The sequence below is a fragment of the Lactuca sativa genome, chromosome 1 (genome assembly GCF_002870075.4).
Source record: "Lactuca sativa cultivar Salinas chromosome 1, Lsat_Salinas_v11, whole genome shotgun sequence".
Classification (NCBI taxonomy): Eukaryota; Viridiplantae; Streptophyta; class Magnoliopsida; order Asterales; family Asteraceae; genus Lactuca; species Lactuca sativa.
Window position 1 is genome coordinate 7,514,627 of NC_056623.2, and position 72,089 is coordinate 7,586,715.

At 36.1% G+C, this 72,089-nt stretch overlaps 3 protein-coding genes and 2 long non-coding RNA genes across 12 annotated transcripts in view; 3 read left to right on the forward strand and 2 right to left on the reverse strand.

Annotated features, from left to right (window-relative positions):
* Window positions 1–28,783: 28,783 nt before the first annotated feature.
* LOC128126922 (uncharacterized) lies at window positions 28,784–29,363 on the forward strand. The gene is made up of 3 exons (XM_052765107.1): window positions 28,784–28,838; window positions 28,909–29,020; window positions 29,135–29,363. The coding sequence occupies exons 1-3, from the start codon at window positions 28,784–28,786 to the stop codon at window positions 29,361–29,363; spliced, it is 396 nt and encodes a 131-aa protein (XP_052621067.1).
* Window positions 29,364–29,395: 32 nt separating this feature from the next.
* Window positions 29,396–29,791, reverse strand: LOC111906517 (velvet complex subunit B-like). Its single transcript, XM_023902276.1, has one exon. It carries the CDS (start codon window positions 29,789–29,791, stop codon window positions 29,396–29,398), a length of 396 nt encoding a protein of 131 aa, XP_023758044.1.
* Window positions 29,792–30,286: 495 nt separating this feature from the next.
* On the forward strand, window positions 30,287–31,790 carry LOC111906493 (uncharacterized). The gene is made up of 2 exons (XR_002855222.3): window positions 30,287–30,659; window positions 31,366–31,790. It is a non-coding gene; the product is annotated as an uncharacterized LOC111906493 (long non-coding RNA).
* A 2,886-nt stretch (window positions 31,791–34,676) lies between these two features.
* Window positions 34,677–36,745, reverse strand: LOC111906513 (uncharacterized). 5 transcript variants are annotated; one of them, XR_006186559.2, is made up of 3 exons: window positions 36,501–36,745; window positions 36,029–36,437; window positions 34,677–35,870 (listed from the first exon to the last, which is right to left on the reverse strand). It is a non-coding gene; the product is annotated as an uncharacterized LOC111906513 (long non-coding RNA). The 5 variants fall into 5 exon arrangements; XR_006186556.2 differs by having other exon boundaries at window positions 36,029–36,137; window positions 36,336–36,745; XR_006186550.2 differs by having other exon boundaries at window positions 34,677–34,911; window positions 35,174–35,870; window positions 36,029–36,745.
* Window positions 36,746–71,052: 34,307 nt separating this feature from the next.
* The window catches only part of LOC111906495 (uncharacterized), a 9,412-nt gene continuing 8,375 nt past the window's right edge, over window positions 71,053–72,089 (forward strand). For 2 of the 4 annotated variants that reach the window (XM_052768414.1, XM_052768417.1), the window contains exons 1-2: window positions 71,053–71,258; window positions 71,421–71,536. In XM_052768414.1, coding sequence (XP_052624374.1) covers window positions 71,423–71,536 — 114 coding nt within the window. In that variant the 5' untranslated portion in view covers window positions 71,053–71,258; window positions 71,421–71,422. The remainder of the gene's footprint in view (window positions 71,259–71,420; window positions 71,537–72,089) is intronic. The other 2 variants (XM_052768409.1, XM_023902250.3) reach the window with 2 other exon arrangements.

The window sequence follows — 72,089 nt, forward strand, 5'->3', positions numbered from 1 at the left end:
TGTCTATTTCGAAATACAAATGAAAGATTAGGGTTCTAGAGTCTTGGATGAATTGCATGTACAATAGAGAAACCTAGATCCAAGCATTCGGGTTTGTATGAGCACATAGGATGTTCTTTTGTATAAAACCCATCAGTGCTATCAGAGCCTTGATTAGTTTCTGTTGTATGTGATCCAATGCTTGTTTATCTGCTGAAAATCGAGTTTCTGGCCTCTGCCCAACTCGGCGAGTCCGGGAGTCAGGTAGAGGATATTTCGGGATTTATTACTGTTTTGTTGTAGGATAATTGCTAAAATCGTTTTTATACGATAAAATCTGAATTTTGTTGTTCCTATGAGATTATCCTTACCAAATTAAAAGATAATTACCAATTATTTGAATAATAAATTAATTATAAGATAATCCTTGATTATTTAATTTATTTGGTGAATTATCTTGTAAATAATCTTGATTAGGTCAAACTTAGATAATAATTAAATTAATTGTTTGATTTAAAATTATTTGCTATTTAATCCTATGTGTTTTGAAAAGTTTCAAAACTTGCCCTCAAGTTTTGGAATTTAAATTTTGATTAAAAAGTTTAATTTTGATATATTTAAATCCTAAACCCTAATGTTTTGAAGTGTTTCAAAACTTGCCCTCAAGTTTTGGAGTTTAAATTTTAATTAAAAGTTTAATTTAAAAATGTTAAATTCTAAAACCCTAATTTTTGAAAAAGTTTAAATTGCACCCTTATGGTTTTATTAAATTAATTAAGTGTATATTTAAATAGAGTTAATAAATCCATACTGATATGGTTTACATTTAATTAAATTAAAAGTGTAATTAATTAAATTAGACCACCTAGTATTTGAAAAGGTGTAAAATACACCCTTATACTATATATAACATTAAAAGTCTAATATTATATATGTATAACTTAAATGCTAGTCTTACCGTTAGTAGGCCTCATTCACGAAGCCGATCTATAAAGGGGGTATAAGGTTATGGCCTATAAAATGGTCGTTTAATGGGTGTCCACTCTCACCCACTGCTTCCTTGATTGGTGGAGGGTCGTTAGTCCAACGGGTAGGATAGGGCAAACCCTTTCCATTAAAAGTATAATGAATTGTAAAGTAACTAATTATTTTTACATAATTCCCAACTTAGTTACTTTAAGCAAAAGTGAATTGATGCAATTCCATGAAATTACACTTTGTACCCTCGCTAAGACGTTAGTGGAGCGTGTGTGGTTAACCAGAACACTAATTAGGTTCTAAGAAAAGGTGGCAAAGGGTGACTCGATGGTGGTCATAGTTCGATGGAGTGTGTGCTATTAACCAACACATCGAATAGATGACTGTAACATTGGGGGCACCATGTAAGTTTGCATGGTTATTCACACCCTATTTTGTGATCCTCGGCATCCCAGTCACAAATCGAGGGGCATGTCGAGATTTAAACATGCCATTGAAAAGTTCAATGAATCTCAAAGGATCTAGGAGTTTTCAATACATTTAAAACTTAATCTCTATTTTCATTTTTTTCATGGTGGAAAATTAGTGAATCGTCATTCACTTACCTTCAAATATTTTGCGACCAAATTACGACATCCTTCTTCCGGGTTGTAGAATATTGTGTTGGGTCCTAGCCTTAATATCTCATTTGGGTGTTTTATTAAGGACTCATTCAATCAACTAACTTGAATTTTCTCCCGTTTTGTAGATGTCAAAGTATGACAGCTATGGTCTTCCTAAATCCCGTGGAACAAGCTTTCTACATGAAGATGATATTCCACGATTCGATCGAGGAACACGAGATCATGCTTCACTTCCTCCACCTCCTCCTATTGTTCTCCCTGACCCACAAGTTCAAAGGCTTGAAAATTTCAAGCTCACTCAATCCCTTTTGGCAAGTAAACATGAAGAAGGAAAGTCAGTTTGTGCACACGTCTTAGAGATGAAGTCACACATTGATAAGTTAAGAATGCTTGGAGTCATTGTCTTTGAGGAGTTGGCTGTTGACTGGGTTCTTCAGTCGCTTCCTGACTCATATAGTGAGTTCGTAAGAGAGTACTATATGATAGACCACGACGTCACCCTCATCGATCTCACCTATTTGCTTATTGCTGCTAAATCAGCAATGATTTGGCGCACTGGAGAAGCAAAGTTGATTGATGGATCTGCCTTCCAAACCTCTATGGACATAGGTAATAGCAACGAAAGGTATGCCATGGTCGAAAATTTTGATCATAAGAGAAAGGAAAAGTCTGAAGTAGTTTTGTGTGTTGCTCCAAAAGAGTCAATTTGCTTTTATTGCCAAGAGAAGGGGCATTGGAGACAAAGCTACCCTGTCTACCTAAGAGATATAAGAGATGGGAGATTCAAGACGTTTGGCTCTACTTCAGGTAAAATCCACTATCTAACTCCATTAAGTTCCTGTTCATTGATTCTTAATACATAATGTTATAAGACTACATTTGAATGTTTTGCAGGATCAGTGTAACGACATAAATTTTCGAAACAATTTTTCACATTTTAAAAACATACTTTCATTCATAATAGTTATAAAAATATCATTGTATCACATAACAACCCATAACATTACATCCCAAGATCATAACATGTAAAACTCCTCGTGTGTGTACTGATCATGTCGGCGCCTTCCCGCGGTCGTCACTAGTACCTGAAACACATCACACAACATTGTAAGCATAAATGCTTAGTGAGTTTCCCAAAATACCACATACCACACATACGCCTTTCCAGACCATAACTCTATGGGATATACCGATCCGAGTGTCTTAGGGGACTTCCGTCCCGAACTCCGGTAGACCTTCCGGTCCGTACCTTCTTGACCTTCCGGTCCATATCATTTTGACCTTCCGGTCCATACCATACATAACATGCATAACACATACATATCACATAACATATAACACATACATCTCATAGCATACAAGACCTTTCGGTCGCACATTGGTACCCTTCTAGGTACAGTATAGTGAGAAGACTCACCTCGGTATCTCGGATAGTCCCGTACTCGATCACACTGGTCTAGCCCCCGCCTAAACACATAACAATACTCTCACATAATAATGGCTCTCAAAGGCTAGATTAAATCCACTCTATAATTTCCACAGAAAGGTAAAAGACCATTTTAACCCTCCCTGACCCAAAAGTCAAAAGGTTGACCAAAACCCTAAAAGTCAACAGAAGGCAGTATGCGGCGCGTACCTTCTCTGTACGTGGGGCGTACACTAGCGAACCACAATCGAGGCTTCAACCCCTTACGTTGCGCGTACTGGGAGTTACGCCCAACGTAAGTCCCAATTCAGCCATTTCTTAGATTTTGGTCTTAAACGGTTAAGATACTCCTTCAACTTCCAGATCTGACTCTCTTACAACCTCTTATTCCATAAAGTCAGAACCTTTAAGCCTTTGCATGGCTGTAAAGGTCCCTACACCCTCAAACCTCTTTCCTTTTTCCCTCCAAAGGTCTAGATCTCATGCATGGCTCCATCTTTACGTCCAAGTTTGCATTTTTATGAACATAGAACACTTATAGACCAGAAATATGATAGATCTAGGCCAATGGAGACCATTTGCTCATAAAGTCTCCATCTTGGGACCAAAAACCCTAGAAATTGGTCCAAGAAGCACATAACTCAAATAACAAGGCAAGGTTTGAGCTTTTTACCTCAGGAAGAACCTCCAACCTCTGAAAAGCTCAGATCTACTCTTTACCACAAGCTTCTAGCCTCCAAAATGACCTCTTCTTTCCTTCCACCACCTAGAAATGATACTGGAAGCTTAGAAAACCAACACACTTGCTAAAAACGAAAGGGGACTCTCTATTATGGTTTTTCTCTCTGGAATGGAGGCTGAGGTCGCAGCCATAGCATTCCTTTTATAGTGATCAAGCCTCAAATTAGGGTTTACATTTGGACACATTACGCCCGGCGTAACGTGGGTACGCCCAGTGTACCCAGGCGAGTCCGCGTCCAAAAAAAGTGTGCGAGTACGCCCAGCGTACTCACAGGCCTAACACATACTTAAAGGACTTTACTTGACAACTTGGAAAAGGAGAAGGGTTAAATAGCTTTACCTGAATTTCGGGATGTTACAATTCTCCCCCACTAGAACCAGACTTCGCCCTCGAAGTCTCATGCCGAAAATAACTCTGGATGCTGCTCCCACATCTCCGACTCCGGCTCCCAAGTCAGCTCGGACCCCTTCCGATGTTGCCACTGGACCTGAACCAGGGGCACTTCCTTGTTCCTCAGAACCTTGATCTTCCGATCCAAGATTGAAATCGGCCTCTCGATATAATTTAAACTCGCGTCCACTTGGATATCCTCCAATGGTACCACTGCCGACTCATCGGCTATACACTTCCTCATCTGAGACATGTGGAAGGTATCATGAATCTAACTCAACTCCGTAGGTAGCTCCAAACGATATGCTACTCTGCCCACCCTCGCAATCACTCAAAATGGCCTAATATACCGGGGCCCCAGCTTGCCCCTCTTCCTGAAACGAATCACTCATTTCCAAGGGGATACTTCAGAAGAACAAAATCCCTACCCTGAAACTCGAGCTCTGATCGACGCCTATCCGCGTAACTCTTCTAACGACTCTGGGCCATCAGCAATCTCTGTCTAACCTGTTGTATCTGTTTTGTTGCCTGAAGCACTATCTCAGTGTTTCCCATTACTCTATGCCCTACCTCTCCCCAACAAATGGGAGTCTGACACCTCCTCCCATAAAACATCTCAAAGGGAGGCATACCAATGCTCGAATGGTGGCTATTGTTATAGGAAAACTCAGCCAAAGGCAGATACGTGTCCCAACTCCCTCCGAAGTCCAACACACATGCCCAAAGCATGTCTTCGAGCGTCTGAATCGTTCGTTCACTCTATCCGTCCATCTCTGGGTGGTAAGCGGTACTAAAATGCAGCCTCGTGCCCAACTCCTTGTGGAACTTCTTCCAGAACCTGGAAGTAAAACGTACATCCCGATCTGATACAATTGAGATTGGCACCCCATGCCGTGATACCACCTCTCTCACATACAACTCTGTTAGCCTCTCAGCAGAAGAGCTCTCACTGATAGCAAGAAAGTGAGCGCTCTTCATCAGCCGGTCGACGATCACCTAAATTGCGTCGACATCCCTCACGGTTCTCGGCAACTTGGTGATGAAATCCATAGAAATCTGTTCCCACTTCCACTGGGGAACCTCCAGTGGCTGCAACATGCCATGTGTTCGCTGGTGCTCGGCTTCAACCCTGCGACAGCTTAAGCACCTCTCAACAAACCATGCTACATCCCTCTTCATACATGGCCACCAATACTCCTTTTTCAAATCCAGATACATCTTAGTGGCCCTGGGATGGATAGAAAATCTCGATCTATGCACCTCCTCCATCAAAGTGGTGCGTGCTTCGCATGCATACGGCACCCAAATCCGACCCTGAAGGGTCATCTGCCCGCGACTATCGGTAACGAACTCCGGCACCTGCCCAATCACCCGCTCCCTTTTGCGGTTCTCTGGTCTCACAGCCTCCGCCTGGGCCTCCCGAATGGTAACCAACATCGGAGTCATCACTGTCAACCACATACAAATATCACGAATCGGGGCGCTCTCCGCCCTACGGCTCAGGGCATCAGCTACGACATTAGCCTTGCCCGGGTGGTACAGGATCTCCCAATCATAATCCTTTACCACATCCAGCCACCTCCTCTAGTGCATATTCAGATTGGGCTGGTCCATCAAATATGGTTCGTGTATATGGTACACCGAACCCCATACAAATAGTGACGCCGGATCTTGAGGGCGAACACCACAGCCCCCAACTCCAAATCGTGGGTAGGATACCTCGTTTCATGACGCTTCAGCTGCCTCGACGCATATGCTATCACATACCCGCCTCTGTATAAGTACTGCACCCAACCCCGATATCGATGCGTCACAATACACCAAAAATCATCCATCCCTTCCAGGAGGGTTAGCACTGGGGCTTCGCATAATCTCTGGCGAAGTGTCTCAAACGAGGTCTGCTGATACGGACCCCATGAAAAAGCAACACCCTTCCAGGTCAACCTGGTGAGTGGCATGGCGATCTTGGAGAAATCCCTGATAAATCTCTGATAATAGCCGGCCAATCCTATAAAGCTCCTGATCTCGGTGGGCGATCTCGGCACCTCCCACCTCATGACTGCCTCAATCTTGGCCAGATCGACCAAAATCCCATTCTGGTTGACGAGATGCCTCAAGAACTGGACCTCTCATAACCAGAACTCGCACTTGGAGAATTTGGCATAAATCCTTTCCAATCAAAGAACTCCAAGGATCTCCCTTAAATGCTCCTCATGTTGCTCTTTATATCTCGAATACACCAAAATATCATCAATGAACATGATCACCGACCGATCCAGCATCTGCCTGCACACTCTGTTCATGAGATCCATGAATGTTTCTGGTGTATTGGAGAGCCCAAAAGGCATCACCATGAACTCGTAATGCCCATAACGAGTTCTGAACGCCATCTTCTAAATATCTTCATCCTGAACCCTCATCTGATGATAACTCGACCTCAAGTCTATCTTGGAGAACCAAGACGCCCCCTGCAACTGATCGAACAGATCGTCGATCCTCGATAACGGATAATGGTTCTTGACCGTCAACTTGTTCAACTCCCGGTAATCAATGCACATCCGGTGTGAACCATCCTTTTTCTTGACAAAAAGGATTGGCTCTCCCCATGGTGAGCTACACGGTCGAATAAACCCCTTCCTCAGCAGCTCCTGAAGCTACAAGGATAACTCCTGCATGTATGGCGGCGCAAGGCGATCAGGCGCCTTGGCGATAGGTGCTGCTCCCGGAGCCAAATCGATATGGAACTCCACTTGCCACTCGGGAGGCACACCCGACAATTCCTCGGGAAAAACATTCGGGAACTCACACACTATCGGAACCTCATATATCGAACTTGGCCTCCCAGCGGCCACTCGCGTGTCCATCACATAGGCTACGAACCCGCTGCAGCCCTGCTGCAAACTCTGTCTCGCCCTGGCAGCCGAACAAAACGCTGACCCACATCGGGTACCCTCGCCGTACACCGAAAGTACTCCCCCACTAGGGTCTCGTATCGTCACCAACTGACGCTCGCAGTCTATAACAGCTCCAAATCGGCTCAACCAATCCATGCCCACTATAACACATACGTCCCCCATCATAATCGGGACCAGCTCTATCGGGAACTCCACACCGAAGATCTCAAGTATACATCCTCGAATCACATCTGTAGCATACACCGCGCGCTCGTCAGCTATAGAAACTCACAGAGGTCGACTCAACGCCTCTCGTCGGACACTAATGTGTTGATTAAATGCCAAGGAAACAAATGACCGACTCGCACCCGAGTCAAATAACACCAAAGCATGTACATAATTCACAAGAAAGGTACTTGCGCATATCATCATATAAGCACAATATCTCAACTCAACAAAAATAAATAAAGAATACATACCAGCCACAACACCGGGCGCTGAGCGGACCTCCTCCGTTGTCAACTGGAAAGCTCTCCCACGAGCCTTCGGTGCCTCGGCCTTCACTGGCCGAACCTCGGTAACCCTAGCAGCAGGCGTAGATCCCTGTGCTGTCCCCTGATGCAACTGCGGGCACTCGGCCTTCCGATGGTCAGTCTGGTTGCAATGAAAGCAAACCATAAATCCCTTAGGGCAATCCTTGGCGATATGCCCCTCCTTACCACATTTGTAGCAAGCACCCGATCGCAGACCCCATCATGTCCCTTGCCGCACTTCCCATAAGTGCGGCCCTTCTGACCTCAAGTCCTCGTATCAGCGGACTTGGTCCGCTTGGCTGCCGGCTGAGACTGTGCCGGCCGCCGATCCATCCTCTAAGACTCGGCATCCTCCCTGGCCCGAGTCTTCAACTCAATCTCCCTCTTCCGGGAATTTTCCTGGAGCTCAGCAAATGTCCAGTACATCGAGTTCGACACGAACTCCCGAATGTCTCTCCTCAGAACGCCCAAATACCGGCTCATACGTGCTTGCTCAGTAGACACCTACTCAGAGCAGAACATCGCCCTCTCATGAAACTTCCTAGTAATCACAGTAACCGAATCAGTACCCTGCTTGAGGGTCAAGAACTCCTGAACCAACCGTTCCCTCTCCATCGGGGGAACATACTCATCTCTGAACATGGTGGTGAACCTCTCCCAGGTCACCTCTGAAATCTCTACAACTGTGAAGCTTCTCGTCACGAACTTCCACCAGTCCTTCGCTCCCAAGCAAAGCAGGTTCAACGTGAACCGAACCCTCAGATGCTCCGGACATGAACACGTATAGAAGCACCCCTCAATATCAGCAATCCATCTCATCATAGCGATCATATCCTACGTCCCATCAAACTCAGGTGGCTTCGTGTTGCTGAAATCCCGAAACAACAATGAGTTACCTCCCTAAGTCCTGGCAGCAACCACAACTGCGGCAGCTGCAGCAGCAACAGCCTCGGTCACCGCGGCGTATCGCTCATCGAAAGTCTCAATCAGTGTGGTCTTGATAGACCCAAACATCTCCGGAATATCGGCCCTGATCGTCGCCGCTACCTCATCGTGGATCATCTGACGAAGCTCCTCGTCACTCACATAGCTCGCCTCAGGTCTGTGGCGTGTCCCAACCATGATGTCTCTGAAATATAACATAATAATATCAAAGACTCGCTCGAGCATGCTCGCACTCGATAAATCGACCCTACTTGTTCCTTAGTACCCAAAGGATTCTTACTTAGAGTGTGCATTGCTCCGGTGTCTTCGGTAGTACGGACCCTTATACTACCATCTACACCGCATCCGTATTCACCCTAAGTCCTCCTCTTTGGATCCTAGATCACAAGTACTCTATATCTCACTGGCATAGGCTACCCCTTTGGTAGACCTCTTATCAGCCCCTCACTACTACTTACTCCCTCTCAAGCATCACATAGCAGCAAAATCCTTCTTAGGCTAAGGCATCACAAAATCAGGACACTCTAGTCCTAATATGAATACCTAGCCAACTCTAGCATGCATATCACATCATAACATATCTCATAACACATAGTGTAAGGGTATTTTGGGAAACCATCGTTCGGGCACTGGCTGATCGTACACATACTACTCCGTTTTGTCTTCCTCAAAACGTTTTACTCTTTTAGAAAAATTGTTTATTTTTTGAAAACTTTCTCAAATCCTCAGTTTGAGTTCAGATTCATCCAAAGATGCACCTGAATCCCTCAAACCAAGGCTTTGATACCAACTTGTAATGACATAAACTTTCGAAACAATTTTTCACATTTTAAAAACATACTTTCATTCATAATAGTTATAAAAATATCATTGTATCACATAACAACCCATAACATTACATCCCAAGATCATAACATGTAAAACTCCTCGTGTGTGTACTAATCATGCCGGCGCCTTCCCGCGGTCGTCACTAGTACCTAAAACACATCACACAACATTGTAAGCATAAATGCTTAGTGAGTTCCCCAAAATACCACATACACCTTTCCAGGCCATAACTCTATGGGATCTACCGATCCGAGTGTCTCAGGGGACTTCCGTCCCGAACTCCGGTAGACCTTCCGGTCCGTACCCATCCTTACCTTCCGGTCCATATCATCTTGACCTTCCGGTCCATACCATACATAACATGCATAGCACATACATATCACATAACATATAACACATATATCTCATAGCACACAAGACCTTCCGGTCGTACATAGGTACCCTTCCAGGTATAGTATAGTGAGAAGACTCACCTTGGTATCTCAGATAGTCTCGTACTTGATCACACTGGTCTAGCCCCGCCTAAACACATAACAATACTCTCACATAAATAATGGCTCTCAAAGGCTAGATTAAATCCACTCTATAATTTCCACAGAAGGGTAAAAGACCATTTTAACCCTCCCTGACCTAAAAGTCCAAAGGTTGACCAAAACCCTAAAAGTCAATGAAAGTCAACAGAAGGCAGTATATGGCGCGTACATTCTCTGTACGCGGGGCGTACGCTAGCGAACCACAATTGGGGCTTCAACCCCTTACGCTGCGCGTACTGGGAGTTACGCCCAGTGTAAGTCCCAGTTCAGCCATTTCTTAGATTTTGGTCTTAAACGGTTAAGACACTCCTTCAACTTCCAGATCTGACTCTCTTACAACCTCTTATTCCATAAAATCGGAACCTTTAAGCCTTTGCATGGTTGTAAAGGTCCCTACACCCTCAAACCTCTTTCTTTTTTCCCTCCAAAGGTCTAGATCTCATGCATGGCTCCATCTTTACGTCCAAGTTTGCGTTTTTATGAACATACAACACTTATAGACCAGAAATATGATAGATCTAGGCCAATGGAGACCATTTGCTCATAAAGTCTCCATCTTGGGACCAAAAACCCTAGAAATTCGTCCAAGAAGCACATAACTCAAATAACAAGGCAAGGTTTGAACTTTTTACCTTAGGAAGAACCTCCAACCTCTGAAAAGCTCATATCTACTCTTTACCACAAGCTTTTAGCCTCCAAAATGACCTCTTCTTTCCTTCCACCACCTTGAAATGACACTAGAAGCTTAGAACACCAACACACTTGCTAAAAACGAAAGGGACTCTCTATTAGGGTTTTTCTCTCTGGAATGGAGGCTGAGGTCGCAGCCATAGCGTTCCTTTTATAGTGCTCAAGCCCCAAATTAGGGTTTACATCTGGACGCATTACGTCCGGCGTAACCTGGGTACGCCCAGTGTATCCAGGCAAGTCTGCGCCCAAAAAAAGCGCGCGGGTATGCGCAGCGTACTCCTCAGTACGCCCAGCATACTCACAAGCCTAACACATACTTAAAGGACTTAACTTGACAACTTGGAAAAGGAGAAGGGTTAAATAGCTTTACCTGTATTTCGGGATGTAACAATCAGAGAAAAGAGAGGAAGCTTGATGGAAGAGCAAGATGAGTCTGATCATGAAGAAATGGATCATGATCGCATGGGTTCGAAGATCAGATTTTGAGCTTAGAAAGTTATGATAGATTTGTTAGGAATATTTTATTACGTAGTTTTTCAGTTGAATTTGCATTGTAAGGACATGTTTTCCGCTGCTTTTATGAATAAAATAAATATTTGATTTGTCTTATTTATATATATCCTTGCAGTGAAATTGTTGTGAAAAATTGATGTTTGTGTCTTTCTATAAATGGATGTGATAATTAGTTATATTATTTATGGAAGTGTCAAATTTGTCTAAGTAAGGAAAGATTCTCATCGCCCAAGTTTCGGTTGGACATAAGCTAGGAATCATGTGATTTGAATCATGTGATGCATGGAAATCTTGGTACTTAGTAAATTAAGACTAATTCCTTGATCACACAAGTATGTGAGTCAAGTGAAGGACTAATGGACTAGAACACAATGTTGTGCACTAGTCAAGTCCACCACAAATAATAATAAGACTATTCGTCATAATTTACTAAAAGTCTAGTAAATGTGGTTATACTTACAAGATTAAGGTGTTGTTTGTTTTTTCTGAGGAAAAATGTCTGCAGTCTGCGGACCATATCTGTAGACCTCTGCAGTAGAAGAGGTGGACCAAACGTCTGCAGTCTGAAAAAAGAAGACTGTTTGTTTTCTTAACATCTGCGGGCTACTAAAATAAACTGAAATCAAAATAAACTGGTTTTTTTAAACTTCAAAGTGATTTTTTAATATTTTTATGACTTTGTTATAAATAATTAACGAATTCAGATCAACTTTTATGTATTATTGTATAAAAAATAAAAATAAAAATGATACGAATTAGTGTATATATTTGATAAAAACCAACAACTTTTGTTGCAAAGTTATAACTAAACATTATAATTAGTGATCAAAGAAATTTTATACATAAATGAATGGAAATAAACTTCGATTTTTTCAATTAAATCCATTAAAAACGTACCATAAATATTTTCTTGAGAAATTGACGATACTGTATTAAATAATGTTTTACAAAATTTGACAAAAAAATATAAGAATATATTATGATTTTTTTTTCATATTTATATAAACAACTTCAACGACTATTATTGTAATAAATCTTTATTTATAAATTTGTCAAAAATATCATGTTTGTATCGTCGAACGTTTTTTTTTAAGTTTTTTATTTTTTTTTTCAAATTATTTATCATTAATAAAGTTGGAAAAAATATAAATTAAAAAAAAAAAAAAAACTTGAAAACAATAAAGATATATATGTTTTTTTAGGCTAGAAGATGTCTGAAGACGTTAAAAGACTCCAATCCACATCTGCGCCAAAAAGAGGGCACGCAGACATTTTTAGGTCTGCAGTCTTCAAATAAACAAACAGTCTGCAAAGGCTAATGTCTACGCGTGGTCTGTGCGGCGCAGACAGAAGAGGCCAAACTCTGCAGACAAAAAACAAACACTACCTAAGTGTAATTCTGAATCATTGAAAAGTTTCAATGAATGGCAGAACGAATAAGAAGAATCAATTAGGCAGAAAGATAAAACTTTCTCCGTTATAAGAAGAAGAGAGAGTACTTTTGTATCAAGTTTCATGATCATCTTAAGGATTAAGAACCATATCACAATTGATACTCTAAGGACATCTTAGTGCACTAGTATGGCTAAGAAGTGGAATTGGAAATTGTTGAAATGGTTAAATTGAAAGGATGAGTCGTACTTCGTTCCAAAATCAAGTCTTAGAATCGTACTCCAAGATTGTGAGTTGAGTGACACATCTTAAGAAGTTCTAACACACTCATCAAATGTGAAGTAGAAAATTGTTTTTCTTACTCTTGCACATTTGAAATTGGTAAATTGTGATGTCTTGGATAAGACAAAGACAAACTAATACCAATTGTGTGTAGTGTTTGTCTTGATAAGAATCTGCACTAACTCTTGAATATTTGTTCGTCAAGAAATGTTTCTTGATAAGAGAATCTAATATGTCAAGAGGTCAGTGGGAATCTAAAGATCTTGAAAATTTTCAAGAACTAATCAAGAGTAAACCTATTATTAAACACTAGCACACGACTTGAGTATTGTAACCTATCGTTTTGACGTATTCTTGTTTTTGTGCCAATCCAGTTGACTTGATTATGCATATGAGTTCTACGAGTTCTCAATAGGTTGCATAAGGGCAAACACCTTGTTCAATGAAAGTACATTGACTGGCATAGGTGAGCTGCCAAATAAAATGGAAGCAATGGTGGGACCCTTGATGGCCAAGAAAATAAGAATGAACAAGTTTTTTCCATAAGAGTTTGAATTTCTCACAAACATTATCTTACGATTATGGTTATGGCAATTCACATGGATAGGAACATATACACTATAAAAATCTAAGTGTCATAAGGTTTCTCTCCTTCATGAAAATGATTGTGAGGAAACACTTTCACTAAGAGAGATTTTAAGAAGATAGAGATTATGTAAATTGCATTCTCAAATTTGACTATGATTACGGCATCCCTCTTCATAGTTCGAATTGTGAGATTTGGCAATTGGTCTGAACATTTGGGACTTAGTAATATAAGTTATGAATTAGTTTAGACACACATGTGAGCTTTCTGAGTAAATGTGTATAAGTTTGAGAAGCTTAGATAAAGGCTTATCGAAGCACATCGTATTGGAAATATGAACTTTGGAAGGCAATAAGTATTGTCTTCTAGAAGTCCAACTATCTTCTGAATACGTGTCAAAGCTAGTGGGAGCATAAATGTTATGCTGGAATGGATATAATCATCATGTTAGTGGGAGCATGATTATTATTTTAAGTATTGCAAGTTGGCAATATTAATTATAGAAAACCAAAAGTTTCACTTTGCAAAGCTGCGGGGGTTGAAAAGTTGTTTTTGCTATAATTAAGGGAGATAATGTTATACTTCGTTTTCAATCTAAAAGCTTAGATCGAGAAATTTTAATTGAATTTAGTCAAGGATATATTTATTAATTGCATTCTCAAAGTTCGATTATGATTACGGCATCCCTTTTCATAGTTCGAATTTTGAGAACACGACAACTAGAAATATTATGACAATATTATAGTAAGAAACAACAACTCTCAAGGACAATCTAAGGTTCGCCAAGGATTGGTCGCTTGTGGACAGTTGGAAGTATAGTCATGGATGGACCATATTGACATTATTATGAATAGATAAGATTCTATTTAGAATACGTTGTCATATGACAAATATGGAAATGTTTCCATATTAGGAGTTAGATATCGAGAATCAATGTCTAGATTAGAAATTTTTATGCAAGAAGGTTGTTCAAAGGAATGTACTTTGAATGTGAGACTTCATGACTATGGAATTGTCTTGTAACAATATCCAATAGAGCACTTTGTAATTTCATTGGCAAAGTCTGGGTGACTTTGGCGCTGTGATATTACGGAAGGACCGTTGCATAAGATGTTAGAATCTAACATATTCTATAAGTGGCAAGAATTTGGTATTCTCACACTTGTGGTAAGGATTGGGAATTGTGAAATAAGTGTGATTGAAAATGTTATTCGATTATACTATTTCACAAAGTAAGGACCATAGGAAAACATAATGTGCATGCTAAGAGCATGGGACAATTGTTGTTATGATTCAAGTAAGAAGTTGATTACCCGAAATAATAAATAATGAGTAACCAATATAGTGATTAAATAAAATGTTTTATTTATACTCAAAGGTTTGGTACCATATAGGATTAGTATTATTCTTGTGTTTCATTTTGCATGTTTTGACTTCCCAAATAATAAAATTATTCAAACTCTCCACAGTCACCCATTCTTTGGAAGTAGGAATGAAAGAAGATTGTCATGAATTCGTCTGTAGATTGACTAAAGCGTTTAGACATAACACAAGTTTGCTGCAGAGTTCATGAGTGTTGCTATAAGATTAGAGTGTTTGATTAAACCCACGCTCACTTGTATCGCTTCATGGATTTTATCACGAGTGATTGGTGAGACGATAATATCTTATATTTTTTAAACCAATATGTGTAAGTTGTATCTTGCGAGTCGGTTACACATTAATAATATGTAAACGCACCAGTAACTTGGTGTTATAAAACGTATTGTTGTGTGTGATTCGGTGAGTGAGTACAAGTGAGCATTGAGTCGAAGTTTATCCGTTCCTTTTACCCAAAGTGGGATAAAAGCGATATCTGTGGGCCCCTCGATGATTTAGTGATGACACACTAAGCGTTTGGCCAATCCGGGACTAAGTTCACGTGTTCAATTGTAGTCTGTTATCAGTCGTCATAAATTGGAAATCGGGAAACAACACATAGACTGAGAGAATGATTTCAATCCATGTCTCACGTCTATACAATATCTAGAATGGAGGAATATATGTTCCCTTATCTAAAGGATAGGTTGCTGATAAGATCAAAGTTCGACAGCGTCTTTGAGAGCTACGATTGCTAATCGGATTGTACTTACATTATAGTTACCAGTGTTGCAAAACTCGGCCTACTTGGCCGAGTACTCGGCCGATTACTCGGAATCGGCCCTCCACCGAGGCGAGTAATGTGAACTCGGCCAAAAAACTCGGATTCAGTGAAACTCGGTCAAAAATCGGTCAAACTCGGTCAAAAATTGGTCAAACTCGGTCAAAAATCGGTCAAACTCGGTCAAACTCGGGCCTACTCGGTCTTACTCGGGCCTACTCGGTCAAACTCGGCCAACTCGGTCAAAATCAGTCAAACTCGGTCAAAGGGTCAAAATTGTCATAAAAAGAGCAAAAATTAAGAATTTCAAGATAAATATGTATAACACACTTAATGATTTATTATTTAAGGCACACATGTGATTATTACTACATATATATATATATATATATATATATATATATATATATATATATCTTAAATTTTCAGTGATTATTCACATAGTGAGACATTTGTGTGTATTTCAGTTTTTATGTATTCACATGTATCTAATTTTGGTTATATATTTCAATGAAATTATGATTTTAACTTATGATTTTGGCATATATAATTTTCCAAAAAATATTTCTACACGAATTACCGAATCCGAGTACTCCCGAGTACTCGCTACTCCCCAGTCGGCCGAGCAGGTACCGAGTAGCGAGTTCTACAACCTTGATAGTTACTAGACTTATCAAAGTGGGAGACTGTTGGATTAGTGTCTAAGCCCGTAACTATATTTAGTATGTACTTGACCCGGTTGTGCATGGTCCTTCTGGGTTGCCTTCACCAAAGCAACTTGATAGGATGATTTATGGAGAAAGACGATTAATTATGATTTTTTAGTATATTATATGAATAATATATTAAATGAGAAATCATATTGTTTAATAAATATTAGTCAAGAATTAATTAAGAATTAGTTTTGTGACTAAAAGACATTAATTAAACTTAGGGGATTGGAATTGTAATTATAAGATAATTGCAATTGGGCTATGGATTACCTTGGAACATAGGTTGGACGAATTCTATGGGAAGCCCATAAGGAATTCGTCCAAGGGGTGTTCTAAAGGGAGTCCATGTGCTGCTTGGCGCCTAAGCAGTCAAATTAGGGTTTCCTAGCTGATAACCCTAATTGCCTCACCAAATAAAGACCCTATAGCCCCAAAAACATGTGGAACTCTTTTGGAAGAACCCTAGGACGTTTTGGTGATCCTCCTCCTTCTCATAAATCATCATATTGCTCTTGGTGTTTGTAAGCCATTAGAGGAGAGACACTTGTGACTCTAAGCTCCAAAGACAAGAAGATTCAAGCCATTGAAGAAGAGGTGATCATCTAGATCTATATTCTTATGTCTATTTCGAAATACAAATGCTAGATTAGGGTTCTTGAGTCTTAGATGAATTGCATGTACAATAGAGAAATCTAGATCCAAGCATTAGGGTTTGTATGAGCACATAGGATGTTCTTTTGTATAAAACCAATCAATTACCTCTATGGGGTCCGCCGTACCATATACAAGGACCACAAGAGTTTGAGACACATCATGGATTAGCCGAACCTGAACATGAGACAGCGCAGGTGGTTGGATGTAGTCATGGACTACGACTATATGATCCTTTACCAATATGACTGTGAGATCCTTTACCACCTAGGTAAAGTGAACATGGTTTCGGATGCTCTGAGCCGCAAGTCAGTTGGATCTTCTACACCAGTGACATGTATGAGGATATCGGTGTATTCTCAACTTGTGAGCTTGATCAGGGGAAGCTCAGGCTGAGGGTATGCGTCGGGAGAATTTGAAGCTTGAGAAGATTAGGGGTGAGAACACACGGTTTGTGCAGGATAGTCGAGTATTATTGACCCGTTATGGTTAGGTCTGGGTTCCGATGTCTGGTGGGGTTAAACAGATTGTTCTGGATGAGGATCATAAGTCTCGCTTCTCTATTCACCTGGGGGCCACCAAGATGTACCGGTATTTGTAATTAAGTTACTGGTGGCCATGCATGAACAGGGAGATTGCATGGTATGTTGAGTGGTGCTTGACCTGTCGGATGGTTAAGGCCGACTATCAGAGGCCGCATGGTCAATTGCTGCCTCTAGAGATTCCCATGTGGAAATGGGAGCAGATCACGATGGATTTTATCACCAAGTTGCCGAGGACGGCAAAGGGCTATGACACTATTTGGGTCATCATGGATCGATTGACCAAGAGCGCCCACTTTTTAGCTATACGGGAGAGTTCATCGGGCGAGAAGTTGGCCGATTTATATATCCGCGAGATCGTAGATCGCCATTGGGTGTCGGTATCTATCGTCTTAGACTGTGATGTTTGGTTCACCTCCCGTTTTTGGCAGAAGTTCCACGAGGAACTGGTCATGCGGCTGCACTTCAGTACAGCCTAGCATCCGTAGACAGACGGCCAGAGTGTGCGGACCATACAGACTCTCGAGGATATGCTGACAGCCGGTGTTATTGACTTTGGTGGGAGCTAGGACTCCTACCTACCCCTTTGCAAAGTTTTCCTATAACAACTTGCATTCCAGTATTGGTGCCCCGCCATATGAGATGGTGTATGGACAGAGATGTCGCACCCCAGTCTATTGGGGTGAGATCGGTCACAGGGTGATGGGACGGACAGAGGTAGTTGTACAGACTACCAAGAGGATTCAACATATCAGACAGCGGTTATAGACCGCTCAGAGTTGGCAGAAGTGTTACGCCAACAGGCGCCGATCTGAGCTAGAGTTCTAGGTGGGAGACATGGTATTACTGAAAGTCGCACCCTGGAAGGGTGTGATTCACTTCACGAAGAGGGAGAAATTGGTTCCCTGATATATTGGTCCATTCCGAATCGTTGCCAGAGTTTGCAAGGTGGCATATAGACTAGATCTCCTAGAGGAGCTTAGTCTGGTCGACAACACTTTCCATCTGTTACAGTTGCGGAAGTGCATACTGGATTAGGAGGCAGTAGTGTTGCTAGATGATATTCAGGTCGATGAGAGCCTGAATTACGTGGAGAGGCCAATGACCGTTCTTGAGAGGAAGGTAAATGTTCTATGAAACAAGGAAGTACCTTCTATAAAGGTACAGTGGCAGCACAGGAGGGGATCCAAGTGGACATGGGAGCCGGAGGCTGAGATGCGGGAGCATTACCCCGAGTTATTTACCGCAACAGACTTTAAGGACGAAGTCTAGTTCAAGTGGGGGAGAATTGTAACATCCCGACTCCCAAGCATAAAGTTTAAAGTTTTATTCATGCTCTTGTACCTACTCGACGAGTTGGATTCCTCAACTCGTCGTGTAGAAACGATTCATACCACGTGCATTTAAGAGGTCTACTCGACGAGTCGGAAGACCCTAACTCGACGAGTAGGATCTGGAAAATGAAACCCTAATTTCCAGGGTTTTGCATCCTATTTAAAGGTTCATTAACCTCCCTTGGACTCCCTTACCGTTCCTCTTGAGCTCAGAAAACCGTAATCTCACATAATCTTCATTTTTGTGTGTAAAGAAGCTTAGAAGGTGGTTTTGTGAAGAAGGCTTGAAGTCTAAGGAGCTTGGAGAGAAAAGAAGCTTGTGGATCTGACTCTACTTCATCTTGGCATCATTTTGAAGGTAACAAGTCGTTACCTTGAGTTATCTTTAGCAAGATCTCTTCATGTAAAGTTTTAGGGCCATTTTCTAGTTGGTTGTGGGTTATTTCAGGTACTGGGCATGATCTGAAGTTGGAACTTCATATATGGACTCCTCTAAGTCCCTATAGTCATAAAGTTATCAGATTTAGCAAGATTTGGCTCTTCTTCTTGATTTAAACCTTTCCCTTAGCTTGGTTTTGACATTTAGGACCATGCATGTACGTAAAGTTTGCAACTTTACGTGGAAACCATGCCCTAGGAGGTTAGATCTGTAATTTGAAGCTTTGGGTAGCTTAAAATCGTCTAGATAAGAAATTGACTGAAGGGACTCAACAAGTCGGATGAATATTGGTCATGGTGGGTTTTTGCATGGACTCGGTGAGTCAGTGAGGTGACTCGACGAGTCAGTTATGGTTTTCCCAACATTTGGACACGCATGGACTCGACGAGTTGTCTGGAAACTCGGCGAGTCAACTAAGGTTTTCACGATTTCTCGAGTTCTAGAAAGACTCGACGAGTCAGTAAATTGCACTCGACGAGTTGGGTCAACATAGACTGTTGACCTTGACCGTTGACTTTAACTTTGACCAAGGGTTGGCCAGTTTGACTTCTGGGGGTATTTTAGTAATTTGAGAATTTATGGAAGTGGATCATTGGTGGATGTAGGTGTTGGAGTTGGATATGTATTTGGAGGAGTTTGACATTATCATTCTGAGCTACTTGTGAGGTGAGTTGTCCTCACTATACTAACAAGGTCGAAGGCACCAATGACGGCCCTTTTCGAATTTGTATCCGGGTTTATTGCATGATATGCTTATTGATTTACATTCTAGTAGTTAGGATGGTGATATGCTTAGTGACCTGGTTAGGTCGGTATTCTGGTATATATGATAATGTTATGTTAGTGACCAGTTAGATCGATATCCTGGTATATAGGATAATGTTATGCTAGTGACCAGTTAGGTTGATATCCTAGTTAAAGGATGTTGCTATGATTAGTGATCTGTTAGATCGGTTTAACTGTTATATACATGCTAGCATATGATATTTATGTCCACATGATTGTTTGGTTGGGGTTGGGTTGAAGCGGACATGCTTTGTGCTGAAGGCCAACATACCATGGGCAGACCGAATAGACTATAGACCCTAGAGGGCATATTAGTCAGGACAAAGGCCCGGCGAGTGGTCCAAATAGGCTGAAGGCCCTGAGAGGCGATCCAGACATGTCGAAGGCTCGGAGAGCGATCCAGATAGATTGAAGGCCTGCGAGGTGGTCCAGTCAGGCTGATGGCTCATTATGCATGTTGTTTGTTTATATGATATGATTATGATTGTATGGAGTTGGTATTTTGGGGAAACTCACTAAGCTTCGGGCTTACAGTTGTTGATTTTGTTTCAGGTACTTCTAATGATCGCGGGAAGGTGAAGGCGTGATTGTGCACCTCTTTATGTTTTTATGATTTGATTCTAGGATACTCTGACATTAAACCATTTTGAAAACATTTTTGTAATAATTAACGATTTTTGATCGACTTAAAAAGTTTTAAATTGGCTTGAATTTTATGGATGTTACACACAAACCCTAAAAATTAGGGTTTTCCCCTGACGAACAAACGCTTAGTGTACGTGGGTGCCTCCACGTCTAATCCATCAAGCCAGTATGCCTAGCGTGCCGGATAGGGACCAAAATGTAAGAGATTTTACAATGTAGGGCTAAAAGGAACATACCTAAAATTGAAAATGTTACACTACAAGTTCGCCATTACTCTTATTATCTTTGGGTTTGTTACTCTTTTTGTCCAGAAATTATGCTTCAAGATCAATACTCATGTAAAAATCCTTCATATATATATTTAAACATCAGGGATTATGTTCTCTTCATCCACCCATAAGTCACTGTCTTCACTTTCCTCACTCTCATCACTTCTTCCATCACTTTCTTGTTTATTCTCAACCTCACCTTTATCTTTAGTCCCATCATCCACTTCATAATCCATCATATCTCTATTATCCTTAACTTCATTGACCTCATGATCTACATTCTCTTCATTGAATTCATTCATTTCATTGAATTCTTACCTTTCATGAACCTCATTCTCTTGATCTTGTATCACCAATTCCAAGTAAGCATCACTTATGAGTTATCAATTAAGTATTAAATGATAAAAACCTTGGCCACTATGTGAGCATGTGTGTGTGTCATGACGTGTTAGTGTCCGGGGAAGAATGTGCATCCCATAGGGTGTCACGAAGTGACAACATGATGGTCACGATGTGACAGTCGTGCATGCTAAAACCCTAATTTCCATGGTATGTGCCCCTATTTAAGGGAAGTAAGGTCTAAGGTTTGCATACCCTCATCCTCCATCACCTCCCTTCACCCTCAAGAAAACCCTAATCCTCCATTGTTTATTATGAGCTACTTTTGACAATTTTTAGCCTTGAAGAAGAAGAGAATGCATCTTGGTGCATCATCTCAGCTAGCAAGGCTATCCCTCGTCATCTTAAGCTACCTTAGAACTCTTGTAAGTTCCCAAGTTCTTGCTTTTTTAAGCTCAAGCATGTTAGATCTAAAGTTTTAACCACTTTTCTTAATGCTTGAGGAAGTTGGAGTGCTAGACTCTCATAAAGTTGGAAACTTTATGAGTTATTGAGACCATTAGTTTTTAAATGTTGAAATTAAAAGATTTATATTTCATTATTATTAAAAAAAATAATTATATCCTAACTTGATGTGTTTACAAAAGTCATGCCACTTTTTCCCTCTATTATCTTGAAAGTATATATTTGTACCACCATCATGATCACTGAACTGTCACCAGAACTACTGTAGCGCTGCCGAACCCATCGTAACTTCGACAAAACCACCAGACAACCGCCTCTTCACTCTGTCCATGTTTGTATCCGTGACATCCCCATTTTCACGTCCAGAAAAGATCAATTTTTTTATGCTTTATGAAAAATCAGAGTACCTCTTTTAATAAAAATGTTGCGGAATTTGTTCTTAGAAAAACACGATAAATACGTTATCAAAACATTTTCGAAGAAATGTATTTTATTCATTTTAAAACATTTGGGATGTTATCATCAATACAGAAACATAAGCATAAATAGAACTTACATTTATTCACACTACTGATCTACATCTCTTTAATCTCTCAGTGTAGTGTGACTTCATATCAACACCTGTGATATAAATAAACTGAGTGGGTCAGGTTGGGAAACCTGGTGAGTACATAGGGATTTCAATGCCACAATGTTATACCATATATATAGTTTAAAACTCACAAAATATACAATTTCACCATATATATAAACAACTCTTATCCCACCCCATCGATCCTCACAACGAGACTATCCATACTCTCGGACCTAAGATTAACCGTTTTACCTAATCCATACTCCCGGATCAGAAGTGAACGGCTTTACCTAATCCATACTCTCGGACTAGGGATGAGTGACTAATCTATACTCTCGGATTAATGGCGGACGATTATGACTAATCCATACTCTCGGACTAGGGACGAATGACTAATCCATACTCTCGGATTAATGACGAATGATTATGCCTAACCCATACTCTCGGGCTAAGGACGAATGACTATGTCATAATCCATACTCCCGGACTAAGGACAACTGACTATGTCTTAATCCATACCCCCTGATTATTGACAGTTGACTATATCCAATCCATACTCTCAGACTAGGGATAATGACTGTGTCTAATCCATGCTCCGGATCAATGACATATACTAAAGTTCTATTCTCTGAGTATAACTCACTTGTACTCGTAAGAAAATACTACCCAATATTCCTCATAATTAATTTAGGTTTACTCTTTATCCTAAATCATCATATATAACTAGGTATGTTTTTTAACACGTATTTCAGGCAACATCGATTAACTCGCACATAAACATATAATTAATACTTCAACCAATACTTGTATTAAAATCATGAACATGAAAGGGACTATGCACTCACTTGATTAGGTGGTGACTCGACACTCGGACAACACTTCGTTACTCTTAAAATAATTTTCCTCGACAAAACCTAGTATCAATATCACTAGGGTTTAGTCTAACGTTAACCGTGACTAATTAATAGTCTAGCTATTATTACTATTATATAAGCGTTAACACAATACTTTTCACCCACTATATACAGACGAGGCCAAACATGGAACACCGGAGGGCAGGATCATTTTGGCATATAAGCACTTCTGAATCCAGCAACCCAAGCGGCCCTCCAAACCGGATCCCCCGTACTGCGAGTGGTTAAAAAGATATTATAACGACACTTATATAACTCATAATAATAGCCCAAATATTTATTATAAGGTCCTAATAACATTACTATATTGAAACATAAGCTATACAAAAGATAGGTTAGACGTAGCTCACTTACAGCTGGTTTTTCTCAAAACCGGGCTCCGCTGGAGCAACGTTCCCGAGCTGAAAGGCTCTTTTTCTTGGAGCCGTCGGGCACTCCGGGGCTTCCGCCTCGTGCTAGGGGGTTCCCTAGGCTTTTCGGGGGTTTCAGGGGCTAGAGAGAGGTTCTAGAGAGAGGAAGAAGTAGGAAGGTGTGAGAATGAATGGAGGCCTCACCACTTATTTATAGGGGCTGGAGGAAGGTTCTCGTCGTGAATTTTTGATATTCACGTCGTGAGCCAGGCACAGCTTGGTGCTGACACGTGACATCGCACACAGGGTGGAAATCAGTCAATTTTCAAAAATTCATAACTTTCGCATACGAGATCCGTTTTCGACGTTCTTTTTTTCCACACGTAGGTAAAAACAATATCTACAACTTTCATTTAGACTCCGTCGGCTAATTCTCGACCGATCTTAAATTTAACAGTACGAGAAGATTAGACTGTTAAACGACCGCGAAGAATTCGTAACTCCTTCATACGGACTCCATTTTCATCTGTCTTTGTACCCTTGAGTTCCTATTAATGAGATCTTCAATTTTCATTTAGGTCGTGTAGGCCAAAAACCGCTCGAACTATAATTCGAATTTCGGGTCGTACACTACTAAGCCGAAAATTCGAAAAATCATAACTTCCTCATACGAAGTCAGATTTGGGCGTTCTTTTTATGGACGCTCTCGGTTTAATGTATACTACAACTTTGGTTTAGATTACTAAGGTCAAAAAGTCTTCTATCATAAATTCATTATTTTACGTTTCCCGGTGTTGTGCCGGTTTTGCCGCGAAACTTCGACAGGCCATAACTTCTTCATTATAACTCGGATTTCAGTGTTCTTTATATCTACGGAAACCTTGAGACATATTCTACAACTTGGTTAATATTATTTATTCTAAATAATATTTTGCCAAAAAGTCATTTTCGACACTTATTGCCTCTAAATTGTCTAGCCCAAATCTACGGGCGTTACAGTATATGCTCGTTTGACACCTCCCTCTGCCCTTATCATTAGAAACCACCTCCTCTGCCTCTCTTCTTCCCATACCATCACCAGATCTCCGTTTCACCTGCCATAAGACCTCGTTTCCCGAGGTTGTTTCATCGGCAACAATATCTAGTTTCCCGCTCTCGAATATGAGTCCACCGACCTCTGGCAACAGCTCACAGAGAGAGATGCTTTCATTTCCGACCTTCACTCATCTCAGTTTTTGATCTCGTTTCAACAACGATTGTCATCACGACTCTAGAGGTTTTATGATCTACATTCTCCGGCCACTGCTGACGTCATCATATCTGTCGACGAAGCTATTAGGTTTACATTGTTACAAAAAAATAGAGTTAACATCGTTTCAGTGGCCACCACCAACCATCAAGACTGAAACATGAATACGACAAGTAGAACAAAACATGTGTGAATTGGAGTTCGATTAGTCTCTATTACCAGAGGAAATGGTAGTGAGTGGGGATGAAGGCTGAGGTACGATGCAACCAGGATGAAATTAAGGATTTGTATATATGAAAGAAAATGGTGTGTATAAAGAGATAAAATGATAAAATGGAGATAAAGGTGACATTGGAAGGGAGGATTGTTCTCCTGAACAAAAATGAGTTGTACGTCTGGAATGGAAAAGAAGAGGTACCTTTTTACTTTTGAAAATTAGTTTATAATTGCAATAAAACAAAACGGATCGTAGGCTCAACCACATGATCTTATAGGTTGTCTTATTTCTCATATAATTAAATTCATGGATTACTTTTGGATCATAATTTAGGCTTATATTTATTATGTTTAATATATGATACTATAGATGATGTAAAGTTTTATTTTCATATTTTTTGTAGGTTCATTTTTCGATTATAATTCATAGGCGTAGTCTTATGAGCTCATCAAATCAATTTATTTGTTTAATTAAATATAATATCAACTATTAATAGATATAATTTGGTATCTTAGGATATGTTAGTAATAAAAAACTGATCGCCGAAAAGAATTTTTTTTCTAAAACTACTATTTGCAAAAGTAATGATATTTAAATAAACGAATATGACAAATTATATATAATTTATACATCGTACTATTATATTTGATCCTAGTATAAATATATATTACATATATGATTAGATACACATAATTAATACGGATGTTCAAAATATCTTAAAACCTAAAAATCATAACGATTTTTAGGTTAACCAAACCGATATTTTTGAATTTTCCGGTTTGGTTAACCGAACCGGTAAAATCTTTGGTTTTTAGGTTCGGTTACGGTTGATGCTTTATGCTACAGACGGTTAACCAAAAAACATAACTTTTATTTTGTATTTTTTGAAATATTATTTATGTTTACTCATTTAAGCTAATATCAAATTATTTCTTAGAAATTTTTAGTTAGATTTAATAATCGTCATATTATTTATATTTTCCATTTTAAACCAATAATTCCTATTGTTAACATTTGATATAAATATACATGTGTTGATATAGATTAAAATTGTCATTTGCATTTCATCACCATTACATATAAATAACTAAATATTTAACTATCTTTTATCTATTAATTGAAAAAATACGTTTTTGTACTAGTTGATATTGTTTTCCATATTTCATAGATATTTGATAATTCATCCTAATTTCATTATTAATAGAAGCAACAATATAATTAAACAAATTATATGGCTTATTCATCGTCATTCATTCTCTTTAGGAAATTTGTTATGGGATTCATTAATCTTAACATATTTTTATTAATTAGTAATGGTTAATTGGTTAACCGGATAACCGAACCGAAAAAATTGGTTAACTAAATACTGATTAACCAGATTTTTCGGTTTAGGTTTAGGTTCAAGAAATGAACGAACCGATAGTATCGGTAACATTTCGAAATATGTTTTCGGTTTGGTTAACCATTCATGAACATCGCTAATAATCAGGATCTTGTTTATACAAATCATATGTGATTAGATACATATAATCATATGCGATTATATGTATTTAATCACATGAAATTTATGTGATTAAATACATATAATCACACATGATTTATGTGATTATATACATTTAATCATATATGGTTGCAAGTAGTAGGTGATGGTTGTATTTAATGACATGTGATTTATGTATACAATATTTGTTTTTGTATACTACATCAAAAATTACTATTTGTCCATATTAATCATATGTGATTAAATACATATAATCATATGTGATTAAATACTTCAGAAAAATTATTGAATCGAAAACATGAAAATAAAAATTGTCTATATAAAATACATATAATCACATGTGATTATATGTATCTAATAACATATGATTTACGAGGAAAATATTCATTTTTGTTTTCTCGATTCAATAGTTGTTCTCATTATTTAATCACATGTGATTAGATTTATGCATCTAATCACATATGATTTATATAGACAATATTCGTTTTACGTTTTTTATTCAATATTTGTTCTCGTGTATTTAATCACATGTAATTATATGTATCAACCACATATGATTTATGAGCATAAGATTTTTTGTTGCATTCTTGATTCAAAAGTTGTTCTTTGTCTAGAGTAATCATATGTGATTAAATACATATAATCACATATAATTAAATACATGAGAAATTACTGAATCAAAAATTTGAAAATGAATCCTGTATATTTAAATAATATTTTATTAAATACATATAATGACATGTGATTATATATATATATATATATATATATATATATATATATAATCATGTATTTAATCACATATGATTTATATGAAAAAAAAGAATATTGTCAATATAAATCATATTTGATTCAATACACATAATCATATGTGATTATATTGGGATATATACAGTAAAGTCCCAACATTTTCATCGATTTGACAAGAAAGTCCTAAACTTTATTTTTTTGACAGTAAAGTCCAAATTACCGGCAGTTTTTGACACTTTTACCCTTTTTCCCCGGTTAGCCGGTAATTAGGACTTTTTTGTCAACAAAATAAAGTTTAGGACTTCTTGTCAAATCGTCAATTAGGACTTTACTGTCAAAAAAATAAACTTTAGGACTTTTTTGTCAAATCGTTCAAAATATTGGGACTTTAGTGAATATATGATTTTTTTGTTAGAAATTTAATGGTATGATACTCTTAAAGCATAAGAGTTATTGAAACATTCTCTAATCAGCTAGATCCTATTGAAATCCTTTACGTTTGCTTCTTGTTAAATCGTTTTTTTAATCTCAACAAACCGACATTGAAAAAAATTGAGATAATCAAGAAAGAAAGAAAGAACCAGGGTTGTGTTGGCTTTCTGCAGTCTCAAAAATGGAGAAATAAGAAACCGAAAAAAACAAAATTGCCCTTCTTTCCCTTCTCCACATTCACACCCTTTTGACTAGGCATGTGTTGTTTGTGTTTGTATAAAGCTAGGGCAATTTCGTTTATTTAGGTTTCTAATTTCTCCATTTTCGAGACTGCAAAAAGTCAACACAACCCTGGTTCTTTCTTTCTTTCTTGATTATCTCAATTTTTTTCAATGTCGGTTCGTTGAGATTAAAAAAACGATTTAACAAGAAGTAAACGTAAAGGATTTCAATAGGATCTAGCTAATTAGAGAAGGTTTCAATAACTCTTATGCTTAAAAAGTATCATACCGTTAAATTTCTAACAAAAAAAATTATATATTCACTAAAGTCCCAATATTTTGAACGATTTGACAAAAAAGTCCTAAAGTTTATTTTTTTTGACAGTAAAGTCCTAATTGACGATTTGACAAGAAAGTCCTAAACTTTATTTTGTTGACAAAAAAGTCCTAATTAACGGCTAACCGGGGAAAAAGGGTAAAAGTGTCAAAAACTGCCGGTAATTTGGACTTTACTGTCAAAAAAATAAAGTTTAGGACTTTCTTGTCAAATCAATGAAAATATTGGGACTTTACTGTATATATCCCGATTATATTCAAGAGAACAACCATTTAATCAAAAATATGAAAACAAATCTTTGTTCATATTAATCATAAGTGATTAAACAAATATAATCAGATATGATTAAGTACATGAGAAAAATTATTAAATGGAAAACTTGAAAACGAATCTTATTTATACAAATCATATGTGATTAGATATATATAATCACATGCGATTATATGTATTTAATAACATGTGATTTATGCGATTAAATAAATATAATCGCACACGATTTATATCATTATATGCATTTAATCACATATGGTGTTGGTGGTTGTAGGTAGTGGGTGGTGTTCGTATGGTGGAGATGAGTAGTGATGCGTGGTGGTAGTGGAAAAGGCGGAGGGTGGTGGGTAGTAGTGACAGGGAGTGGTAAGTGATGGGGGTCACGTGTGATAGTTGGTTTGTAGTGGATGTGAGTGGTGGTGGGTGGTGGTGATAGGTGGTGGTGAAGGGTGGTATGTAGTGGTGGGAATGGTGGTTATGATAGTTGGTGGATGGGTCAGTGGTGATGGTGTTAATGGATGGGTGATTGCAGGTGGTGGTGGCATGTGGTGATGCTTGGTGGTAGTAGGTAGTGGGTAGTGATAGTGGTAGGTGGTGATGATGTATGTGGGTGGTGGTTGGTGATGGTGGGTGGTGATGGTGGTGACAAACGGTGGTGATAGGTGGTGGGTCGGTGGTAGTGGTGATGAGGTGGTTGTGATGGGTGGTAGAGGTGGGTGGTGGTGGCAGCGATATGTGGTAGAGGTGAGTGGTGGTGATGGTAGGTGGTGGGTAGGTGGTGGTATTGGTAAGTGGTGGTTGGTGGTAGTGACAAGTATTGGTAACGATGGTGGGTGGTTGTGGTTGTGGTTGGTGGTAGAGGTGGGTGGTGATAATGGGGGTGGGTGGTAGTGATGGTGGTGTGTGGTGGTGATGGGTGGTGGTTAGTGGTTGGTAGTAGTGGCGGGTGTTGGTAATGGTGGTGGGTGGTGGTGGTTGGTGGTGGTGGGTGGTAATGATGGTGGTGGGTACTGGTGGTTTTGGTGGGTGATAGGTGGAGTGGTGTTGGCACATGGTAGTGATAGATGGTGTAGGCAGATCCTGCTAATAGGTGGTGGTAGTGATTGGTGGGTGGTGGTGGATGGTTGGTGGTGGTGATGGCGATATGTGATGGTGGTGGGGTTGATGGTGACGGGTGGTGGTGGTAGTGGTAGTGGATTGTTGGTTGTGTTGATGAGTGGTTGGTAGTGGTGGTGGTTGGTGGGTTGTAAGTGGTGGTGATTGGTGGTAGGTAGTAGTAGTAGTAGTAGGTGGTGTTGGGTGGGTGTTGAGTGGTACATGTTAGTGGGTTTTTTAGTTGTTTTTAACTATTTTTTGATTTATTTAAATATTATTTTATAGTTTTTGATTTAATTATAAAAATGTCACCTTATAAAATTTTGTTATCAAATATTCTCGTAATAAAAAAAATTTCTAGATTAAACGCTTAACGCTCCCTATATAAAACATAAAAGTTGTGGAATTTTATTCTTTTTCCTCCGTGTTTACTCTAAGAAAGAAAACGGGTGGAAAAAAAAGTAAAAGACTCAAAAATTAAATAGAATTTACCAAGGTTGTCAAGATCGGGATCCTAAGATCCTACAAAATAAAATATAATTTTAATCATGAAAAATATTTCAAATATTCAATTTTCGTTCAAAAGTTATAAAAACTTCAAAATATTAGTCATAAGTCAACATAAAATGATAAACGGTAAATTGGTAAAGGGTAAAAGACATAAAATAATAATAAAAAATTATAAAAAAAACGGAAGGTAGGATCAGATCGGATCGATCCTACGATCCTACCCCAAATACGATCCGGATCATTTTTCATACCTAGGATTATACGATCCTACGATAAGGATCGCGATTTTGACAACCATGAAATTTACGAGATAAACCATAAAATCTCGAAAACTTAAAAATTGTTTTGTTTTGGATAATATACCTGAATAACTTTTTGTTTACATTAAAAAAAAAATCATAATAAATTAAAAAATAAAAAAAAAATAAGTAAAACCGATAAAACCGTAAACACTGTGTTCGATTTGTCCTGACAAGTAAAAACAAAAAAAAAGACAGGAAATCTCCCCAATTTCCAAAATTCCACCGGCATTAGGGTTCCGATTTGAACAATTTCAACAAGGGATCGAACCTTTTCTTACAGGTTAAGTGCTTTTCGCCTTTCATGCCCATCTATTTGAAATTGTTCCATAGTTTTGATTGTATCTTTATTCAACCCTAGTTTTGTAATCTCGATCTCAGTTGATGGTGGCTTGTTGTCATGGAAACTTGTACATTTTTAATTACAGTTATAATTTCCTTGTTTCCTCTCAGCACTCATAAAACAGGACGAAATGTTAGGGTTTTTTTTTTTTTTTTACGTTTCTTCTTTTTTGAATTCTTTAATGACATTTATATGCCCATTAGTTAGCCACTGTTTCAATTTTTGTTATGTGTTTATGCTAAAGATTTTTCTTTCTTAATTAGTGTTGTATTCTCAAGTAGATATCTATTTCTTTGTAGTGCTAGGAATGGCACCTTGCATCTCCATATTTGTAATTTCCAATTGGATCGTTTCAGTTCAATTATTCCTCTTTGGATTTGTTGTCAAGCTGATTATTGCACTTGAAGTCACAATGATAAGTTTGCTCTGTTTGGCAAAAACCCGATTATGCTAACTAGCCTGATACTCACTCTGAGGTGATTCTGTAAAACACAATAATAATGGCTTTGAAAATTAGTCTTGCGTAATGCTCTTAGGTTGTTGGTAGAATAACCCTTTTGCAGAACCATATCCCTGTTGATTTTTTTTTTTTTTTTTTTTTTATATGTAGAATATTTTTTTCACATTTAAATTCCTTTGTTTTCAGTGTTGATCATGTGTAGATTGGTTGCTAGTGAAGACACATCAGCTGGTGAATTAGAGCATCATCAAAGCACTGTAAATGGAACTCGCCGCATGCACCCACAAATTCAAGCACAAATTGCACGTTTGGAAGCAAGGATAAGTAGGGTTGAAGCTCGGATGGAAAGGCTTGAAGTTAGTGTTTTATATCTTCAAAGGCGAATGTACATATATGGCTTTGTCTGTCTCATGTCTGTTTTGTATGCTATATATAAATGAGTTTTAGTAATTAGTATATTGTTGTATTGTACAACTGTAGTGGTGTCATGTTGTACTGTCTGACAAACAAAAATTATCAAGATTGATAAATTATTAGTGTTATTTTAGAAAACTTGTGACTCTTGTTTTGAGTCTGTGTTTGTTCTTACTTTAGCTATAAAAGAAAAATAAGTGTGCACAGCATCTATGATTTATGTAGTTTTATTTCTATAATGAGGTTCATTCTTTTAATATCTGTCCTACTAGCTTGCTAGTATCAAGATTCTTGAAATTAAGTGGATTAGAATTATCTGTTTTTTTTTTTTTTTTTTTTTTTGAGCGGGTAGAGTATATATACGAGTGTTTTTTTTATTTAATACAAAAATAATTAGTTAATAAATAAAGTCATAAAAAAGGGGGTTTTACTAGTTAACTCCCAACTTTTTTAAATTTATTTCTCAATTAACGTAAGAATAGTTATTATTCCAAAGGGCTTGTACGATACCTGATGTTGAAATGGTGCCTCTAAACCCAAGTGATTAAAGGTTCAAATGTAAGTGTCGTGAGGCAAGTTGTGTGATTTAGAAGTAGATTAGAAAGTGTCGTTCTAAAAAATGTTATGATTATTAGCCTTGGTGGGCTAATAGCCGCTATATACGCGTGTCTTGCTAGGGATTCATGATGACGTTAAATTAATTGGCCATTCTGATTCATACGATTTAGGTAGTTGTGATGTGAATGCACGTGATATTTTCCTATAAAAAGAGAAAACAAAATAAAGTTAAGAATAGTTGTTGGCACATAAATTATTACGATTTAGGTAGTTGTGATGTGAATGCACGTGATATTTTCCTATAAAAAGAGAAAACAAAATGAAGTTAAGAATAATTGTTGGCACATAAATTATTAAGGAATATCAAGATAGTTGGATGGCTTGGGAAAATTCACAAAAGGTGTCTCAGAAGGAGGCATGAAGGAAAGGCCCAAGTATCACATGTCAATCATTCCCACCTGGATATGAGGGTAAAACACAAGTTAAAATCACGTAGGCACATTACATTAAAGGTGGGTACGTATTTTCTTCACATATATCTCATTTGGTCGACCATTATAATACAAGCATCTTTACGAGTACCAGAAAGATGAGGTATTTAACCAATAAAAACAGTAACTTACCTTGAAGGCTCGAAGTATGGCATGCATCTATTACCTTGAAGGTATTTAACCAATAAGTGGTGGTATGCATTAAAATGTGCTTTGTCATGTCCGCATGTAGATTCCAAAACATCACGGAAAGCTTGACTGATTTTTTTCCAGAACGTTGAAACATTTCAACAACATTTCTATTTGAAAGACCCAAGGCGAGTGTAAGCAAGTATATTCCAACATTCAATGTTGATGGGTTACTATTAATTTCTTGGGCGAAGTTATGCCAAAGAGGACCTTTGAGCTTGTCAGGACTCTCCATTATATTAAAATATATGGCCCGACTCAGGATAAGAACCATCTGCCCCACCTTATTTATCTTGAATCGCCTCCTACTCATTAGCTTAAATGACAGTAAAATTTGGATCTAATGTCACGAAACAAAATTATCCCTGTTTTCTTCATCAAGTGGCAGAACCCCCTAAACTTATTTGCATCATATTTCTCCTAATATGTTAGTTAATCATATATATATATATATATATATATATATATATATATATATATATATATATATATATATATATATATATATATATATATATATATACACACTAGTTGTTTACCCGCGCCAAACGTCGGGTGAGAATATTTTATGCAAAAATTAGTTTGTAGAGGATTAGTTATTTTATGCAAATAGTTTACTATATATAAACAAAATATTGATAATTTTTCGGTTCTTAGAATCCTCAAATGTTGATAAACCCATTTATGTGTCATTTCGTTGCAACTTGCTATTAATCACTCGTAATATTAACTCCAAATAACCGGAACCTCTTAACTCGTTATGAAACATTGGCCGGTTTGATGAGCTATGAGTTTGTAATATTCTACCCGTATTCTTATTTTCGGTCTATATAGAGTTGCTTTTTTGTGGTTTGTAACTCTCCTTTTCCGAGTGTTTTTGTTTACAATCTATATTGAACAAAAGGAAGACTCAAACTTTTTTTTTTCAATTTTGAAGCTCACGTTACCATATGTGTAGGAGATAAAATAACTAACACATTCATATATATATATATATATATATATATATATATATATATATATATATATATATATATATATATATATATATATATATATATATATATATATATATATATATATATATATATAAGACTTAGGAATCAAATGGTGAATCTTTTTCCAGTGAGTAGTGTCCTTCATTGATTAGTTATATTGTCGCCAAGGGAGTGAGGGGTAAACCACTAACAATGGATGAGTTCAAGAACTCCACAGGTAGAAGTTATTTTCATCATATTATGTTTCATCAAAACTATTATAATTCTTTTTTCTCTATCGAATTGGTTGATCTAATAATCATTAATTTCATCAATTGTCTCAATTTTGGTGGATAATATTGTCCGCAAAATTATTGTACCGCTTTTAAGTTGATAGTTATAAATTGTAACATTAATTTATTATATTTAAAATACATACTTTACAGTTAACCACAATATTACTTTTTTACTTAAAGAGGTCTTTTAAGATTTATGATAATTTGTTTTAATGTGAAATTACATGTAAATTATATGTCGAATTACTTTGTTCCTTAATGATTAGATTTCCTAATCATTACTTTTAAGTCAATTTATAATAATAATTTGTATTTTCAATTTGTATGAAAACGTTTATCCACATAAATGAAACTGAAATAGTAAAATAAAAACATTTTTTTTAATGAATTAACCCAATAATACAAAATTTGATGTTAATTAAATTGCACAACAAAATTAAACCTATCAGTTAGAAATATTAGTCGCATATTATAAGCACCATTTTGTTTAAATTGTTGTCATGATCATTCTTTTCAATAATTCCAATTTTCAACTTCAAAAAGCTGTCAATATGAGCAATGTGTAACAAAAATTGAACTGAACACATTTGATTGGATTCAACGATTATTGAAGAAAAACAATGTTTAGGAATGTTATCAGTCCTCTCCTCTTAATAGGTGCAATATATGAGCAAGAGAAGAGTTTAATGAAGCTTCAATCCCCTTCTCTTTAGTAATTAGCAATATGATCACTCTCCATTTCGATGAGCATATGTTGACCAAAAATTCCATCATGAGTTTGCTACGAGTTGATAAAATCCTTAGTTGCTGACAAAGAGTCACAAACAATGCCCGAAACTAATTATCAAGAGGTCAAACAAACAAATTAAATGAGAAAATATCTTTGATTAGAAAGATTTGTTCTACAGAACATTAGGTAAATCTCATGATTATGCCACCTTAATATAATAGTAAACACAATATATTTAGTCATTTAAAGACCGAAATACCTTTATTATATATATTGAGATAAAAAAAAATGATTATAATTGATAATTTCAAGCTTATACAGTACATATTTAAAACTCACATTGAAGTTATCATCCCAAGGAATAATACACTAAAAGATTAATGCCTTCAATCTATCGATATCTTCTACTAAATGCACCTCCAAGACTCGTTTAGGAGCTTCATCAACTCATCCCTTCCATTGAAACTCGTTGAATCATAGACCAAACATACTTTATTAGAAAATAACACTAAATTATGTTTTTTTATAAAACACGTCCATCTAGTGGTTTTCTTTAGAATCGATAACTTAGTGGTTCTAGCTTAATGGATCGTGATATTCAACCATGAAAATGTTTCAAGGTTGATAAAGACAGCCACACTTGTTAGTGCAAATCTCGTCATCCATCCATCTAAATTAAAATTAAAATTAAAATTATCACTATATATGTGATAATGGATGAGAATGTTTTCTAATATATACTATATGTTATTGTGCATGTACATATGCAAATGAAAGTAATCATAAGCCTTACCAAAGAAATAGCATCAGACAAAGAATTAAAAGTTTGCAAAACTGAACTATATCCTTCCTGTCATATATGGTGGATCTATAGTTTCAATGGAATGTAAATTCCAAATTAGGCCTAACGTTTCTGTCTTTTTTTGTCTGAAGTGACATGCTGCTGATATCTCCTTGAAACTCCTTACGATGGTGTATTGTATGCGGTCGAGATAGTGGGTGTGGACCCCATATTTCTTAATCGATCCCTTCTACCCTATAAATTTAATTATGCCATGTTTATTTCCTTGTCAATAATTGTTGTATGATATGTAAAAACTTATATAATTCACATAATAATGAGAAGGGATTCTGAACTATGATGCGTACGAACAAAAAAAAATCACAAAGAGATGGGGTAGGTAGGTCTATTACCTGAAGGAGAAAACGAAGATGATGGTGTGATTCCCAAATTTGCTCACAACATCTGGTCAACCAACAAAAACCCTAAAAAATGCCCGAACTCCGACATAATCAAAATCCCCTAAAACGGAAATATCAAACATCATATTTGTCAAGAAGCTTAGAGAATTGATTCAACAAAAACTTCTGACCATTACTTCATCCTTCAAAAATGGATCTATCAATGAAACTACTTCTTATAACTAACGAATATCATTTAGACAATGAAACTACTTCTTATAACTAAAACCGATAGATGGAGGTGGTTGTTGGGGGATACCACATACAGTAAGCAGATACAACCATCATAACCTTGATTGTCATCTTCCTAATTTGCTAAGTCTCCCTAATCGATTTCTTAATTGTGTGATTTGGATCATGCCTAAATATAATAAAAAAATAGATTAAAAAATTGAAAATGAATGTAAGAACAAAAAATACACACCAAAATAAACTGTAAAATTTGATTGATTATTCTTCATGTTTCCTATTTCATGGCCACAAATCTGGAATAGATCATTAGAAACAATACTTAGCGCCTTTGTGTGAGGTTGAAGGCAAAAGGGGGCGGAAGGAATAAGGTTTCCGAGAAGGGTGAAAAGAAGGGCGGCCTTGATGGCGGCGACTGCAGAGCATGGGTGCAACCATGTATAAAGGAGAAAATTTTAATATTTGTGTCGACAAAGAGGAAAGTAAGTGTAATAGGAGCGAGATAATGGGTAATATACGAGTTACCATTTAAATAATTTTGTGTTTTCTGAATGCATTTTATGATGGTATTTGATGCATTATTAGTTGTACCTCTTAAAATTTTCAAGAAACATTCAATATCCATATATATATATATATATATATATATATATATATATATATATATATATATATATATATATATATATATATATATATATATATATATATATATATATATATATATATATATATATATATGGTTAGGTTCATGTGAGACGGCCTAATTTTGTGAAACCGTGAGACGTATTTTTTTATTTTTTTTTTTAAATTTTCTTTTAGTTAATTCAAGTTCCGAAAATAATATTTAAAATTTTTTTTGGACTTTTCCATTTATTTTGCATTTTAAAATTATTTTTTAGAATATGTACAGTGTAATATTCTATAAGAATATTTCACGTATTTTTCAAAAAAAATGGATTTTTTTTTTTATTTTCTTAGTTAATTCAAGTTCCGAAAATAATATTTAAAAAAAGAATTTTTAGATTTTTCCATTTATTTTGCATTTTAAAATTATTTTTTAGAATATATCAGTGTAATATTCTATTAGAATATTTCACGTATTTTTCAAAAAAAACGAATTTTTTTTATTTTTTTTATTTCTTTAGTTAATTCAAGTTCCAAAAATAATATTTAAAAAGAGAATTTTTGGATTTTTCCATTTCACGATCTCACAAAATTATAATGGTCTCAAATGAAACTGAACACACACACACACACACACACACACACACACACACATATATATATATATATATATATATATATATATATATATATATATATATATATATATATATATATAATCAACGTTTCTATATTTATTGGTGATTCCATGTATTCATTTGTGGAGAAATAATAAATTTTACGTGTTTAATTTCAATTGAAGAGGAAAAAACATATTCATGTTGATTGTGCGTAAAAAATTATCATTTCTCCACAAATGAATAAATGGAATCACAAATGAATATACTTGTTCTCGCGTTCTCAATCTTTTAAGTGTTCTCATTTGATTCTTTCCCTATATATATATATATATATATATATATATATATATATATATATATATATATATATATATATATATATATATATATAAAATCAACGTTAGTGTTTGCCATCGCTCATCTAAACAATTAGGTTTTTTTAGTAGAATTCCAATCTAGATCGATTTCTCCCGTTTTTATTATTTTCCATTGACGCTAATCTTTTCTCATATGGTTATCGTATCATATTTGTTTTTTTTTTAAGATTTGAATTGACATTATCTTTAGCAAATTGATATTCTATCTCACATCATCTCAATACTTAGGGCACATCCATTCTTGGCAATGAAGTTGATACACATGGCAAAAATAGTGGAGTAGTGTCTAATGTCATAACTAAATTGGTAAGACTATCCCTTAATAGCATGGTCTTTTTTAGGTCGCGCTCAATGAACCAAATGATATTTAAATGTTGTAATATCTAGGGAGATACAAATGGTGTATTAATTATTCATTTGATGATTAATTAATTAGAAACTGGTTCATAATTATTTGGACTTAATTGGAATTAAATTAGAATTAAATTATGTTAATTAAAAATGCATGGGCTAAATGTTAATTATTCACTAGTTGAAATGGTTGGAACATTCTGGAACCCTAGGGATAAGGTGGACGAAATTGCTAAAGTTCATCCCTAGAGATTTCGCACAATGCTAGATAAATTGAAGGATTTGAATTTGAATTAATCATGATTAATTAATTATTCAAATATGTTTTATCTGTAAGCAACTGGAATCTATAAATACCTCGGAAAAACTACAATAAAGTCTCTACATATTGGCCTAATAATTAATTTAATTCATATATTTTTTTTATTCAATTAAGTTCCAAATACCGGTAATCGTATTCAATTTAACACTTTGACCCGGTCAACATGTCAGTCAACTTTCAAAATTTACATTTTTGGCCCAGGTTTCAAATTTTATTATAGATTTGGTCCAAATTTTACACTTTTGGCCCATATTTTAAATTTTCTTACAAATTTGGTCCAAACTTGACCCTTTTTGCCCAAATTTTAGAATTTTATTATGATTTCATCATAACTTTAGTTTTCTTTACAACCTTTTTTCTCAAAGAATTGTTTCTAATATGTTTTTTCTTTATAAAATCATATTTATATAAAAAAAAAACGTATTTTCACTTAAAAATCTTATATTTTCTATATAAAAACTTTTTTTTTAAGTTTTTTGTATATGAAATATCTAATTATAAAAATAAATATTTATTAAGTGTATAAATATATAAAAATCATTTTTTCTAAAAAATGTATAAAAAAATATATTTTACAAATATATATATATATATATATATATATATATATATATATATATATATATATATATATATATAAACACCTATTTTATCTATATTTTTTTTATAAAATCGTGTTTGTTTATATATTTTTTTTATAAAAACATGTTTGAATAATTTTTTATATAATACGTGTTTGTATATATATAAGTGGAATTAAGTGTTAGTTTAGGTGTAAATTATATATTTATATTTGACAGTTAAAAAACTACTCAAAATTTGTTTTTAACCATCTAACAAAAAAAACATATCAATTCTGTAATTGATTCATCACAGATTCCATAAATTTTAATCTACTTATAACTAAATGGGGTGTTATATCCTTATAAAACAAAAATAAAAATATAGAAACTTATTACGTTGCATCTCAAATTTGTTGTTTTAATTTATAATGAAAATCAAAGACACAAATCGTACAGAATGGATCATTATAGGATTGCTTTTGATTTTATAATTCATCATCACTCCAATAATTTTACTTGTAAATCATTATTGGTATCAGATATACACTACGTTATACATGTAGATATTAATATTACTATATTATGATTTTTCGAGGGTTAAAAGAGAACATGTGTCTATGTAAATAGGGTGTTAATGATGGCAAACCACCATGGATAAGAAAGATTTGAAGTTGAGCTAGCCTCGTATTTTGGATACACGAGTATGAATTCAAGATGATGGGTGTTAGGGTGCAAACGAGCCGAGTCGAACCCGAGCCTGGCCAGGCTCGGCTCGGGCTCGTTTAAGTTCTAAGAGGTTCGAGCTCGAGCTCGGCTCAATTCAAGCTTTTTGTACTGAGCTCGGCTCGAGCTCGTAAATAATTATACAAGCTCAGTTCGGGCTCGGGCTCAGCTCGTTTTTTATCTGACTTGCCTAAATAAGCTTAAGCTCGGCTCGAGCTCGTTAAGAAGCTCGTTTACTAATACCCTAAATTCCTAATCCACAAATATGTTTTTATTTTAATATATATAAAAATAAGAAATTATATTATATAAAGGCTCGTTTAGGCTCGCGAGCATAATCGAGCTTAGTGACATAGACTCGAGCTCGAGCTCGTTTAATAAACGAGCTTAATATTAAGCTCGAGCTCAGCTCGGGCTCGTCTAAAATCGGTTTCAAGTTGAGCTTTTAGCGATCCGATCCCGAGTAGCTCATGAGTAGCTTGGATCGTTTGCACCCCTAATGGGTGTGGTTATCAGTGTTTGTGGCAACTTTTGCATGAAAACATAGTTACGAGTTGGTATTAGACATAATAAGTTTGCAAGGAATCCATATGTGTATGTATATGTGTGATCATGGAATGAAAAAAAAAATGCTTGTGTATATATTTTTATGATCATGGAATGAAAAAGAAGATCAAGAATAAACTATGTAAGGGTTCTTGTGGGTAATGTAATTTAGATCTTACAACATTTAAATATCATTTGGCCCGAAGATGGGTTATCATCAGGCTTAGAGCCTTTGGGGAAAGAGAGATTTAGACCCATTTGGGTGTGGGTAATGTAATTAGATGATCCAGGATTTCGGTTTGTGTTTTGGAGCCAAGGGGTATACCGGTGAAGTGTCGGTTCGGGCTTTTATGGAAATTGGTTTTAGTTTGGGAAGTTTTAAGGCAAGTATGGATTGATAGAAGCGTAGAGATTCTCTTTACCTTTCCGTGTTTATAAAGATTGTCATAAATGGACTTATAACGACGAAGTTATGGCCTTCAGAAGTTGGTAGGGTTTAAGGTTAATCCTAGTATGCGGGGCATACATAAGGAGTACACGGGGCGTACTAGGGAAGAGGAACACGACACACTTGAAGAGTATGTTGAGCATAATGGGAGTACGTAAGGCATACTCTAGATTCATGCAAATCCTAATTTAGGGTCTTGGACCCTATTTAAGATCCTTATCTCATCACCAAACCCTAATATCTTCAGTCTTCATCCATTTTGAACCCTAGATTTGAACCCTAAGTGCTTTTGGTGATTATTTAAGTTTGAAATGTGATTTGTGGGTGTTTGTGGTGAAGAAGAAAAAGCAGAGGAACGCTTAGAGGAGTGGCTTGAGCTTGTAGATCCATGAGTATCTTCCCATTTGCAAGCTTTCTAAGGTAAAAAGCTTATACCTTGATGATCATTTTTGGTTGGGTCTACTTTATGGTGTTTCTTTGGTAATTTTGAGTCCTTTGAAATAAAGTTGAGCTTTTGACCTACTCCAGAAGTAGTGGATGTTAGATCTAAGCTCCAATAAGGTCCCTTTGTTCATAAAAATGGAAAGTTTATGGAAGATATTGGTATATGCAAGTATTAAGACTCTTATTAAATTCCTTTTTAAGTTTTGAGTCCCATTAAGGAATGTATGTGAGTAAAGTCGGCAACTTTATTAGTTAAGAGCTTGCCTAGGGATCAGATCTATGTTTTGGATATCTTGGCTTAACCCATTAAGGACTTAAAAGTTGGTTTTTGGCTCGTAACGAGTACGATGGGTGTACGTAGAGGTACACTCAACATAATGTTGGATCATGCATCGTCCGTTTGTACATCATGGTTCAAGGTCGAGTACCAGGGGCGTACGTCTTGAGTACGCAGGGAGTACTGTCCAGTTCAGCGGTTTTGGGCCATAAAGCTTTTGATTTTAGGTCATGGTTAGGCCGTGGGCTTTTTGGCTTTGGTCCCATTAGAGTTTTAGGCCCAATTAGAAAGTTTGGGCCATAATAGGCTTTGGGTTGTTATTTGGGATTCTTGTGCAATTAGGTTGGGCCAAGTAAGAAAAGGGTAAAATGGTCTTTTACCCGTTAGGAAGTTGGTTTATGAATGGGCCTCGGATTTTGGATTTCAGGATAATTATTGATTAAGTTTTGTATTTATTGTTAGTTGGCGTGAGGTTATCCAATTCAGCTACTCGAGCTGTTATTTGATTATCAGCGGATTAAGGAGAGTCACCTCACTATACTCATGGGTCGAAGGAACCAATGACGACCCACTAGGTTTTGTTATGTTAGATGTCTTTGTGACTCTTGCATGGTTAGGCTAGGCCCATTTGTATGATGACTAGGCCTATTTTATAACGGGCTAGGCCCATTGTATGTTATGTAGGTGCTAACAGTCTTTGTGACTTTTGCATTTGTATAATCAAGCTAGGCCTAATGGTTTGGCAAGGTTAAGCCTATTATGGTGGGTTGGGCATAATATTCGGGTTGGGCCCAATGTGAGGGATAGGCCCAATGATATGTGATATTTTGGGGAACTCACTAAGCTTTGTGCTTACAGTTTTTATGGTTATGGTTTCAGGAGCTTCCTGTTTGAAAGGGAAGGGTCCGACTTGATCACAACACATCCACCCATGTTTATGCATTATGATGATTTTGGGATTGTGCTCTGATAACTGTTTTCTTATAAAGTACATTTGAATATTTGGAAAAGGGATATTGAATGTTTACTTAAATATAATTAATGTTTTGTTTGAATTAAAAATGAAAATTTTACCTCATAATTTTCAGGTCGTTACAAGTTGGTATCAGAGCCTTGGTTTAGGGATTCAGACACACTCTCGGGTATGTTTGAACTCAAACTGAGGAATTGATAATCTTTTGAAAGAAAATGAGTTTCTAAAAAGATTTGTAAAAAATGAGTAAATTTCTAAAAGGATTTTATAAAGACAAAAAGGGGCGGTGTGTGCAATCGACCGAGCTCAAGTAAGTGATTCCCATAATACCCATACATGTTTTTTATGATTATATGTTATGAGAATTGCATGATAGGATGAGGTTAGGGATACTTTCAGGAATTGCATGATAGATTGACCTGATATGTGATGCCTTGTAGCCTAGGAAGCATTGAATGCTATGCTAGATTAGGAATATATATTGGTATCAGTAATTATTAAGTGTATGTTATACAGTTAGGATCATATAGCCTTAGAATGATTAATTTAGCCGTATTTCATGTTCCTCATTTAGTTGTGGTCCTACGGTAGAGTCTTTTATTCGACAGTCTATTTGATCATGTATTGCGTAAAATTTGCATGTATAAGGCAACCAGTAGTGAGTGTGGAAGTTCCTAACATGAGTTGTAGTATGTGAGTTTTAATATCCTTTGGTTATTCTATGTATTAGAGTGTTATTGCATAAATGTTGCTTGCTTTGTGCTTTGTGGAACTCTTAAGTGATGTGAGTTAGCTATTAAGTGAATATATTAAGTCACATGTGAAGAAGGTTGAATAATCTTAGAGTGGTGGATTTGGCCCTATTGTGCACTCTCGTTTGAGTTTAACTGTTGTAGGGATGAGTTTTTACTCGAAGTATTATCTAAGATTTGTTTCATTTGAATGTATCCATGAGGTGATTAACTGACATCATGTGGAGTTCTTCAGCAACCGATGGCATGGTGAGGTCGGAAACCTAGGAAAGCCTATGAAGTGCTTCAGTGGGTTTAGTCGCGTTGTTTATCAAGCATTTGGAGTATCAGTTGAAAAGGTGAGATAGAGGATTCAGGATGATTCTTGAGGGAAAATATGGATAGGTGTGAAATGCAGTATTGTGCTCATACTACTAAAAACACAGGATCCATACTCGAATCGGGGAGAGTATTGGAGAATCTAGGAAGCCTGTGGAATGAGGATTCTTAGGTATGTTCTGATCTTTTGAATGTTGTTTTGCGGTATGGAGACGAGCACTCAGAAAGGAGGTCATAGTTTGGTTTCACGCTCAGGGGTAGGTATTGAGCCGATTGATGAGCGGATGGGGGAGTTCATCTCGTCGAAGATTACCCACGGTATTTTGGAGTAGACTCCTGTGATCTTTTGGTACGATTAAGGAGGATATTTTAGAGACTTTGGATGAGTGTCTGGGAACATTCCATACCGAGGTTATGGTTATTGTTGGATCCCACACACTTTCTTTCCATGAGTTTCGTGCTTGTGGAGCTCCCAAGTTCTTTGGGCAGAAGGAACCCATTGCCAGTAGGAGATGGTTAACGGATATGGCTAACGCTTTCAGGACGACTTTCTGCCCCAATGGGTCGAAGGTCATATTTTCCTCTTGCCTTCTGAAGGGCAGAGTTCGAGATTGGTGGGAGGAGATAGGCTTCGTTTTCGGAGGCAAATCCCTGTAGACGATGACTTGGGATGAGTTTGTGACCCGATTTAGGACTGAGTTTGCACCCGCCATTGGGGTGAAACAGTTGGCGAAAGAGTTTTAGGACCTCCTCCAAAAGATTGAGACTGTGGCAAAGATCATTGCCAAGTTTCGGGAGAGAGCTTTGTTGGTTTTGCAATATGCAACAGACGAGGAGATGAAGAAAGTAAGATATCATGACATGTTAGGGGATGACATCAGGGAGTTTGTGAGTCTGTCAGGGTACGAGACCCTGAATGATATGATTGCTAGATCCCGAGAGCATGAGATTGATTTGGAACACCTTTGGAAGAAGAAGCCAGAGCAGGCTTGGATTTTAGTGGGCCAAGAGAAGAGGCCCAGGACTCAGGATTCACGTTCAAGAGGCCATCAGGGTTGGGGCCGCTGTGCCAAATACGAGAGGATCCATAATGGAGGATGTTGGGAGACAGGTCTAGGATATTTAATTTGTGGTCAGATGGATCATTTTAGTAGGGATTTCCCCAGTAGGTTATCTCCGATGTGTTTTCACTACAACCAGGTGGACCATAAGAAGGCTGACTGTCCGATGTTGCGGGGTGGAGCAGTGAGTACACCTACTCTAGTTACTTTGAGGATCACTGATGGTCACGAGGGTAGGGTAGGAGCCCCAACAGCAAAGATCCGAGCATTACAGTGTCAGTTAGGGGAGGTTAGGGTTTCATCAGATACTATTGTGGATATGTTACCTTTTGCTTTCTTCTTGATTCTTATCAGTATTTATAATGCTTTGGAATCTTGTTTGCGTATAAGTAAGCATTATCTTTGGTTTAGTTCCTTGTTATTGTTGTATCATCAGGAACTGTTATATGTCATTTTACATGCCAAGATTCATTAGTGGTTCGTATCTTGTTGAGCGGGATTCAGTTTGTTCGATTGTTGTTTTGGATCTTTGATGGGGTCAATTCAGGGGTATCGTTTGGAAGGTCTATGTTCGAATTAGTTGGCTAGTTATCCAATGAATTCAGAGTTTTGCCGTGTTAGCTTTTGTTCCGGTGGGATCAGAAGTCGTCTATGGAAGGACCTTTGGGTCCAATCACTGTCGTTTCTAGGGAAGGAGCGGTAGCAAGAAGATGGTGATGACAGTCACATGAGCTTATTTGGTCATTGGAAGTGTCAGGGGAATTTCATAATTGCAAGGGTTGAAGATGGTTAGAATTCAGAGATCCTTCTGAGCATGGGAAGTTGGAGTGAAGATTCGCTAGTTCGGAGCAAGGGTTATGGTATTTGTCGCCAACATAAAGGACTTAAGGATTTGGTGTTGTATCATGGGAAGCGATTGGGGTTATCGGGCTTGCTGAGATTTCGGGGAGTATTCATCTGGATTTCAAGAGTTGTGCGATCATCGATATTGGCTAGTAATGGAATGTTAGTATTGGTAAGCGCAGGTCGACGGAGGTTCGAGCTATAAGGAGGTAATATGGGTTGGGAATCCATCAAAATTTATGGGTTGGAAGAGCTTCGATGAATCCAAGTGGAGGAGAATCGTTCAGATTTCCGCAAGTCGAATCAGGTGTGAAACTAGGGTGAGTTTCACATCTCATTCGGGAGGGAAGACGACTCAAGTGACCGTCCAAATTGAAGTTGTGTAAGTTGGGAATTCATGAAACTTCCAACAGCTAGTTGGCGTCTTCTTTGTGATGTATATTAGGCATGTGGATGGATCAAGGTTGAGGGTTGCGTTGTAGCCTTGTTGCCTATTCTTGTTTGATGAAGGCTTTGGGGTTCGAAGCATGACTCGAACACCTGATTGGGATTCAGTTGGATGTGGGTTCAACTTGGGATGATTTGGGGTTGATATGGTAAAGGTGTGTTAAGACCATGGGCGATAACCATGGCAGGATAGATTTTTCGTAAGACTGCGGGATGGTCGTAGCATTCACTATATTGGCAGATAGTGTATAAGTGTTGTAAGACTGCGATGGGATCATAGCATTCACCATATTGAGGTAGACCATTGGTGGGGTCCGAGGCAAGGGTGGCTCTGTGTAGCTCTCGATGGGGACCATCAGTGGGGTCCGAGGCGAGAGTGGCTTTGTGTAGCTCTTAATGGGGTGAGACCCGTGGGCATGGCCCGTTCGTTGGTATATACTGGGTGAGACCCATGAGCGAGGCCTGTGTGATTATGGCAATACATGTGAGGCCTGGTAGAGACCGGTTGGGTCAAGGAATTGAATTATGATTTCAGTAGGATGATTATGTGGCTAGGGAGTAGCGTAGTGTGGTGCAAAGGATAAGGTAGCCTTATCAGTTGCTTGTGAAGTTGAGACAAAGTAGTCTCATTGTTGTTCAAATGATAAGTCAAGATGAACTGATCATAACAACTTGGCAAGGAGTTCAATAGTATGTCGACAACCAACTCCTCATCAAAATTCACATTTAGGTTGACAAGCTGGTCCATGTAGCATTCCATTCTTTGCATGTGGCTGCTAACAGATTCTCCCTCTTTCATCTTGCTTGCTATGAGGTACTTTACCACTTCATACTTTTTCTAACGATCTCGCTTATGGTACTTCTCCATAAGGTCCTTGTGATGGGCTGTGAGCATAACTACAACCTATGTGTTCATGCAACCTTAATTGCTTTGGATATAAGTTTTTCACTAGTTGAACATGAAAATGTAATACCAAAGCAAAACCCTAGATCTAGCATATATAAATCGAAATCTTCATATAATTAGGGTTTAGAAGTTTACCTTACTTGTTATGTAGCAATAACAAGAAACCATGTAGATCCTTGACTCTTGAAAGCTTAGTGCCTCAAATATGAAACCTCTAATGACTTACAGACACCACTAGCAAGAGGATGAGAGGTGTCACACCCCCAAACCAAGGATGGCGGAAACGTCCAGGGATGGAGGACTTCATGTTCAGTATCACAACAATATGTATAATAGTGCTCAAAGTAAATACAACCATCATAAATATAATTGAAAAAGTTACACCAAAGTATATGTTTACATGATTCAAAATCAATTACAATATGATGACAAAAATAAATTGTTGACAGTTTAACGTCCCATCCTCAAAGCGCTGAAGTTTTCCTGTTTCACTGATTTCCTGAGAATACAAGTAGTTTTGAAAAGTGTCAACAATTAAGTTGGTGAGTTCATAAGAGTTTTGTTTGGAGTAGAAACCGTTTTCCTTTTTAAAAGCGATAGGATATGAATCCAGAAAATCCAATATTTTCTTAGTTAGGTGTAAACAAAATATTCCTATATGATGTGTTGATGAACCCTAGATTGACCCGTAGATTTCCTCTATAATCATCCAGCGTATATAAGTTATAGAAGATTTAAGTCAGATAAAACGTCGAATGTAGTGGGTCTGCCCTAGGTCCACAACCCAACGAGGAACAGGAGATGAGGCGGGCACCACCAATTCTAAGCCAATCCAGACTAAATTCTTGTATGACTCAAGCATATACGCTCAATGATTATAGTTGAAGTCTAACAATGCTAACCTTTAATGTGAATATAACCTATACATACCATAGTTCACCGGGGAGTAATAGAGATTAGTGAACCTGAACTATGCATATGATAGCTTATCAAAAGTGATGGTGAATATAACCTATATGATGTGTTAATGTATCCTAGATTGACCCGTAGAATTCCCCTATAATTGTCCAGCGTATATAAGTTATAGAAGATTTAAGTTAGATAAAACGTCGAATGTAGTGGGTCTGCCCTAGGTCCACAACCCAACGAGGAACAGGAGATGAGGCGGGCACCACCAATTCTAAGCCAATCCAGACTAAATTCTTGTATGACTCAAGCATATACGCTCAACGATTATAGTTGAAGTCTAACAATGTGAACCTTTAATGTGAATATAACCTATACATACCATAGTTCACCGGGGAGTAATAGAGATTAGTGAACCTGAACTATGCATATGAATAGCTTATCGAAAGTGATGTGATGGTGAATATAACCTATACATATCAAAAGTGATGGTGAATGTGAATATAACCTATACATATCATAGTTCACCGGGGAGTAATAGAGATTAGTGAACCTGAACTATGCATATGAATAGCTTATCGAAAGTGATGGTGAATTCCTTTCTTGTAATTAAGTTCCTAGGGTAGATGAAAACATAAACTATACCTATTATAGTTTATTACTTTGTTTGTAATATGTATTTACCATAACTATACCGATTATAACTAACGCGTTCGTTTGTGGGGGTATATAGGCTTAACTATACTTATTATAGATTATCTTAATCGTCCATAGCGACAATAACTCTTTTGTAAGTGTAAGACCTATAATATTGTGTTTGTTATATAAATAACCCTAAACTATACCTATTATAGTTTATCGATTGATTTCGTGAGAAATGAGCATAGGCCTTACTTGTCATAATTTATCAATGTTTATATTTTAATGGATATAGCCTCGTAATATCGTATATATATATATATATATATATATATATATATATATATATATATATATATATATATATATATATATTTGTCATACTTGTGAAGGTGTAAATCCATTTGTTTTCTGATGTATGTCTATGTAAGAATACAAAATTTGTCATATATTGCAACTACACATAATCACATAACGATGTATACCTTGCTCAACATGTTACAAGGTGAAATGAAATTTATTGTGTTTTTCTGTTAATAACATTTTCTGTAACTGTTATTGGAAAAATTGTAGAAAAATCATAAAATGTCCAAATCAAGTTCTGTAACTTCTGAGAGTTTGGAAAATGAGTCTAGTTTGTTCATAATTTTTATTATAATTTTTAATGACCTCTAACTTGGGTGAAAAAGTCCATAATCACAGACTGGTCCGGATTGATGTTTGAAATGATAGGCAGTTTTGTAAAAATCACCATAAATTGTAGAAAAATCGTATGGAGATGTGCAAGTAGTCATTTTAAAGCTAAGAAGTGGAACTACATGCACCTAAAACAGTTTTGAAAACAAAAATGTTTAAGATGTCCAAAACAGTCCGTGAATGGAGTGAAACTTTTCTGATGAAAGCTGTTAGAAAAATGTAGTTATGTTCTAAGTGTTTTAACTTGTATTCCCCCCCTAAAAACTTGAGAAAACATGAAAATGTAGGGGTATGAACTCACCTTAAGTGATTTCAGTAGGTAAGTGTTGAAGAAGAGAAGTGTTCAACCCAAGAACACTTGAAGAATCACTTGAAGATTCGAAGATCTAACACAATTATAATGGAGTTTGTGTAAGATATCCATGATTTGAGTGGAAATAATTGAGATAATCATAAAGAGAATGGATTATTCTTACCAAAAGTGGAGAAAATCCAAAGAATCAGCCCTCAAATATCGAGTTCTAGAGAGGGAAAATGAGAGAGAAAAGAGTTTGCTCTTTTTGGTGAAAAGAGAGGAAATGAGAGAAAATGAGGAGAGAGGGTGCATATTCAGCCCTCAAAAACGTGGGAAAGAGTGATGATTGAGTGGAAAGTACATTGATGTGACCTAGGTAAGGTGGGGAGGTGTGGCTGGTCATAGAGTGGGTGTGGGAGTGGTTGCTTGTGTCATAAAGTAAAGCAAAGTCAACACTCCACCTCTTTGTACTTTACCCACTTGCTTTTATTATTTAAATAAAGGTTTTTATGAAAATATGATTAAATTGTGAATATTTAGGGTTTATTATGTTAAAATATGATTTTGGGTGAAAACCCCGCGTTAAAATAATTAAAAACGGGACTTAAACGTAAAACTATGCGAAAACCGGGAGAAATTGAGCTTCCAGCGAGACCTCTCGGTCCTAGGCCGAGGTTCGGTCCCTAGGCCGAGGCTCGGTCCATGCTGATGCTGAGTCGGAAACGAAGGCGCGAGCCAGAAGAAGGAGCGAAGGCGAAGGGCGAGGGTCTGGTCCTAAGGCTTAGCAGGGAAGCTTCGGTTCGGAGTTAGGAGGCAAGAATGGCAGAACCGAACGGACTGTAGTGAACAGTAGTGAACAGTACCTTCGGTTCGGATCAGCAGCCTTCTTCATCAGGAGGGTTCGGTTCCTAAGAGGGGTTTCGGTTCCTAAGGTCCGTTTTTCGCGTAGTCTTCCGTTTTTGGGCTGTTTTCGCCAAATTCGAGGGTCGGGATGCCCCGAGTGATTATAGAAAGTTGGGAGAGATTTCGAGAGAGATTTTGAGAGAGATTCTACATACTCAGAGAGATTTGGGAGAGATTTGACATTCTTGGAGAGATTTCACATACAAAGAGATATGTGGGAGAGATTTCACATACTTAGAGAGATTTGGGAGAGATTTGACATACTTGGAGAGATTTCACATACAAAGAGATATGTGGGAGAGATTTCACATACTTAGAGAGATTTGGGAGAAATTTGACATACTTGGAGAGATTTCACATACTTAGAGAGATTTGGGAGAGATTTCACATACAAAGAGATATGTGGGAGAGATTTCACATACTTAGAGAGATTTGGGAGAGATTTGACATACTTGGAGAGATTTCACATACAAAGAGATATGTGGGAGAGATTTCACATACTTAGAGAGATTTGGGAGAGATTTACATACTTGGAGAGATTTCACATACAAAGAGATATGTGGGAGAGATTTCACATACAAAGAGATATGTGGGAGAGATTTCACATACTTAGAGATATTTGGGAGAGATTTGACATACTTGGAGAGATTTCACATACAAAGAGATATGTGGGAGAGATTTCACATACTTAGAGAGATTTGGGAGAGATTTAACATAAGAAGAGATAGAGTGAAAACGATTGAGAGAGGTTTCATTGGTGACCTTTTTGAGTGTCCGGCTACGCACTGCAAGGTCCGTAAACCTCGTTAAGCCCTGTTTAAGGATCTTGCATACTCCCGATAAGTATGCGACATTGTTTTATCGGTTTGGCTCGCCACGTACCTCAGTTTTAGGTTAAGGAGATCTAGGTGTACGCACTTTTTGATTTAGGATCTCTCGTTAGAATAGAGAGTTGTTTAGGAGTTACTTATCATAAGCTCTAGCACTTACGGCAAGATGAGTGGACCGGTTTGACTTGTTGACTTTCGTTGACTTTGACTTGACTGAAAATTGACGGTTGTCACAAGAGGAGAGATGAGGGAATACTTTAGAAATTCGGCTAGGGTTTACAAAAGCAATCATTGGTCAAAAATCATAGGTGGTGGGGTTCTTTATATAGTTGTGGGTCGCTAGGGTTTTCTAGAGGAAACCTTAATTTCCTACTTAAGGCTTAAGCAACCCATTGACTCCTCATCTAGAGGCCTTGGACGAAACCTATAGGACCTCCCTATAGTTTTCATCCACTCCCATCTAAGGAGTCCAATAGCCTAGTTTCACAACTATCAATGATTTGCAAAACAACCCATGTTCCTTTAATCTAAAAATTGATTTCAAATTAATTTCTGATTAAATACTAATTAAATAACATGATTTCTAATTAATATATTATTTTCATAATACATTAATAAATCAACTTATTATTCCAAATAATAAATTCAACCTCCCTCTCCAAAAGTCATCCCGTCAAGTTTCTAAAGTGAAGGCAACCCAAAAGGACCATGCTACTATCAAATCAACTACATACCAATTATAGCTATGGGCTTAGACACCTAATCCAACACCTTGTTTATCTCGTTCGAGCAATAATCCTTGTAGTATTTCTGCAATTCAGGAGTCATCGGGGGCCCCATTATGCAAACAATTTTTGTTGCATCATTGTAGTGTTTCTTGTAGACGACAATTTCTTTATGATTGACCTTATCTTCGTTAATCTCATCTAATGGTTTCTCAAGGATACACTCCCTGTCCTAAAAAAGAAGGACCATTTTTATGTTGCGCATCCGTCAGTGTAGTTGGTGTCATCCAATGTCACCTTGGAGTAGATGTTCAACAAGGAAAAGTTATGGTTGGAGGAGGAGTAAGAATCATAAGCATCAGTTGGAGTATACATTTTAAAAGAAAAGTAGTTTTAGTTAGATAAAAACAATCCTTAATATAACAACCCAAACAATGAAATATTAAAGCTGAGATCCAACTAAAAAATTCACAACTTAGAAAATGGATGTCGTAATCTAATTGTAAATTTTATAAAGGTAGGTAAATGATGATTTACCAATTTCACCATTGAAAAACGAAATTTCTAGATCTTTTGAGACTCATTGAAACTATTCAATGACATGTTTAATCTCATATTATGCTCTTCCATTTGTGAGTGGGATACCAAGGATCACAAACAAAATGTGAATAACCATGCAAATTAGCTTGGCACTCTCGATGTCATTTATCATCACATTTTAATGTGTCAGTTAACCACACACGCTTCATTAATCAACGCCAATTTTCAAGATGCCCATTATTACTCTTTATAGTCACTAATAGTGTGTCGATTAATCATACACGCTCCAATAACTACTATAAAGTATGATGTACAATTTCATGGGTTAGCATACAAATTCACATTTTTCCTAAAGTAACTAAGATTGGGATTTGAATAAAAATAGTTTAGTTCTTTTTAAATGCATTATACTTATTAATGAGAATTAATTGTCTTATCAAACTCGTCCAGCTAACGACCTTCCAGTAATCGAGGAAGCGGTGGGTTAGAGTGGACACTCATTCAGCTACCATTTTATAGATACTTTCCTTATACCCCTTTATAGATTAGCTTCATGAATGAGGCGTATCAGCGGTTCGAATGACTAATTCTTATATATATATATATATATATATATATATATATATATATATATAGTAATAATTAAACTTTTAATTTTACATATAATATAAGTTGTATTTTAAAACCTTTTTCAAAATACTATGTTTATATTTAAATTTCTAAAATTAAATAATTAATTTAAATTTAAAAATAAACCAAATAACTATCTATTAATTAAAAATTTAATTAATCATGTAAGGATTATCAATTAAATTAATAAAATAATTTAATTTAATCCTCACCCCTAATTTTCGAAAAAAATGAGTGTAGGATTTATCTAATTTTAATTAAGATAATTACTGAAATTAGGAAACCCTAACTATATCTACCATTTTAGAAAATGGCTTGCTTGGGTAGGAAGGTAAGGGTTTCAATCCTCACCTTAAAATCGAAAACTTAGGGATCAAGAAACCTTGCCCTAAAACCGATTACTTGGGAGGCAAGGTAAGGGTTACAACCCTTACATAGTTTTCGAAACTTAGGGTCCAAGAAATCTTAATTTCAAAATTATTGGCCTATAGGATTAATTGCCATAAACCCTAATTTGATCAGTTCAACATTATAGCAAATTCAATGGAAAAAAATCAATATTTGGTACCACTGATGGGTTTTATGCAAAATAAACAAACATAAAATCTTAAGTGTGCATGCAACCCTAATAAAGATATATGTTTTCACTATTGAATCTATAACTATGAACATCAAAAGGAAACCCTAAGAAACCTAGGCTATTTTTGAAAAATATCAAATTAGGGTTAATGATTACATGCCTTGATTGTTATTGTAGCAAATAACAACGAACAACTTCTTGTTGATCTATTGGACGCAAGTACCCCAATTGTCGTGCCCCTAATGGGATCACACCCAAGCTAGTAAGATGGTGAATATAGCGATAGGAGAAGGGATAGACAAGTTTTCGTCTAAGGATTATTAAAGGAATGAATGCATGAAAATGTGAAGGGATATGACCTTTATATAACTGAGGTGTCTTGGTGCCAAAGCTAGGGTTTAAGGAGGAAACCCTACATTCCCTTGCTTGAAAACCAAACCGCCCGTTCCCCTCATATAAGGGGTTTAGACGAAATCGCTTGGGCTTGCCCAAGTGATTTTCGTCCACCTCATCCAATGAGGTGCTTGGGCCTTTTTCCTTCAACTTTCAATAAATAACGAAACAATCCATGCACTTTTAATTAATCCAATTAATTTATGATTAATTTTTAATCAAACAATATGATTTCTAATTAATATATTATTTTCACAATATATTAATAAATCAATTATTTTTATTTATTATTCAAATAATAAATCAACATCTCTTTCTCCAAAATCATCCTATCTAGTTGCTAGGTTTAAAGGCAACCCAAAAGGACTATGCTACTATCATTTCAAGTATATACCAATTATAGTGATGGTCTTAGAAACCTAATCCAACAAAAAGTACATATTGATGTATCCTTACATGTACCAACATCATTATCACCAGCATACTTATATGTTTATGGAGAAACAAAACTCTAGAACCAAAAATACGAAAGAATTTTACGTTAGGCTTTCTATTTTCAAAATTTCATAAGGAGTAATCAAAAAACATTTATTGATATATGAATGATTTTGAGTAAAGCAAGCAGTTGTGATGACATCAACCCAAAAATATAACAACAATTTTTGTGAAAGATAACATGGTTCTCGCAACTTCATATAAAAACGATTTCATCTTTCAGCTACACCATTTTGTTGTGGAGTGTGTGGAGAAGAAAAGTTGCGAATGATTCATTTGTTTGTTAAGAATTCATCAAAAACATGATTCTTGAACTCCGTTCCATTGCCACTTCGTATCTTTCAAACATGCTTTCGCAATTGAAGTTCAATTTGCTTGATAAAATCAATCATCTTCTTTATGGTTTCTAATTTCTATTTAAGAAAGAATACCCAATTGAAATAAGAAAATCATCAATAATAACTGAAATGTATTTGTTTCCACCAATGCTTTCAATTGAAGATGGACCACAAAGATCTATATTTATTAATTCCAGTTGTTCGATTATCTTGGTATTCATGATCGAAGAATGACTTTTTCTGCTTTGCTTTCCTAGTTCGCAATCAACGCACACATGTTCTTTGTCTTCACTAAGAAGAGGCATGCCTCTAACCAAATCTCTAAAAACGAGTTTATTAATATCTTTGAAGTTGAGATGTGAAAGTCTCCTATGCCACAACCAACTATCATTTGATGATGCTTTCGCAAGCATACACAAAAGGTTTTCCTTGATTAGGATTCAAGTTGAGTGGATACATTTCACCTTTTCTTTTTTACTTTAAAATTGTTCTATTTGATTCTTTATCTATGAGTTATGTGATGGGTTTTAGTCCTAAGAACATCCTATGTGCTCATACATACCCTAATGCTTGGATCTAGGTTTCTCTATTGTACATGCAAGTTATCCAAGACTATAAACCCTAATTCTAGCATACAAGTAATCATATTAACATAAGAATGGGTTTAAGATATTACCTTGATTGTTATGTAGCAATAACAATCCCAATTCCTCCTTGTATTGACTTTAGAAAGCTTAGAGTCACAGATGTCACTCCTCTAATGGTTCACAAGCACCATAAGCAAGAGGATGAAGAGGAGAGAGGATGGAGGCTGCCCAAAACGTGTTCTAACCCTAGAAGAGAAGTTCCCCACGTTTTTGAGCCTTAAGGGTTCTATATATAGTGAGGCTATTAGGGTTATATAACAAGGAAACCCTAATTTGGATGCTTAAGCCCTAAGCAACCCATGGATCCCTTTCCTTAAGGCCTTGGAAGATTTCCTTATGGGCTTCCCCATAGAATTCGTCCATTCCTTAATATAAGGCAATCCATAGCCCAAATTGCAATTATCTTATAATTACAATTCCAGTCCCTTAAGTTTAATTAATCTCTTTTAGTCACAAAACTAATTACCAATTAATTCTTGACTAATATTAATTAAACAATATGATTTCTCCTTTAATATATTATTCTCATAATATATTAATAAATCATATTTAATCCTTTCTCTCCATAATTCATCCTAACAAGTTGTTTTGGTGAAGGTAACCCAAAAGGACCATGCACCATCGGGTCAAGTACATACCAAAACAGTTATGGACTTAGACACTAATCCAACAGTCTCCCACTTGGATAAGTCTAATAACTATTATGTGTATGACTTCAGATCCTGATCTGCAATCGTAGCTTTCCAAAGCCGCTATCAACTCTGATCCTATCAGATACGTGTGTCCTTAAGATAAGGGATCATATATTCCTCCATTCTAGATATCGTATGAGACATGATTTCTAATCATTCTCTTTGTACTATTTCTCGATTTCCGATTCATGACGACTGACTAATTGAACAAATCAAATTAGCCCTAGCCCGGCCGAGCATTTACGTTTGTCATCACTAAATCATCGAGGGGCCCAAAGATATTGTTTTTATCCTACTTTGGATAAAAGGAACGGATAAACTTTGATACAATGCTTGCTTGCACTCACTCACTGAATCACACACGACAATATGTTTTATAACACCAAGTTACTAGTGCGTTTACATATTATCAATGTGCAACCGATTTGCAAGATACAACTCACACATCTCGGTTTCAAGAATATAAGATGTTATCGTCTCACCAATCACTCGTGACACAATCCATGGAGTGATCCAAGTGAGCATGGGTTTAATCCAATGCTCAAATTCATATTCATAAGCACTCATGAACGTTACAACAAACATTTGCTTATGTCTAATACTCTTTTAGACATTCCACACACCAATTCATGACAGACTTCATTCATACCTACTTCCAACATATGAACGACTGTGGCCCGTTCAAATAATTTGACTGTTCTTAACCAATTAAATTATTCAGGAAGTCAAAACATGCAAAGTGAAACACAAGAATAATATTAATCCCATATGGCCTCAACCCTTTGAGCATAAATAAAACTCCTTTTATTTATCACCATATCGATTACTCATTATTTGTCGTTTCGGGTAATCAACTTCTTACTTGAATTACAACACTTGTCCCATGCTTCTTAGCATGCACACAATGTTTACCTATGGTTCTTACTTTTGTGAAATAGATCAAATTGAACACATTTCCAACCATTCTCATTCCACAACTCCAAACCCTTTTTCATAAGTGTAAGAATATCAAATACTTGCCACTTATAGAATATGCTAGATTCTAACACTTTATGCAATGATCCTGTAACGACCCGTTCCCGGTATGTTAATCTATTGGTAATTGTTGTGAGTTTTGCAAGAGGAACTCGGCGAGTTCATAGCCTGACTCGCCGAGTGGGGTCGCGGCTGAGAGCACGCGTGAGCCGGGGACTCGGCGAGTCCATATCCTGGACTCGGCGAGTCCATATCCTGGACTCGGCGAGTCCATCCGTCTGGATGAAACCCTAAATCCCCGGGTTGCCCACTATTTAAACCATCATATAGCCCCATTCTCGCCTCCCTCACCCTGTGAACTCAGTGAGAAACCCTAATCCCCCTTGAGAGCTTATAAGTGATTTGGTGCCATTTTGTGAAGGTGTGAAGAAGGAGAAGAAGAAAGAAACAAGGAAACGAGTTGTATTGCAAAGATCCAAGGGCAAATCTGAGTTTATTGAGGTATTTTCGGAGTTCCCTTCTTGTCATATGTTTTAATCTTCCATTAGAGCTCTTCTAAGAGTTATTTGTTGTTGTTCAAAGCCTTATGTTTGCATGAATGTCTTAATAAGTCGAAATACCTTTGGATCTGAGTATTGGGGTGTTGTAGAGCCCAGATCTACTGTCTTTTTGGAGTTACTTTGCATAATAATCATAGATCTACCCATTTTATGCATCTTTTAGCCTTATTTCCCTTATTCATGAGGTTGTGCACGTAAAGTTGGAAACTTTACGTGGTAAAGCAGCTTATGGGACTCAGATCTATCTATTGTATGTGTTGGATTCAAACAAAATCGAGTAAAAATCAGTTGCATGGCGGCAACTCGGCGAGTCGGGAAGAACGACTCGGCGAGTTGGGTCGCGAGTTCCCGAGTCCTTCATTTTGACCAGTGTCGAGTGAATCCAGTGAGTTAGAGTGTGGACTCAGCGAGTTGAGGGTAGACTCAGTGATGGAGGGACTCGGCGAGTTGTTCATACAACTCGGCGAGTCCAAGGCAATCTTCTTAGGATCATGAACAACTCGTCGAGTTTGTTCATACGACTCGGCGAGTCGGATGAAGATTGTCAGAGTTCTTGGATCAAGAGGGTACTCGTCGAGTCGATGCCACACTCGACGAGTAGCAGCATGTAGAACTGAGAAGTGAGAGTAGGACTCGGCGAGTTGGATGGCCCAACTCGGCGAGTCAGCCCCAAAAGTAAGTTGACTTTGGCCAAGGGTAAAAGAGTCATTTTACCCCAAGTGCAGTGTTTAGTATTTGATTGAGTGTGTTCATGGGCTTGTAGCCGAGGAGATTCAGGAGCAGCAGCCGGTAGCTTTCAGAGACACACACTCAGCCGCCAGATTACGAGGTGAGTTTCCTTTCAGTAGGAACGGGTCTAAGGCCACAATGCCGACCCGTTTAGCTAGCAGTAGTATCCGGATGTTATCCGATGCAGTAGTTAGCATGTTTGATGCCTTCGTGGCTCGAACAAGGGTATGTGTGTTCATGTTAGTGATATGTTATGCTATGATCAGTCAGCTTCGGGCTCCGGTCCGATGTCAGCTTCGGACTTTGGTCCGATGTAGGGGACAAGGTCCCAGTTAGCTTCGGACTTCGGTCCGATGTCAGCTTCGGACTTCGGTTCGATGTAGGGGACAAGGTCCCAGTTAGCTTCGGACTCCGGTCCGATGTCAGCTTCGGACTTCGGTTCGATGTAGGGGATAAGGTCCCCGTCAGTCAGCTTCGGACTTCGGTCCGATGGAGGGGGCAAGGCCTCGTATGTGCTTGATATATATATTATAGTATGGTATGTGGTAATTTGGGGGAGCTCACTAAGCTTCGTGCTTACAGTTTCAGTTTGGGTTTCAGGTACTTCCGCAAGCAAAGGGAAGAGCTCGGGATGATGGCATCGCACACACCACCGCCTCAGCTTTAGCCTGGGATTGATTTAGATGTTTTGATCTGATGTAGTATGATACAGTTTTTCCGCACAGTATTTTATTATGTTTTGGAATACATCACGTATGGTTTTATTATATGATGCTCTGATTACAGTTTTGATTATATTAAAAACAAAAATTTTTGGGTCGTTTCAGATCCTTTTGTAATGTCACTGCACCAACGTCACAAAGACTATTGCCATTGATATTACAAAGTTCTCTATCGGAGATTGTTACAAGACAACTCCTTAGATATGATGTCTCTCACTCAAAGTACATTCCTTTGAATATCCTTTTGCATAAAAGTTTCTAATCTAGACATAGATTTTTCAATATTCAATTCCCAATATGGACACATTTCCATATTTTCCATATGACAACTCATTCTTAATAGAATCTTATCTATAATAAGTCGATATGGTCCATTCAATACCATGCTTCCAACTACTCACAAGCAACCAATCCTCGTCGAACTTTGGATTGTTCTTTGATAGTTGTTTAATTATTTTAGTCAAAACCGATTCTAGTCCCTTTTCCCTCTAAATGTGCTAGACATTTGGAAAATTTTAGAATGGTCAAATATTAAAGCATTTGCAATCGATCCTATACCCGAAGCGTATGAGACAAGATGCATAATGTTTTATTTGCTATGTTCTCAAAAATCGAATTGTGAAGAGGAATGCCGTAATCATAATCGAAATTTTAAGAACACACTATGTACCTTTGACTAAATTTATTAACATTTCTCAACCTAAGCCTTTAGATTTGAAATGAAGCATAATATTCTCTCCCTTAATTATATCAAAACAACTTTACAACCCTTACGACTTTGCAAGGTATAACTCTTGTTTTCTATAATTAATATTGCCAACTTGCAATACGTGCCTTAATAATCATACAATCATAACATTTATGCTCCCACTATCATGATGATTATTATAAAACATAACACTTATTCTCCCACTAGCTTCGACGTGTATTCATAAACATCTTAACTTCCAGAAAGACAATACCTATTGAATTTCTTAAGTCCATGTTTCTAATACTTAATGCTTTGATAATCTTTTATCAAGGCCTCTTAAACTTATACACCTTTGCTTTAGATAGTTCATATGTATGTCTAAACAATTAAGACTAATTGCCAAACCTCACAATTCAAATCATGGAAAGGGATACCGTAACCATAATCGAATTCGAGAATGCAATTTTACAATCACTACCTTCTTAAAATCTTTCTTAGTGAAAGCATTTCCTCACAATCATTTTCATGAAGGAGGAAATCTCATGACACTTATATTTAAACGGTGTATGTGTTCCTATCCATGTGAATTTGTCAAAACCAAGGTTTACGACAAATTCAAACTCATATGGACCGAACTTCCTTAATCTTGATTTCTTGCCTTATGGTAGCACAGCTGCCCACCATGTCTTCCAAGTAGTTAAGCAGCTCACCTTTTCCTATCAATGTACTTTTCATTGATCAAGGTACCTGCCTTTTATGCGTTCAAATGAGAACTCATAGGACTCACACGCATAATTAACTCAATTGGAATAGCACGGAAACAAAATAATGTCAACATGATAGGTTGTAAACCTCAACTCGTGTGCTAGTGATGATTGATAAGGTTTATTTGATTTGTTCTTGAAACCTTTCAAGACCATTAAGACTCCCACTGACTCCTTGACATGTAAGATTCTCTTGTCAAAACATTTATTGACAAACAAATATTCAAGAGTTAGTGTAGCTTTCATCAAAACTCTTCATAAATTGGTCCTAGTTGGTCTTTGTCTTATCCAAGACATCACAACTTTCCACATTTGATGAATGTTACAAACCTTCTTAATACTTTTCACTCAATGTCACAATCTTAACTTTAAGACTCGTTTTGGAACGAAGTATGATTGACTTCTTGATTTAACCATTTCTTCAATTCTTGATTCCTTGTCTTAGACATACAATTGTACTAAGACTCACTTAGAGGATCAATTGAGATATGGTTCTTAATCATTAAGACCTATCATAAAGCATAAAAGGTACTCTCCCTTCTTCTTAGAATGGAGAAACTTTTATCTTTCTGCCTACTTGATTCTTCTTATTCGTTCTGCTATTGATTTAAACTTTTTCAATCAATTCAAAATTACACTTAATCTTGTAAGTATAATCATATTTACTAAACCTTTAGTAAATCATGACAAATATCTTTGTTACTCTTATGGTGGACTTGATCAACACACAACTTTGTGTATTCGATCTCCTAGTCCTTCACTTGACACTTTGTCAATGAATTAGTCTAATTTCCAAATATGAAATTTCTCATTCATCGTGCAACCAAGTTGCATGATTCCAAGTTTCTGTCCAATTGAAACTTGGGCGATGAGAAACTCTCCCTATTTGGTAAATTCTCGACTTTCCATAAATAACATAATAAGAACCAAATCCATTATTTCTAATATTCAAACATCAATTTTTCATATACGCCATTGCAATGATAAATAAATCAAAATTTATTTAGTGCGGAAAAATTTGTCCTTACAATGCAATTCATTGAAAAACTATGCTAATACATCTTTCTTAGCAATCTAATTCTAACTCTAAGTAGTAGCTCAAGAATCTAATCTTCGAGAAATGTGATCGAAATCCATTCCTTCACGGTTAGATTCTGCTCACTTCTTCCTTTAAGCTTCCTTTCTTTTCTTCGATCTTACAAAACATCAATTGTAATCTTATCACATTATGTATTAAGAATCTAGAATAGAACCTTAAAAGAGTTAGTTGGTGGATTTTACCTATATTAGAGCCATACGTTTCGACTCTCCCATCTCTTAGATCTCTTAGGTAAATGGGGCAGCTTCGTCTCCAATGCCCTTTCTCTTGGCAATAAAAGCAAATTGACTCTTTTGGAACATGACATGGAACTACTTCAGACATTGCCTTTCTCTTATGATCAAACTTTTCGATCATAGCATGTCTTTCGTTGCCATTGTCTATATCCATAGGGGTCTCGAAGGCAGATTCACCAATCAACTTTGCTTTTCTATTATGCCAAACCATTGCTGATTCAGCAGCAATAAGCATATAGGTGAGATCTATAAGGGTCACGTCGCGGTTCATCATATAGTACTCTCTTACGAACTCACTATATGAGTTAGGAAGTGACTGAAGAACCCAATCAACAGCCATTTCCTCACAGACAACGGATCCCGATATTCTTAACCTATCAATGTGTGACTTCATCCCTAGGACGTGTGCACACACCGACTTTCCTTCTTTATGTTTACTTGCCAAAAGGGCTTGAGCGACCTTGAACTTTTCAAGCCTTCGAACTTGTGGGTCAGGGAGAATAATTGGAGGAGGTGGAGGAAGTGAAGCATGATTTCTTGTTCCTCGATCGAGTCGTGGAATATCATCTTCGTGTGGAAAGCTTGTTCCACGGGATTTGGGAAGACCATAGTTGTCGAACTTTGACATCAACAAAATGGGAGAAAACGAATTCAAGTTAGTTGATTGATTGAGTCCTTAGTAAATCACCCAAATAAGATACTAAGGCTAGGACCCAACACAATATTCTACAACTCGGGAGAGGGATGCCGTAACCCAAATTGCAGAACATTTGAAGGTAAGTGAATGACGATTCACTAATTTCCACCATGAAAAACGAAAAAGAAATTTAAGTTTTAAATCTATGAAAACTCCTAGATCCTTTGAGATTCATTGAACATTTCAATGACATGTTTAAATCTCGATATGCCCCTCTAGTTTGTGACTGCGATGCCGAGGATCACAAAGCAGGTGTGAATAACCATGCAAACTTACATGATGCCCTCACATGTTACAGTCACCTATTCGATGTGCCGGTAAACCACACATGCTCCACCGAACTATGACAAACATTGAGTCACCCTTTGCTACCTTTGCTTAGAACCATTGAGTGTGCCGGTAAACCACACACGCTCCACTAATGTCTTCGCAAGGGCACAAAGTGTAATTTCATGGAATTACATCAATTCACTTTTGCCTAAGTAACTAAGATTGAGAATTTGAAAAATATTTAGTTACTTTAATAATTCATTATACTTATAATGGAAGGTTTTGTCCTATCCTATCCGTTCGGCTAACGACCCTCCACTAGTCAAGAGTGCGGTGGGTAAGAGTGGATACCCATTCAATCGCCATTTTATAGGCAATTTCCTTAAACACCCCTTATAGATCAGCTTCGTGAATGAGGCCTACTAACGGTAAGACTGACTTTTACTCATACATATATATAATGTTAGACTTTTAATGTTATATATAGTATATGGTATATTTTACACTTTTAAAATACTAGGTGGTCAAATTTAACAATTATACTTTTAATTCAATTAAATTTTAAACCTAAACTTTTATGGATTTAGTAAACCTCTTTTAATTATACACCTTAATTAATTAATAAAACCATAAGGGTGTGATTTGAACTTTTCAAAACAATACTAGGGTTTTAGAATTTAACATTCCTAATTAAACTTTTAATCAACTTTTAAATTCCAAAACTTGAGGGCAAGTTTTGAAACATTCCAAAACATTAGGGTTTAGAATTTAAATATACATCAAAATTAAACAATTAATCAAAATTTAAATTCCAAAACTTGAGGGCAAGTTTTGAAACCTTTTTCAAAACATTAGGGTTTTAACTATTTAAATTTCAAAACAACAAAACTTTTGGGTTTAAATTTGAACTATAAAATATAAAGGGGAAAAATATGAAACTTTTCATAACACAAGGATCAAATAACAAATAATCTAAATTAACAAGTAATCACATAATTATCCATATTTGATTTATTTAATGATTTCTTGCAAGACAATTTACCAATTTAATCAAAATAATTAATCAATTATCACATAAGGAAACAAATATTTTATTAATTGATAAATATGTTCAATTAGATCAAGAATATAGTCAAATATATCATAAAATCGGATTTATATTGATCTAATATGATAAGACAATTATCCTTAAGCAAAAACAGCAAGAAATCCCGAAGTTTGCTCCATCTGACGAGTTGACTCGTCGAGTCAAGCATGGACTCGTCGAGACTCGTCGAGTCAGCATGGACTCGGTGAGTTCAGCTATGGACTCGGCGAGTCCAGCCTCCAGAAACCAAAAAAATCGAATTTTTTAAACATATAATGCATCAATACAATAGAAACCAGTATAGGCTCTGATACCACTGATGGGTTTTAGTCCTAAGAACATCCTATGTGCTCATACATACCCTAATGCTTGGATCTAGGTTTCTCTATTGTACATGCAAGTTATCCAAGACTATAAACCCTAATTCTAGCATACAAGTAATCATATTAACATAAGAATGGGTTTAAGATATTACCTTTATTGTTATGTAGCAATAACAATCCCAATTCCTCCTTGTATTGACTTTAGAAAGCTTAGAGTCACAGATGTCACTCCTCTAATGGTTCACAAGCACCATAAGCAAGAGGATGAAGAGGAGAGAGGATGGAGGCTGCCCAAAACGTGTTCTAACCCTAGAAGAGAAGTTCCCCACGTTTTTGAGCCTTAAGGGTTCTATATATAGTGAGGCTATTAGGGTTATATAACAAGGAAACCCTAATTTGGATGCTTAAGCCCTAAGCAACCCATGGATCCCTTTCCTTAAGGCCTTGGAAGATTTCCTTATGGGCTTCCCCATAGAATTCGTCCATTCCTTAATATAAGGCAATCCATAGCCCAAATTGCAATTATCTTATAATTACAATTCCAGTCCCTTAAGTTTAATTAATCTCTTTTAGTCACAAAACTAATTACCAATTAATTATGGACTAATATTAATTAAACAATATGATTTCTCCTTTAATATATTATTCTCATAATATATTAATAAATCATATTTAATCTTTTCTCTCCATAATTCATCCTAACAAGTTGTTTTGGTGAAGGTAACCCAAAAGGACCATGCACCATCGGGTCAAGTACATACCAAAACAGTTATGGACTTAGACACTAATCCAACATTATGAAATTTCTTCATCAAAAGAAACTATAAGACATTTACCTACAAGAGGTTGTGAAAACACTAATTAGATTATTCTATAAACCTTCTACATAAGCTACCATACGAATTGTGAATTCGCCATTTGTTATCATTATGTATCCTTTGATTTCTCCAGTTGCATTATTCCCATATTTCACTCTTCCACCATCTTTCAAAGTACGATACTCTCTCATTTTGTGATTTCCTTCCATTTATATGACGAGAACAACCATTATCAATGTACCATTTGGAATCGAATTGCTCGTCACAGATCACCTACAAAATTAAAAAGATTTAGGAACCCAGGCCATATTGGGCCCTGATGAGAACTTTGATTTAGAAGAAAAAGCAGGAAAAATCTTTATTTTATCAATCCAAAATGATTTTTCGATCAAAGTATTATTCACCCCTTTTTCAATTTTAAAAACTTGAGTATCTGTATCACAAAGATTTATTTCAACAAAATATGTTTTTCAATTATAATTTGTTTTTTTTACTATATTTTCCAAAAAAATCATCGTTTTCTTTTAATTTTGCTTGTATGCTTTAACATTAGCATCATGTTTGTTCAAATCTTTCATTTGAATGTTCTTTGTTTTTGTTAATGACTTGGTTTTATATTTCTAAAAAGTGGATGAACAGACATTTTGATTAGAAGATCTTTTCGTACCAACAAACTTTTGATTTTTGATTTTAGAATGAGAATCATTATTATCAAATTCCATTTTCTTCCACAATTGTTTTCTTTTAATCATTTCATTTTATATCTTGCATTCATTGCTCATCTTCTTGCTTTTAGTTCCTCAACAGATTTTTTGAGATTTCACATTTTTGCAATTGCTTTTCATTCCATTCTCCTTTTGAATCTCAGTCGGAACATCTTTTGTTCCACTTGGTCCAACTTCATTTTGTGAAAATTTCACATTATTCACTTGTTCTGAAACATATTTCCCTTTGACTTTCCATAAAGTCAATTTAGAGAAGTCTTTTGTTTCAGCATCGTTGTTGATTGGTTTGGACCAAAATAATTCTTCACAACCTTTTGCATTGTCAAGGTTAACTACTGATGTTAAATATGATGTTTGGTTTTTGTCTAGACCCACTTTCACAAAAACTTGATTTGGGGTTTTCTGAATTTTTGGAAAAAACAATTGCTTGGACTTTTAAAATTTTCATTCTATCATTTTGAACAAACTGTTCGAACTCAATTGAGTATTCAAGAATCAAATTTCATTTTAATTGCTCATTGTTATTTGCAAAATATGAGCAATCAACTTCATATTCAACTGATATTTCACTCATACCTCTTTCCTCAAATTCATACATATTCTCAAAATTTAGATTTTCTTCTTAATTCAATTTATTGCACAGTAAGTAAGATTTCTCAATTGAATTGATTTTGATTTGCTGCTTGTCATTTTCACTTAAAATATCATTTAACATCTTTTTATCTTCTTTGGACTTAATGTATTCTTCAATTTTCTTAGGTCCAACCTTGTAATAATCACTAACAGATTCATTTGATGATACCATCGATTCACACCTATAACATTCAACATCAATATCATCTTTATTTAATTCTAAGAAATGTAGAATCATTTTATGCAAACCTTTTCATATTTCACAATCAAGATGTAACTGTGTGATGTTAGTGTAAAGATTTTTCGCAATAAGACAAAAAATATTTCTCTATTTTAGTACAATTCTATTGTCATTCTTAAGATTTATTACATCATCTTTAGACCTAACAATATCTAATTCCAAGGCTTTTATTCACATATGTCTTTCTTCATTCTTATATGAAATACTGCTAAGAGTGTCATCAAGATTAGAATTTCTTATTCGATTTCTCTTTAAAATATCACTAAGATCATAAACAATATCACTTAAATCGGTTAATTCATAATCAAAACGATAAACAAGAATATCAAGATTTTTAAGAATCGAGTGTACCTTATCGATTACCTTTTCTCACTCAGTGACATGCTCCTTCACCGTCTTCGCAAAAAAAAACATGCATCTGAAACAACTCATTCGTATGTGAAGTAGCCTTGATTTTTTGAACTAACGCTTTTGACCATGAAACATCTGTTTCCTTTCTTCTTCTTATCCTCCACCGTCAACCAATCTCAATGAGTTGGTTTACAAACTTCTTTGTCATGCGAATCAGTTGACCAAACTTCCACATTACCATCATCACTGTTGTGTTCAATCACCACCATAGTGGGTTTGTTAGAATTCTTGCGAAGTTCTTCGATTTTCTTCCTGTAATAGGCTTCATCCTTATCTTTCTCTTTCTTCTTATTTTGCTTTTGCAACATGCATTCCTTTGCGAAATGATTCTTTCCATGACAAGTATTGCAATCAAAGCATGAGTCACCAAAAAGCTTATTCTCCTTTTCACTATCTCTTTTAAAGTTTTTGAAACTTTCATTCTTGGATTTTTCTGAATTTGAACTTTCTTGCTTGCGATTGTTTCCAACATATTCGTTTTTGTTCTTTCTAAAGCGAGAAAAATTATTTATGAAGAATTTCTTTGGATTTGTCACCATCATAAGTTTGTCTTCTTTTGTAAGTTCCTCATATGAGATATCAGATTCAAAATCTTCCACGACAATCTTTGTCTTCTTTTGCTTTGAACTTTCACTTTTTGTCACTAATACCAATGAATCAACACTTGTAACCAGATTTGCGTCCTTCATTACTTCATCTTAATGAGACTTCAATATATCAACAGTTTGTGCAAGAGAGTAATTATTGAATTGTTCATGTGCTTTGACAATAAAAACAACTGATTTCCATTACGACCTCAAACTAATCATGAATCTGACATTTTGTTCAATGACTTATCTACTCAAATTATAATTTAGCATACGACTTAAAAAGATGATTAAATCGATTGACAATTTGTTCGATAATTTCATTAGACTTTTGCTCAAAAGATCTGGGTTTAGACAAAAGTGACATTTGCAAAAAATGAGTGAGATCAACATCTCCATAATATAATTCTTTCAATCTATCCCATATTTCTTTTGAGTTTGATAAGAACTAAGGGCATCCACAATCCATTGAACTTTATCGAGTTCAACAGATTGCCACATCATCCATTAGACATCTATACAACACCACCCACAACCCATTAAACACATATTAAATCCTAATCACTATTTTATTCCTTATATTGAACCACTCAATGATTATTCAACTCAACTCCATGTCATCACCCACATTCCATTCAACTCCTATTCAATCATAGTCATCACACTATTCAACTCTTATACTTCTTGTATTGTGGATGCTCTAACCAAATGAAAAGTGACAGGAGGAAGAACAAACTTTATGATTTTGAAAGCTTTCAGGTTGCTCATCAAATTGTCTTTATCCACAAAATCAGTTTGAGTATCATCAACAATGATAAATTCAAAATATTCCTGAGTTTTGACTTCCTTCTTCGTATTGGAATACTTGTACATTCCTTTTTGTGATTGTTTTCCAGATGATAGATCCATAAGTTTCAATCCCTGTGACATAATTTTCAAAGTGAAGAACCCAAACTTCATAGTCTTCAGGAAACAAAATAGGATGTGATTGAGTGTGAATCCTCTCTTGACACATTGAATGAAATAAAATGTGAATCATATCAATGAACTTGAAAAAGAGTAAATCAAACGATCCAAACAATGAATTAAAGATCAATTTGCAAAATGCGAAATAGATCTAGAATTCAATGAACAAATCTGGAAAAACACGATGAACACGACATAATCAAAATATGAAAAAGCTCAAATGATCAACCGCTCTGATACCAATTGAAGGAATATTTAGATTCACAATTCAAACAAAGATAAGACTCATAAGAACACACGAAGTAAATAAGATTTGTCTTTGATTGATGAAAAAGTCAGAACAATTCGATACAACAGTAAAGAACTATTCTATGCGTAAAACTCTTACCTGTTTTTCTAACGAATATTCCTTTATATATGTTTCACATGAATATAAAAAAGACATCTCAAGTCAACAGCTAAGCTGCGAACTTAAGGTAACAAAAAGTGCGAAATCACAACATGACTCACACTAAATAAAAACATTACATAATACGAACAAGTACATTACAAGTCGACATAACAAAAATTATGAACATTACATTACCACCTAACCTCAAGATTTGTCAAATATCTAGATTTAACTATTCTATGATCATGAACAACTAAATATCAAGTTCATGCCATTGGAATAGTCATCTAACCACACATAACTTGTAGATAAATGATAAAAATCATAACTTTAATATGCCAGGTAGTTGATCTATCAAACACGAGTAAAAACCAACATAAATAAATCCATATAAATCGAAATTAATGCATAATATAAATGTACATCTATGCTAAACGGAAGCACAAGGTATTAGCCCATAACCAAGTCAGAAAAATGAAATAGCATTGAGAAAACTAGAGTAAACATGTTAAAATCAAGCAAACTAAATGAATCATCATCTATTTTCTTTGGATCTATTTGAATCTTGTTCTTCAATCAATCTTTGGCCTTTTTAGGGTTACTAAGAGGTTTTTGGTCGTCTAAAGTTGCAGACAATAGCAACTCTCCTTTGGATTTTGACATAATGATTAAATATATAAGTTTCCAAAATCACGTCACCACGTCGTGGTAAATGGTTCACCATGTCGTGGTGAACAATCCTTCACGTAGCCACCAAGTTTTCAAACAAGCACCCGAAAATCTTATATGTCTGACACGTCACCACGTCGTGGCAAGATGTTGACCACAACGTGACAACCATTGTTTGCACATTTTCTTCTTCTTGATGAATGCTTCCAATGCCTCTACCTCTAGCTTAGCAATTTGCTCTTTTTTCCAGCTTCAAAATCAAAATATAATCAAATTAAATATCATTTATAGTAAATAATGATTGGATGCAACTAAAAATACTTAAATATTGCATAAAATAAGTGACTATATATATATATATATATATATATATATATATATATATATATATATATATATATATATATATATAATGATTTTGGTCAGGATCGGTCTATTATTTTCAATGTCCTGGGCAAAATGATAAAATAATGCCCTATTTTTTACCGGACGAGACACATTTATAAAAACTTAAATAACAATAGCGCAATAAACTTTACAATTAATAAAAAAATTATTAATACAACAAAAAAACCTAAAAAAACTTCCTAAAATGTTGTTTGATTTGTGATCCTAATAGTTTCTTGAAGGATTTGAAAAAAATTCGATTAATTATTGAAAACTTCCCAACATCTTTGGTTTACAACTATTGTGGAAGAAGCACTTGTGCAAGAAGCTCGTAAAAAGTCATGATAAGAAAAATTTCGATTAGTTAGTGAAAAAAAACCTAACTAATATACAAATTATAGTTTAGGGACCATATATTTACTATATACATGTCATTGTGAGTTGTGACTATATATTTACCAGATACATGTATTGTGACCATATATTATATTTGAGAGATACATGCCATTTCAATAATGTTTATCCATTTATGTTTATAAAAACATGTTAATGATTTTATCAGTAATTTAAAAAAAAAAAAAAAAAATCTGTTTGTAGTAATGATTTAGAAAAAAATAAGAGTAATGTATTATTATTATTATTATTTTAATTTCTTTTATTTAAAAAAAGGATATATATATTTTTTTATATTTGTCATAATCTATTTTATGATTTGATTTCGACTTGTAGAAATACGTTCCATACTTCCATCTATTTTTAATTTGCCGTAATCAACACTCAATTACTTGAGCCAAAATGGATAACACCGTTTGAAAATAGAAAAAGCTTACAGCCCGGTCAACAAACAGCGCGTGTCCGTTACCATGACGGTAGAAATACCCCACGCGCTCCTCTCTGGTTAAAAAACCGATGAACGCATACAACAATCACTACTAACACATCTGAAAATAAATTCTCCCCCCTTTCCTTTCTCAAGAGCGGGAACCCTAAATTTAGTTTTTTCAAAATTTCAATTTACAGATCTATTTTTTTCTATCGTCTAAATCTATGCGTCTTCCGGGTTTAGAGTTAATTAATTGAAACAATACTCAATCTCCAACTCAGGTACTATTTGTTGTTTGTTATATAGATTCGTTTACCGCAATAAGTCGCTTTTTTGTGTTTTTGGTTTGATTTGATGCATTTTTGTGGTTAATTGTTTTGTTTTTTGCACTTGAACTTGTTTTTGTTGGATACCGACTTAGTTATTATTATTTTTTTTTACAGAGATGGATTTTCATAATATGAAAAGGATGGAACTTCAAGCGCTATGCAAGGAACACAAAATTCCTGCGAATTCTGCCAACTCCGTGTTGATTGATAAGCTTTCTCAGCTTCTCAATGTAAATTTTCATTTCCTTGTGCTATCTTTTTTCATGTTTTGGTGGGTGTTCACACGGTTTACGTAACGAGATTTAAACTTGAATTTGTGCCCTAAAATATTGGCTCTTCAATTTGGTTTATTCACTAAATTAATCTTCAAAGTAGAGGTTAATAACTACGTTGAACTTTGAGATCAATTCTAAAAGATGTTTATTTTTTTACACTACAAATTCCTTGGCTTTATGACGATTGGGAAGGTGAGTATTCCATCATTTCTCCAAACATTGCTATTTCTAAAATAAATGCTAATAATAGAAGTTTATAGCATGTAGTTGGCACTTTGAGGAAAGAGTAGGGCTACAATTATATGAGAATGATAAGTATTGTGAGAATGTGATAAAGATTATGGAACATAAATTAAAGGGATATATTTATATATATATATATATTTATATATATATATATATATATATATATATATATATATATATATATATATATATATATAAGGTTTGATTGGAGTATTCTTGTCAAAACTTTTGATTATTTTTGTCTGATGTTCCAACATCGTTT

Bases quoted from the DNA above. Each gene is read 5' to 3' on its own strand.
- LOC128126922 (XM_052765107.1), top strand. From the start codon at position 28,784: ATGCGTGGTGGTAGTGGAAAAGGCGGAGGGTGGTGGGTAGTAGTGACA. The intron at 28,839-28,908 runs GTAAGTGATGGG...TGGTGGTGATAG, and splicing joins GGTAGTAGTGACAGGGAGTG to GTGGTGGTGAAGGGTGGTAT. The intron at 29,021-29,134 runs GTGATGCTTGGT...CGGTGGTGATAG, and splicing joins GCAGGTGGTGGTGGCATGTG to GTGGTGGGTCGGTGGTAGTG.
- LOC111906517 (XM_023902276.1), bottom strand. From the start codon at position 29,791: ATGTACCACTCAACACCCACCCAACACCACCTACTACTACTACTACTA.